Source organism: Budorcas taxicolor, chromosome 13 (genome assembly GCF_023091745.1).
Source record: "Budorcas taxicolor isolate Tak-1 chromosome 13, Takin1.1, whole genome shotgun sequence".
NCBI lineage: Eukaryota > Metazoa > Chordata > Mammalia > Artiodactyla > Bovidae > Budorcas > Budorcas taxicolor.
The window spans coordinates 3,762,064-3,834,152 of NC_068922.1; the positions used below are offsets into that span (position 1 = coordinate 3,762,064).

The 72,089-nt window shown below is 41.5% G+C and overlaps 1 protein-coding gene across 1 annotated transcript; it reads left to right on the forward strand.

The window, feature by feature from the left end:
• Positions 1-2,284: 2,284 nt before the first annotated feature.
• SNAP25 (synaptosome associated protein 25) lies at positions 2,285-34,769 on the forward strand. Its single transcript, XM_052651182.1, has 7 exons — positions 2,285-2,356; positions 4,246-4,287; positions 11,430-11,478; positions 22,673-22,790; positions 26,653-26,778; positions 29,144-29,288; positions 34,598-34,769. Exons 1-7 carry the CDS (start codon positions 2,285-2,287, stop codon positions 34,664-34,666), a joined length of 621 nt encoding a protein of 206 aa, XP_052507142.1. The 3' UTR covers positions 34,667-34,769.
• The last annotated feature ends 37,320 nt before the right edge of the window (positions 34,770-72,089 follow it).

Sequence of the window (72,089 nt, forward strand, 5' to 3'; positions counted from 1 at the left end):
GGTGTTGCCTCTTAGAATCTAATACGCATGGGTTTGGGGGGTTTGGGGGCGATTTATCAAATACCAACGATAAGCGTCCCAACAGAAGATCAGAAGGTTCATTCTGTGCTTTCGTTCCCCCTATTCTTACCGGGACAGTGGACACTGCTATCTCAGCTTTGAAACACTCTGCATCTGAGATCTGTCAGATGCATCACCAATCCCCCAGTCACAGACATACCCCCACTCTTTAGAGCAAGACAAGAGCTGGGAGCACTAGGGAGTGGGGATCGTGAAAGTGATTAGGAAAAAAAAAAAAAGGTGTCTATCACATGGTTTTGCTGCCACTGTGCCAACTGCCCATTCGCCAGGTCCCTATAGGTGACCATGAGCTTGAGCTTAGTGGTCCCTGAAGCTGTTCTTCAAGTGCTGAGAATAGCAACTTTAAGAGGAGATTGCCAAGGAAACACATGAGGTGTGTGTGTGTGTGTGTGTGTGTGTGTGTGTGTGTGTGTGTGTGTGATGCTACAGATCTGAAAGCACACAGACCTCTGCCTTCTAACAAACTGACCTATTTAAAGGAAAGGTAGGTTTCTTTCTACCTCCACCAAGGCAGCAGAAATACAAAGATGAGAACAGGGGAGAAGGTGCTCTTGTTTGTCTCCACATGGAAATCCTTGGAGAGGTGCTGCTTGGAGACTGGAGACTCAGGCCCTCTGCTGGTTCCCCGGGTTTCAGGCTTCCGTGGGTGCTCAGCACTGCATGCAACATGCCTCCTGCCCAGCCATCAGTAAACGAAAGCTAATTAAGAAACACTAGACCTGTTCTACTTTTGGTAAAGGCTACAGGTTTATTCTGATGGCGCAAGCCTTTCTGATTACTAAGCTCCCACATCCTTACAAATGAGGTTGATCAGAACTTCATATAATATATGCCCCTCCCCAGAAGCCAAAGAGACTGGTATTATTGGCCCGGTTGAGAAAGCTGGGGCTCAGAGACATTGATAAATTTGCCCAGAGTTACCCAGCAGCTGAGTGCCAGAGCCAACAGTCCACCTCGGCCTTTCTGACATCACAGCTACAAACTACGATGTACTCAGTGTTTCCACAAGGTCACCACCTGGAGAGCTGATCCCAGCCACAGAGGATCTCGGGAATTTTGTTTCTGCTCATCTCAAGGTTCAGGAGTGGTTTGGTATAAAAATTGCTACCAATTTCTGTTTCCTAGATCCCTGATTTCTAAAATGGAGACTTATGCTAAAACGCAAAGCATTTACAACTCTACATTATATCATAAGAATTTGCTCTGCTGACTAACATGGAGGAAGAGGTGGGCAGGGGAAGCAAGGGGCCGATTGGCTCTGGCTCTGGAGGGGGCACTCTAGTTACCTGTAATTTGCACCACACAGGATTTCAAGAGCATAACCAGAAAAATGCATAGGTCATGTTTCACCACCAAGGACCCATTCTTCTTTGGAAAAATTCCTATGCACCCCCCCCCCCCCCCCACATAAGCCCTCTCGACAATCTGTGATAATAACTGAAAGAGACTAAAGAGTTTCTGTCTTTTGCTTCTGAATACAATAGAATATCTCAAATAAAAGTCCATACTGTATCATTCCATTTGTATAAAATTCTAGGAAATGCAAATTCATTTATAGTGACAGAAGGCAGATAAGCCATTGTCTTAGCACCGGGAGGGAGTGGGGGGTCGCAGGGTACAGTGTGATGGAGTGACTGGGTGGGTAGGATTACAAAAGGCCTGAGAGGAAACTTCTGGGGGTGATGGATTTGTTTATTTTCTTAATTGTGATCATCGTTTCCTTGGGAGTATGTATCAAGATGTCTCAAATTGTGTACTTCAAAGATGTGGTATTTTTTGTATGCGAATTATGCCTCAATAAAGCTGATAAGAATAAAATAAAAATAAACAAATGCAAGGTTAAATGAATTCTAACCCGGAGCCACATTCTTCCATTCCAAACGTGGGTGGTGTGTATCTTTAAGAATGCTTCATGGGTAGACGGGTACCTAGCTCCACTGTAAACTAGGCAGCGAGGCACTCAGGCGGCTTTTGGAGAAGCAGCGTAATTCTGTGCCCTCCTGTCTGAGCACTGCTTCCAACTCAGAAGATTGCGGAGGCATGGAGACAGAGAGTGTGGACCATTTAGAGCTTCCCCTAGTTGGGCACAACAACGTGTATGCACAGAAACACTCATATGGTCAAACCTACTTTTTTCCAGGTTCCGTGGCCAACCCGTCCCTGACGCCCCGACCCAGGCGCCCCGCCAGCCCACACCGCTACCATGGCCGAGGACGCGGACATGCGCAATGAGCTGGAGGAGATGCAGCGGAGAGCTGACCAGCTGGCCGATGAGGTGATAGAACCCAGCCCCTGGAAGCAAGCAAGAGATGGGCAGCCACGTAGTCTGTTTTAGTCAGGCTGAGGTGGGGAGAGAGCTTCTTCTCGTGTTTCAGAAGCAGCAGCACTGATTTCCTATATAGCTAAGGCCTCTGCAGACAGGAATGGGTTGGTTATAAAACTTACATGAGATCAGTGGCTGAGCCCAAACTCCCAACTTGTAGAAATCCAGAGAAGTCAAGATCCTCTGAGAAAAGCAACGTCTCTGAATGTCTTACAGCCAGCGGTGTGCAGGAAATGGCTCACTTCTGAAAGCTGGTTGTTACATTGTCCAGAACTTTGCAAGCTGGTATTAAAATTGAATTATATAAGCTGAAATTAAATAGATTCTATTAAAATCAAAGGTAATAAATACTTAAATCTCATCACATCCTAATGATTTTACTACAATCTATGCTTTCAAGGTTCTTGGCATGTGCAGTATCTGTCCTGTGAGGATATAGTCTACCAGTATGTGACCGTTGAACCTTCCCAAGTGTGACACCATGGTGCACTTAGAAATCAGAGAGCAAAAAATATTTAGACCATGGAATCTGCAAACACTACAAATCGGGACTTGACCTATTGTTTTGTTGATCCTCTAGACTTAAAAAAGTGGAAAGATATTAATAACAGGTTAAATTTTGAAGGATGAACATCCACAGCCATTACACTATAAAACACACAGACACACAAAAAACAACTGAGCAAATCTTCCAGTATTTGAAAACTATGATTGTCTTCAACAGAGAAGCCACTGTGCATCATTGACAAATGAATAGAATTGCAACATACATCTTCCTTCACTTTGCTTTTATTCATTAATGTAAATGAAAATATCAACCAGTGTTCATACCAGAGCTGCACTTGTCTTCATGCTTAGCTGTGGACACAAGAGTTCAGCAAAATAAACAAAGCTTTCTGTGAAAATCCATTGGCTATATGGAATTTGCAATAAAGAGTATTATGTATTTTATTATTAGTGGTAAGTTTTATGCTATTATATAAATAGCATCCTTTATATCATTTATATTCATCCTTTATATCATTAAAATAACACTTTTTTTTTTTTCTGGTGAGCCTATTGTTAGGCATTTACCAGCACACCACTGCTTACAGCTCTTCTATTTTGAAAAGCAGCCTGCTGACAGTTCTTCCCAGAAAGTGAACATGCTTCATGTTCCTGAAAACTCTTGTCCCAGATAAGTTTGTCACTTAAAAGCACAGCTTTTGAGAAATCACAATCATTGCTGAATTCTAATAATTTCAAATGAACTGAGAAAAAAGTGACCACACTATGCCCAAGGGACCAGTGCTGAATTCATTTTTTCTTATCTCGGAACCGAGATAATTATAGCTGTTTCCTGTAGGCTAGTCATTTCAAACATGCTTGATTTTTTTTCCACCCTAGGGCAACAACTTAATTTGTACTGATAAGACCTTCCAATTGTGTTTGTAGGAGCTTTGTAAGAAACTTGATGTTAGATTCATCTCAATTCATGAAAAACAACGTCTTTAAAATTCAATATTCTTCATCCAGGGGGACAAAATTAGTCCTCTGAGTATTTGAGATAATTTTTCATGACTCCTCCACATGCAAAATTATCTTTTCCGGATTGCTTTGTCTTTGATATCAAGAACAGCTTCATATGGTTCTGATTTTATGACAATCAGCTTTAATGTAATTGCTTTAAGGAATCTTATTATGTAGAAAGCCTGATAGGAAAGAGATTGAAATTGTGTTTCTGTTACAAACTTCAAAGAACATGTGATAATGGCCCTATGTGTTTCCCAAGTGAAGAACGTTTTCTGATCTTCCTCGACCTCTGGATCCTGCACTCATAATATTTATGTTTTTTGTCTTAGTCTCTGGAAAGCACCCGTCGTATGCTTCAACTGGTTGAAGAGGTAAGGAGTGACCGTATTTCAAGATGAACATTCCCTTTGGCTGACGTATTCTTTGCCTAGGCCCTTTGTCTTTCCCTTGGCCACCGTCCCTTTGATTTCAGTGTGAACGTAGGAACCAGAAAGTCGCATAAGGAAGGAGCTGCTGTATTTAAGCTGCCAAGTAGACATCAAAGTATTCACTCTCCCTCCAGCCCAAGCTAAGTCTGGAAAGCAGAGGAAAATGGTATTTCCAAGTAAATAAATGCTCCCAAGAAATCTTAAAAACATATCAGAGTGATATTTTTTTAATATACAAAAGAATTGTCCACATAAAAATCCTCATTTGTACTGATTTTGATGCCTCTAAATTGCATCTAATCTTGGCTTTCTGTTCTGACTTTAGCCACATGTATGACTTTTAAAAATATGGCTCCATAGAGGCATCATATTTTCAAAAATTGTTAGATTTACAGTCAGGAACTAAAATTCATGAAATAATAGGAAAATTCCTTAATAAAAGGAAGCATTAAGTCTAGTCATGTAAATATAGAAGCTCTTTTTTCATTCCTGACTCTAGACTGAACATTCATTTGCAAGGCACGGTTAATGAATCCTTGACTATTTTTAAATGGGTAAAATAGGGCAGATAGCAGTAATGGAATCAAAATGGCATTTGCAATAAACTCTACTTATTCCAATTTGGGAGAGCAGCAGTCAACCAGGAAGAATAAATAGATTAATTGAACTTGTCCACTGGGAGAGATGAAGTGGAAAAAGAATGGGATGAGCTATATTTATCTTAACTGAATAAAACAAGTCTAATCATTTTTATTCAGTGAGATGCTGTTTTAGCTATGCTTTGAAAATGCTTATCAACGTATGAATTCATGTGTGGTTATCGTCTTCAGAGATCTTGGGGGTTTTCTAGCAGAATGATTCAATGAGCCTACTGGCCTCACGCTACTGTTCATTGCTTCTGCAATGACATGAAAGGAGGAAAAGATAAATTTTATAAGACGAAAGGGAAGGGCAGCCATCTCTCACACTATAGAAGCCACCATTTCCCCTTATTTCTGCAGCTTCAGATTCTCAGCTAAGAATGAAATAAAGCTAAATGTGACTTGTCACAGGAAGGGGAGGAGAAGGTGGCAGCCAAGAACTTGGAGGACCCCTGGGAGGGTGGGGGCGGACTGCTAAACGAAATCTGTTGTCATGAAGAATGATAGTGTGAGCCTGAAGTGTAACAAAAATTGGTCCCACAGGAAGGCAGGCCAGCCAGGGGCCAGGGGCCCTTGGCAGGCACACAAGGAGGCAACCTTCACTCTCTTAATGAAGAGAAATGTTTTCTTTGCTCCATCCTGGGAACACCATTCATGCGGAAATACTTGAGGACCAAGAAGGAAGCAGATATACTGAATCTAAGAGTTCTGGCAAGGCTTTCCGAATAAACGTGTTTCCCCTCAACCTGTTATGAGAACAAGCGAAAGGAATAAATCTGAGTAACATTCCCACGTGAGCTATCACGGTGACTGGAAGGAAGAGAGCTTGGAAGTCAGCTGATGTCATTATCTTGATATATAGTGATACATCTGTATGACCTTCAACTGTGGCCTCCAAGCTCATATTTAATTTGTGTGTATGCACGTGTGAAGCAAATTTCTAATCTACAGAAACTATCACCAGTTTGCCCTCCTGTGCAATGTTGGAACACTGCCTAGAACATGACGTGATAGAGAAATGTATCCAATACCCCTTTCCCCCCGCCCCTCCCCAACCTGAGTCCTTGGGCTGTGCACACTTCTCTTTTGTGTGTCTTCTTAAATTGCAGGCAGTGTTGGCCAGTCTTGGAAAAGAAACATCTGCTCTAATTCTCTAATTTATTCTGGAGGAAAACATCTCAAAAGCTTTATTGATTGAAGTAGGATTCTCAAATCATACATTTTTGTTTCTCCTAAGTGTTTCTGCCAAGCATAAAGTTGCATCTTAGATCAGGGGATAAAGCAGATGGATGCTATTTCCTACCTCTAATGAGAGAGAGGAGGTTATTAGACTTTCGATCCTTAGGAAGTTATGAGCAAGGCATATGAGACTAGATTGATTGCTCTTATATCCTCCTGGGTTATTTTATATTGATGGTCAGATGCCTCTTATGTCTAGGGCATTGGCTAGTCAGATGATATTCTGCTTTTCAATCAAGAAAGAAATTCTCTTTAAAGAGAATCAGCATTAAATATTCATCAAGGACAGAAATCATTAGGAAAATTCGAGCATTGAAGTACCAGGATCTTGCCCATGATCCCAAAATACATCAGTGCCATATAATTTGAATTGAGCTGAATGCTTATTGAAATTCAATCTTAAAGACAGGAAAGGTTACTCAGCTTGTGAAGTCTCCCTGAGGTAAACAGTTCCACTTTCAGTGGAATATAGGACTTTGTGCCATCCCTCATGGGCTTCAGGTTACAACAGAGTGGAAGCATGGAGGCTTACTTTTTAATAGAAGCTACCGTTAGCCTATCAAGGACAATGTGAAGTCACACGGAGGTCAGTGGACAAAGTTCAGAAAAGCTGAATACCATATACACATAAAAAGATTGAAAATCACATAGCACTTGGTTCTTAGGCTAGAGTTGGGAACTGGCTGTTTTGATGGATGCATTTCAACAAGTATTTATGGAATGCCTAACTCTGGGGGTGGAAGATAAAAATGGATATCATGCAGGAAAACTTATGAAAATAGTTCTCCAAAGTCAAGACTCCACCTGCCTTAGGAGCATAAAGGAGGGGACAGTGAATTCTAGAGGGAGAGTCATAAAACTATCGGCAGGAAACGGTGTCTACACGTTAATGCCTTGGGCCATGAAACTAAACCAGGAAAAGCCAAGCTGCTGTAGGGCAGGCTGATCCTAAAGCCCCACAGAGCTTCATGCCGTGGTGGTTACTGAGGGCTCCCCAACATTGATGGGTGTTTTAGCATCTTTTCTTTTCATTCCAACTTATCTTTTGAAACACTTTGGCCACAAGAAGAAAGTAAGTATTCTAAAGCTATGTGTTTATTATGCCATACTTTCTACTGAAGGGGAAGATCAGGCTGCACAATTATTTTCAGGTAGACAGATGGGAGGGTGTTTTGGAACTCTAGAGATTGAGAGAGTACCAGGACTGGCCTAGTTTTAGCTAAGGTGTATTGGACTTTGGAGAAAGCATTTCAGGATGACAAAAGAAAGACTTTAAAATGTTCTATAAACATTGTCTTAGTTCATCAGCAAGGGAAAAATAAGACAGAGAAATAAAAGGTAAATAAAAAGAAATGAAAAAAAGAAGTCCCTGACATCTCCAACTACCCCTGTTAGTAGGTAGACCGGTTTCCCAGGAACGTCAAACAGGAACCAAGAATTGAACTAAGACAAATATAGAACCATCGCCTCTCCCTCCTTGCTATTAAAACATAATACTCGTCTTCTCAGGCATGTATTTGTCTGGGCCTTACCTTAGTTCCAGGGGCAGAGTAGAAGCCTAATAACCATTTAGTGAATGAACAAATGAGTGAATGAACCAACCTAGGAACTTCCCAGTTTTATTTAGCATCTCTGTCCTTGTCTGAAACATGGGGAAGCATCTGCTGCTGCTGCTGCTGCTAAGTTGCTTCAGTTGTGTCCGACTCTGTGTGACCCCGTAGACAGTAGCCCACCAGGCTCCCTCATCCCTAGGATTCTCCAGACAAGAACACTGGAGTGGGTTGCCATTTCCTTCTCCAATGTGTGAAAGTGAAGTCGCTCAGTCGTGTCCCACTCGTAGCGACCTCATGGACTGCAGCCTACCAGGCTCCCCTATCCATGGGATTTTCTAGGCAAGAGTACTGGAGTGGCTTGCCATCGACTAGACCAGTGCAAGTGCGTTGCATGAAGCAGGGCACTCAAAGCCCATGCTCTGGGACAACCCAGAGGGATGGGATGGGGAGGGAGGTGGGAGGGGGCTTCAGGGTGCAGAAACACATGTGCACCCGTGGCTGACTCATGTCGACGCATGGCAAAAACCACCACAGTATTGTAAAGTAATTACCCTCCAATTAAAATAAGTTAATTAAAAAAAATTTTTTTAAAGAAAACATGGGGAAGCATCTAGAAAGGTCAAGTGACTGTTCCCCAATCTCAGTTGCTGGCTGAGCTAACACAATCTAGTATTGCTAACTTTCAGATCTGTGCTCACTGCTTCTGTTCTCCCAAATTGGGGCATATCTGGATTGTTCAGTGAATCATTCCAACAATGAAATATTGAGCGCCAAATTGAACAACGAGGAAATTATACTTGCAGGGCTTCATATAAAATAAATGAGTAGAGCCCAAAGGGTCAACAGCTGAGAGCTGGGTTGACTAAACTGAAATCATTCATCTGTTGCCCACCCTCTGTCCCCAATAGAATGGAACAGAGATCTCATACATGACCTTGAGTTGAGTCCTCACAAAAGAAGATGCTCCCTAAGATGACCCAGTCCTCACCAGAACTTGCATTATCACATCTGTATGTCTGAATGAGCCATCTGCTTCTTAAAATTTCTTCTCATACGCAATGGCTAAAATATTCAGAAAAGGGGCACAGAAATTAAAGTAGCCCGCCAGGCTGCTCTGTCCATGGGATTCTCCAGGCAAGAGTACTTGGAGTGGGTTGCCATTTCCTTCTCCAAGGGATCTTCCCGACCCAGGAATTGAACCCAGGTCTCCTGCACTGCAGGCAGATTTTTTACTATCTGAGTTACAAGGAAAACCCCTGTTAAAGTGTGTAGATGAATTTCCATTTATAGTGCATTGAAGAACAAGGTTTTGAAGTATCTTCTGGGGTCTAGAATCTTGCTGCTAGTGTACGTCCTTGCACCAGCCAGCATTGATGATCTTGCTCAAAATGCAAAATATTTGGCTCTATCCCAGTCCTACTGAATCAGGATCTATATTTTAATAAGATGTTTCCTATGCAGGGGATTCACATGCACATCAAAGTTTGAGAAGCAATGATCTAGAAGCTTCTTACGGTAGTTGGTAATGATGATATTTTAGTTTGCCCAGATATCCTGCTATAGATGCAGTTTGTGAGGTGTTTATTTTAGTAACCCGATTATAATGCTAACTATTGGCCAGGCACTGTTCTAGCACATGCTGACTATTAATTCATTGAATTCAAGTAACAACTCAGTAAGATACGAACTATTATGATCAGTATATTATAAATGAGAGAACTGAGGCCCAGAACAGTTAAGACCCTTGCCCAAGGACCCGTAGCCAGGAAAGAAAATCACCAGGATTCCAGGGCAGAGTCTAGCTTCAGAATCTGTGCTGTCAATGACTCTTGAAGTCACACTGAGCCATTACTCTCAAAACTATATCCTGAATTGGCAGCTAAAGTTTATCAAAATGTGTTCAAACACTAGTTCAGAAAGATACATGCGCCCCAGTGTTCATAGCAGCATTATTTACAGTTGCCAAGATATGGAAATTATCTAAGAGTCCATCAACAGATAAATGGATAAAGAAGCTATGGTATATATATATATATATATATATATATATAATGGAATACTATTCATCATTAAAAAGAATGACATTTTGCCATTTGCAGCAACATGGATGGACTTGGAGGGTATTATGCTAAGTGAAATAAGACAGAGAAAGACAAATACTGTATGATATCACTTTTATGTGGAGTCTAAATACACAACAAATTAGTGACTAGAACAAAAAAGAAGCAGACTCACAGATGCAGAGAACAAACTAGTGGCTGCCAGTGAGAAAAAGGAAGGGGTTGTATAGGGATAGGGGGAAAAGGGGCTTTTATGAGATATATGAAATCAGGCGTGTGAACCTTGTGAAAATTATACAGCACTTTAAAGAATCTTTCATTCAATTTTTTTTAAAGCAAAATAGTCTTTTCTGTCTGGGAAAGTTAACCGCACACATTTTCTGAAATGGTGAGTTTATAAAAGCTCACAGAAATAATTTTCATTGTTTTAATTCTATTGGAATTGAATCATTGAAGAACTATTCAAACAACAACAACAATCCAAACCTTCTGTTGACCTCCAGTAACATCTCTCTCTCTCTCTCCTAGTTTACTGTAAACCAGTAGAAAATAAAAGGAGCCATGAGAGATGTGTTATTTTAGAATTTATTCTCAGGGCTGCCATGAGTGTTCCTTGGGAAACCAATTAATCCAAACTGTAAGCAGTACCATTTAATACCTATCAGCAGTCACCCTGTGAAATGGAAGATCTTTACTTAACTAGTTAGAATTCCTGGAAATGATGATTCCTAAGTATGAGCAATACAAATATCTCTGCTCCTTTTCCCACCCACCACCAACTCCCACTTCCCTCCACCAAATAGTGCAGGGCTGTTGGACATATTGAAATCATAAGAAGTGAGGTGTGGGTGCCTTTTATAGACTACTCCTGACCCGAAAAACTGCAGGAAAACTTGTGGATGAATTATTTTCTCACACTATATTGTTGTACAGAATTTTAGATTTCATTAGAAAAAGCCCTTATCTCTCATCTTTCAACCCCTTTTCTAAATCTTGTAGAAAACCTCTCCATAGAGAAAAATAAATGGAAGATTGAATTTCTTTTTGAGCTGTGTTTCTCAACCTTGTGATGCAGTCATCTCTTTTGATAACCCTAAAAATCTCACCCCATCTCCCACACAAGATTCCACACACATCTTCCCAGTGGACCACCCTTCACCAATTTGCTGATGGAAACTTTCTGATATATCAAACCAAAGAAGTTTTAGTCTCAAAGATTTTGAAAGACTTTTCTTTCTGTGGTTGGTGTTACCAAAACGATAGGCATTTTATTTTCCAGATATAGAATCATAGTGTGATATTATATGTGTGTATTCCAAGTCCATGTCAAACACCAACCCGTCTTACCCCTTGGAGACTGAGCTGTATCCCCTCTTCTATCTGAGAATCACTGAATGATCAGGTCCATAAGTGACCCACTCCTGAGTCCCTCCCCAGCCCCTAAGATTCTTTGCCATGTTTCCTTCCTCTTTTTCCTTTGATCCTTCTTCATTTTCCATTTCTAGGGCTAATTGTCCCCTTACTGATTTCTCTTTCTCTCTTTTCTCTCTCTCTAACTCGTTTTCCACTTTGCTACCATTATTGGAATGTAGAGTAAAGATGCTGGTATCAGGACTTTGGTTATGTTGGATGAACAAGGAGGTAAGTTCAGATTTCTTCAGTAAGAACAATTCCTCCTCTGAGTAAAATGCATTTAAAACTGATTTGTGCATCCACAGGTGGTCATTGCATGTGTTATGCACATATATAAGTGTAAGAGTTCTGGTTTTCATCTTATTTTTTTTGTTCCTTTCTCTCTTAAAGAAATTGGTATATGTATAGAAATGTCTTCATGGTTGAATAAATGGTACTACACTCCCTGTTACATGTGTTGGGGTAAAAGAATTTTGAAGGCAAAAGTCATTTGTTTGGATTTTTTAAATGATAATATTTTGGACAGTTTGGGGATTCTCCCCCTTAGCCCCAATATTTCCTATAAATTTGGTGTTCTTCTAATAATTCCTACATAGAGTGAGAGAATCATGTACCATGTTGTCCATTTATTTTGACCATCCTAATTCAGCATCTGGCTGTTTTGATTTAAAAGTCATTATGAGAGTTCCTTAAATAACTAGAAGCTTTTTTAACAGATCATAAACTGAGGGAAATCATTGGAAAATGGAAAATTGAACCACTTAAAATATTTGAACTTTTTCATTTAATTATAAAAATAGAGGCAGTGAAAATCAGAGTAACAGCATTTTAGTATAGCATCTTTATAGTCTAGAGTGGAATCTAGAAGGGAGTACTAACATTTTTCCCTTTGACTTATTTGTCTAGTCATTCAGAGATGCTTTAATTCTAGCTAGAAGTTAGTTGCCTGATTCCATTCTAAATTCTTATCATAACAAACAGATTTGGCAGACATATTTTCTCTTTATTTGTATTTAATGTCGGCATTAGAAAACTCTCAGCAATCATGAGAAATTTTTAAATGTCAAAGATAAAAAGGTAACATTTATTTAAAACATGGAACATCATAAACAAACTCTAGGAATAAATCTCAAATTGAGAGGAAAATTGCCTTAATATGTAAATCATCAGCTTACATGTAGATGTATGAAACTATGCTTTACCCAACAACAGTAATAAGATGCCACTCTTTAGCTGACTGGCACAACTTTTTTTAACTGATAATAATCAACACTGTGACTATGTCAGGAAAACAGAAATCCTCAATCTACATGTGGGCATTGTTGATTGATACAAACGTTTGAGAGTAATTTGATAATATACACACATTTTGATGTGCACCCATCTTTCGACCAAGATATTCCACTCCTAGAATTAGATGCTGCAGATATTCATTGACAAATCTGTGAAGAAAAATAAACATGCCTTACCTATAATACTGTAAAACTGGAAACAACCTAAGTGTCCAGCAGTGAAGAGGCCAACCACATCAATATGGTATGGCCATGAAAAAATTCTGCATAAAGTGTCGCAACCATTGCAATATATAATATAAATCTTTATTTACTGACCTCTGAGTAGTTGGGGCAGGGACTGGGAGGGTCTGAACTACTCTTAGGGGTCCTCTGAGAAACAACTGCTAGGAATCAATTAGAAGTACATTGGTGAAGAGGAGACGAGCAGAAGTAGGCAGGGAGAGTCTTCTGTGATGTGGGCCTGACACTTTTGAGAGGGGAGAGTATGGGTGGAGGCTTGGGTAGGAATCTCATACTGCAATGCTGCTCTGAGAAAGTCTCAGCCAGACTGATGCACAGCCCAGGAGCAAAGAAAACCCGATGAGGCAACCCCATGCTGGGCAGGATTGCCCCCAAGCTAGTAAATCATGCTCAGTCATTGGCTGGGAGCATCCCAGAGAGGGCGTGGCCTCCATGTAAATATGGGAGATCATAGAGATGCCACAGCTGGAGGTGTCTGCTAACTGAAGAGTCCCTCTTGGAAGGAGATCTGAGTATACCCTCATGGCTGTCAGGAAAGACATTTGTTTCTATATTATTTATTTGTATTAAATTTTTCCAATAAACATACACTAACCAGTTTTTTCAAATCAAGAGAAAAGTTCTTTAAAAAAAAACAACGAACATGAATCCCAACACCTGCCCTCTCATTAAAAAAAAAAAAGTAAATTGCAAAATTAATACAAAAATAATGAAGTATAGTAGAGTGGTATTTTGAAGGGATTACAATAGCTAGAGCAGTCTTCACAACTCCTCAAATGAATTTGCTATAAATTTTAAGACTTGCTGACTTGAGCCGTATAGCAATGTCCCAGACTTTGAAACCCAGGATGCGCTGTCACTGCATTTTTTTAAGAATTGCATTTAATTGGGCAACATGTGCCTATATAGAAGAGTAGTACTTCATTTCCAGTGCTAAATTGATACATATACACTCAAGAAATATAGAATTCTACCTTATTAACTCTCTTTAGTTAATGATTTGCATATGAAAGGGGTAGAAAAAGAAGCATTGCAATAGAAAGAAAGATTTGAAAAAGGTTCAGGATAATGCCATTTTACCCCTAACTATAAAGCTTTGACATAAAGACATGAAAAATAATACATAAAATCTGAAGTAAAAAAACATAGTAAGATATTGAGTTGCAAATTACATTGTACTTTGATGAGGAAAATCTAGAGACAAAATTTGCCAAAATCTCCAAACAAATGCAAAAGCAAATTATTCTTAAACATAAATGATTCCCAAGAATATCTTTATATTATTCTCAGAGAAACAAAGCCAAAGTGCAGATATTCCCTGCAAGACAATTAGTGTTCTCAGCTAAGACATTCCAGTTATGGCTGCATGGCTAAATTCTCTGTTGAACATATTTCCTAGGATAACCTGGGTTTTACCAGATGCATGATGGATAATTGATACAGATGAGAAACACACAACTGTAAACATTCAAAAGTAGGTGGCTTCTGCCTGGTCTTAAGTGGTGTATGTTCCATTTATACTGTAAGAAGAGATTAGGATCTTTTTAAATGAGTCAACAACTATCTTCTCTGCCATTGTAAATGCATTTGAATGCTGTATATGCTGTGTTTAGTTGTTTAGATCAGTAACTGCTTTAAAATTTCTCTCCAGTTTATGCTCTACTAATTTTATCTTTGCCTGAACACCAAAAGTGTTGACTGCTTCTCCCCTTCAGCTGCACAGAAGTCTCAAGAAACAGTCACCCTCCTAAAGAACCATTCCAGGTTGCCCTGCTAAATGCTTGAACTCAGAAATCCCTTACAGGATTCCTGTTTCATGCTCAGGAATCCAGAGGCCGTGGAACACTGAGCATGGCAGCCGGCCCTGGAAATGTACCACGTCCTGGGATTTTTCTGTTCTGTGAACGAAATCCCCCGAAATACCCTTACCTCTAATGTGGGATGACTCAGACTTTCACTTCCATATCTCTTGTCCCCTTTGTTGGTTTTTGCTGGGTTATATGTTTGTTTAGATGCTGAAAATGTGGCTCTTGGGAAAATCCAATGGGAAAAACTCCAAACTAGACAGTGAAATCTTTGGCCAGTGCCTGGCAGAGTAAAGGCAAAGTAAACTGTCATCCAGAGAGTCTGCCAACATTTCTAAATGGTTCATGGCCCTACAAGAGAGCATTTGTGAAAACATCCCTCTTGCTAAAGTCCCCTCACCAATCTCTCTTATGAATGACTAAAGCTGCTATTGTCCAATATGGTAGCCACAATAGTCAAGTGACTATTTGAATTTATTTAAATTAATTAATTACCATATGTTCATCAGTGCTCAGGAAAATTAAAATCATATACTCAGCGTCTGTAACTGGATACACTCGTGAAGCCTTATACATTGAGTCTTGCTGTTCTTCTGTTTTGTTCTTACTAGACTGACGATTCTAATGGCCCCATGCTGCTTTACTTAAGTAATATTAGTAGAAAGTGAAAGTTGCTCAGTTGTGTCTGATTCTTTGTGACCCCATGGACTATACAGTCCATGGAGTTCTCCAGGCCAGAATACTGGAGTGGGTAGCCTTTCCTTCTCCAGGGGATCTTCCCAACCCAGGGATCAAACCTAGGTCTCCTTCATTGCAGGCGGATCCTTCACCAGGTGAGCCACAAGGGAAGCCCAAGAGTACTGCAATGGGTAGCCTATCCCTTCTCCAGCAGGTCTTTCCGACCCACAAATCAAACCAGGGCCTCCTGCATTGCAGGTGGATTCATTACCAACTGAGCTATTAGTAGAAACGATATCTAAACTTAGATCCCTAAGCATCCTGCCATTGGTGGATCCATCACAAATAACCAGTCATCCAAATATCATGGCAGAAATAAGAAAGAACAATTTCTTGCCCCGACATATAGTGTGACATACTGGAACACCTCCCCAATCCAAAACGTTATTTCCCTCCCAGTCTCCAAGAGTAAACAGAACAGTCAGAAAGTAAGTTTATGGAAGTAAGGAGCCAGTCAAACCTGAATACTGCATTGCATAGTCTCTCAGGTGTTGTTGTCCATGTCAGAATAGAATGAGGATATTGATTGCTTTCAAGCATTTCCTGAGAAATATCTTCACAGAAATCACTGAAGTGCTGTGAAGTCCCTATACTCCAAACATATTCATAAACATAACTCAATTACACTCTAAAGATTGATATTATTTGGGGTACCTACTACGTGCCATGACACTGAAGAAAACAGACAAAAGTCCCTGACTTCATAGCATTCACATGCTAAGAGGGGACAAGAAAAAGGAAAGAATGTTATCGTTAGAATATCTGTGACAAAATTGTTCCATGATGTTTTTTCAGGATTTGACTTCAGTTCAGTTCAGTCACTCAGTCGTGTCCGACTCTTTGCGACCCCATGAATCGCAGCATGCCAGACCTCCCTGTCCATCACCAACTCCTGGAATTCACTCAAACTCATGTCCATCACGTCGGTGATGCCATCCAGCCATCTCATCCTCTGTCGTCCCCTTCTCCTCCTGCCCCCAATCCCTCCCAGCATCAGGGTCTTTTCCAATGAGTCAACTCTTCACATGAGGTGGCCCAAGTACTGGAGTTTCAGCTTCAGCATCAGTCCTTCCAATGAACACCCAGGACTGATCTCCTTTAGGATGGACTGGTTGGATCTCCTTGCAGTCCAAGGGACTCTCAAGAGTCTTCTCCAACACCACAGTTCAAACGCATCAATTCTTCGGAGCTCAGCTTTCTTCACAGTCCAACTCTCACATCCATACATGACCACTGGAAAAACCATAGCCTTGACTAGACGGACCTTGCTGGCAAAGCAATGTCTCTGCTTTTGAATATGCTATCTAGGTTGGTCATAACTTTCCTTCCAAGGAGTAAGTGTCTTTTAATTTCATGGCTGCAGTCACCATCTGCAGTGATTTTGGAGCCCCCAAAATAAAGTCTGACCCTGTTTCCACTGTTTCCCCATCTATTTCCCATGAAATGATGGGACCAGATGCCATGATCTTAGTTTTCTGAATGTTGAGCTTTCAGCCAACTTTTCACTCTCCTCTTTCACTTTCATCAAGAGGCTTTTTAGTTCCTCTTCACTTACATTGTGTATAATGATACATTCAGCCAATATTGGTAGATATAAAATAGTTTTCAGAATCAACTGTTCTGAAATAGCTCCAGAATTCCACTTTGCTATGATCCTTGCTGTACAAGCTGCAACCCATGGCAGAAGCCCACTCTCAGGAATAGGGATCTGACCCTGCCTGTTTGTGTTTTCATTTGGATTCTCTGGTTCAGAAATCTAACACTTGTGCACCAATTTACCTTTATTTATGTTATTTTCTAATCCCTGGAGACACAGTGAGTGGGGCTCCTATATTTTGCTGAAAATACTAACTTGAGGAATTCCCTAGGAAGGGCAAACACCTGAATGCATGCCCGCATGCCATAACCTGGGTATGTGTCAGCTTATCGGTCAAGCCCATATTTTCCCTCTCTACCCACATACGGGAATGTGGGCCTACCTGCCCACAGTCCTCTTGGTTTCAAGCAATCTTCTGGGCCACTTCCGCTCCTCTCTGATGAGGGCAGACTTTCAAGAACCTTGTCTTGACCAGTGGGGAGAATGTGGAGCTTCAGAGCAAGCCAGAAGGCTGGTGGAGGTGGAGCTCCCCCAGAGGAGAGATGCTCTGCTAGTCTCTCACAAGTTGAATGAGAGCAACTAAGATTCAGGGAGATCACTCAAATGAACTTGGGAGACTTCAGATTTTTGAAGCAATGTAGAAACCAATATTTCAAATCGTTCTTTACAATTAATGCCACCCACAGTGAACACATCGAGAGAAACCTTTACTTTGATAATTCTGGGAGGCCAAATCTTGCCACAGGTACCACTTTCAACTCCCACCAGACACCTGCATGTCGTAATGAGCCATGCCGAGTGGGGCCACCTGAGACGGATGGAGCATGGTGGAGAGGTCTGACAAAACGTGGTCCACTGGAGGAGGGAGTGGGAAACCACCCCAGTAGTCCTGCCTTGAGAACCCCGTGAACAGTATAAAAAGGCAGAAAGATAGGACACTGAAAGATGAACTCCCCAGGTCGGTAGGTGCTTAATATGCTACAGTGGAGAAATAACTCCAGAAAGAATGAAGAGATGGAGTTAAAGCAAAAGCAATACCAATTGTGGATGGGACTGGTGATGGAAGTAAATTCCAATGCTGTAAAGAGCAATATTGCATAGGAACCTGGAATGTCAGGTCCATGAATCAAGGGAAATTAGAAGTGGTCAAGGGAGATGGCAAGAGTGAACGCTGACATTCTAGGAATCAGCCAACTAAAATGGACTGGAATGGGTGAATTTAACTCAGATGACCAGTATATCTACTACTGTGGACAAGAATCCCTTAGAAGAAAGGGAATAGCCCTCATAGTCAACAAAAGAGTCTGAAATACTGTACTTGGATGCAATCTCAAAAATGACAGAATGATCTCTGTTCATTTCCAAGGCAAACCATTCAATATCACAGTAATCCAAGTCTATGCCTCTAACAGTAATGCTGAATAAGCTGAAGTTGAATGGTTCTATGAAGACCTACAAGACCTTCTAGAACTAACACCCAAAAAAGATGTCCTTTTAATTATATAGGCCTAAAGTGCAAAAGTAGGAAGTCAAGAGATAGCTGGAGTAACAGGCAAATTTGACCCTGGAGTACAAAACAAAGCAGGGCAAAGGCTAACAGAGTTTTCCCAAGAGAACGCACTGGTCACAGTGAACACCCTCTTTCAACAACACAAGAGGAGACTCTACACATGGACATCAACAGATGGTCAATATCGAAATCAGATTGGTTATATTCTTTGCAGACAAAGATGGAGAAGCTCTATACAGTCAACAAAAACAAGACTAGGAGTTGACAGTGGCTCAGATCATGAACTCCTTTATTGCCAAATTCAGACTTAAACTGAAGAAAGTAGGGAAAACCATTAGACCATTCAGGTATGTCCTAAATCAAATTGTTTACAATTATACAGTGGAAGTGACAAATAGATTCAAGGGATTAGATCTGATAGACAGAGTGCCTGAAGAACATGGACAGAGGTTCATGACATTGTGCAGGAGGCAAGGATCAAGACCATCCCCAAGAAAAAGAAGTTCAAAAAGGCAAAATGGCTGTGAGAAGACCTTACAAATAGCTGAGAAAAGGAGAGACGCAAAAGGCAAAGGAGAAACGGAAAGATATACCCATCTGAATTCAGAGTTCCAAAGAATAGCAAGGAGAGATAAGAAGGCCTTCCTCAGTGATCAATGCAAAGAAATAGAGGAAAACAATAGAATGGGAAAGACTAGAGATCTTTTCAAGAAAATTAGAGATACAAAGGGAACATTTCATGCAAAGATGGGCTCAATAAAGGACAGAAATTGTAGGGACCTAACAGAAGCAGAAGATATTATGAAGATGTGGCAAGAATACACACAAGAACTGTACAAAAAAGATCTTCTTGACCCAGATGACCACGAAGGTGTGATCACTCACCTAGAGCCAGACATCCTGGAATGTGAAGTCAAGTGGGCCTTAGAAAGTATCACTAAGAACAAAGCTAGTGGAGGTGATGGAATTCCAGTTGAGCTATTTCAAATCCTAAAGATGATGCTGTGAAAGTACTGTACTCAATATGCCAGCAAATCTAGAAAGCTCAGCAGTGGCCACAGGACTGGAAAAGTTCAGCTTTCATTCCAATCCCAAAGAAAGGCAGTGCCAAAGAATGCTCAAACTACTGCACAATTGCACCCATCTCACGCGCTAGCAAAGTAATGCTCAAAATTCTCCAAGCCAGGCTTCTACAGTACATGAACCATGAACTTCCAGATGTGCAAGCTGGATTTAGAAAAGGCAGAGAAACCAGAGATCAGTTGGCCAACATCCACTGAAGCATCAAAAAAGCAAGAGACTTCCAGGAAAACATCTACTTCTGCTTTATTAACTACACCAAAGCCTTTGATTGTGTGGATCACAACAGACTGGAAAATTCTGAAAGAGATGGGAGTACCAAACCACCTAACCTGCCCTCTGAGAAATCTGTATGCAGGTCAAAAACAACAGTTAAACTGGACAGGAACAAAAGACTGGTTCCAAATCAGGAAAGGAGTACGTAAAGGCTATATATTATCACCCTGCTTATTCAACTTATATGCAGAGTACATCATGCAAAATGCCAGGCTGGATCAAGCACAAGCTGGAATCAAGATTGCCTGGAGAAATATCAATAACCTCAGATACGCAGATGATACCACCCTTATGGCAGAAAGCAAAGAAGAGCTAAAGAGCCTCTTGATGGAAGTGAAAGAGGAGAGTGCAAAATTTGGCTTACAAGTCAACATTGAAAAACTGAAGATCATGGCATCCAATCCCATCACTTCATGGCAAATAGATGGAGAAAGAATGGAAACAGTGACAGACCTTATTTTGGGAGGCTGCAAAATCACCTCAGATGGTGACTGCAGCCATGAAATAAAAGACACTTTCTCCTTGGAAGAAAAGCTATGACCAACCTACAGAGTATATTAAAAAGCAGTGACATTACTTTGCTGACAAAGGTCCATCTAGTCATAGCTATGGTTTTTCCAGTAGTCATGCATGGACGTGAAAGTCGGACTATAACGAAAGTTGAACGCCAAAGAATTGATGCTTTTGAACTGTGGTGTTGGAGAAGACTCTTAAGGGTCCCTTGGACTGCAAGGAGATCCAACCAGTCCCTTCTAAAGGAAATCAGTCCTGAATATTCATTGGAAGGACTGATGCTGAAGCTGAAACTCTAGTACTTTGGCCACATGATGCAAAGGACTGACTCATTGGAAAAGACCGTGATGCTGGGAAAGATTGAAGGCAGGAAGAAAAGGGACAACAGAGCATGAGATGGTTGAATGGCATCACCAAATCTATGGACATGAGTTTGAGTAAGCTCTGGAAGTTGGTGATGGAAGGGAAGCCTGGCATATTGCAGTCCATGGGGTCGCAAAGAGTCGGACACCGACTAAGTGGCTGAACTGAACTGAACCCAGAGATGTGCTTCAACCCCACCTCAGACCAGCTCTCCAGGAAGCCCTTAGCAATTCCTCAAATGGGGATTGTCATCCCTATTCTGTCTGTTCTTAACGTGCTTCTTGTTTTGAAGATACTGGGCTCCACTTCCCCAAACCAATCTCTCATTTGATAGTTATTTTGATCTACAGACTAATTTATTGCATTCCTTAAGGAAACTGGGATGAAGTGTTTGGAAAAGTACAGAAAGTTTGGAAAAGTACAGAAAAGTACAGAAAAGTTCTCTGGAATGTAAAGAGTTGTCATCCATTTTTTTAGCCCCTTCCAGAATTTTCTTAAAGATAAGAGTATACCTATATTTATTCAGCAAAGTTTTGCCAGCACTACACTGTTATTTCCTGTGGCTATCACATACTGGATAAACATTCTGTTTTCCCTTGTCTCTTGAAAACCAGAGCAGAGACAGCAAATTCCTAATAAGCTGAATTCTGTTCCTCAGCCCCACAAAAGACAACACAATAGCTTCTTATTTTCCAAATGGACAGGCAGTCTCTCCAGTTTGGAATGACAATTTAATGTGAAATTGTTTTTAAGTAATTATTTATGCCCTTTTATACAGGAAAATATTTACCAGTTTTATTCTAATCATATCTTTCTTCCCAGAGGCATAGGCATGCATGCATGAAAATGTAGTTGAAAAGAGGAATAGAAATGTAATTAGGTTTTGTAAATAGCCAGCCAGGACATCCCACTGCTGCCTTAATGGTCTTATGCGTCCAGTCACTATGCCGTGTCTGGCTCTGTCTGACCCCATGGACTGTAACCCGCCAGGCTCCTCTGTCCATGGGATTTTTCAGGCAAGAATACTGGAATGGGTTGCCATTTCCTCCTCCAGGGATCTTGCGACCGAGAGATGGAACCCTCATCTCCTGCAATGGCACGCAGATTCTTTGCCACTGAGCTACATGAAAAGCCAAAAAGTCATAAAAGCTGTTTTAAAAATCACTTCATGTAACTTGTAATTTACTCAATTTAATGACACCACTTTTGAAAAATTAATCAAGTTGATGACTGTAACCCTGGCAACCTAGAAGTATGATTCGTTTTTATGGCCATCAGTCTATGTCTTAAGATACTGTCTAAGGTCAGCTTTCCTGGAACTGGTGACTTAGTACTGTTTCATGTTCCAATCCATCACCTTTCTCCAGGAATTTAATGGTCCAGTACCTGTAATGTTGCTGTGCTGATATTGCTTTTCTTACAGCTTCTATGAATTGAATATTCAAAACCAAAGACTGCCTATGGCCTGCCTTTGGCTAAACAGCCATTGCTAGGGGGAAGAAAAGATATGGTACCTATTGCTAATTATCACTATAGTTGTTATTTTTCCCAAAGGAGAAAGTGGGTTATTTTCTATCCTTAGCTGGTTGAGGGTGCTAAAAACCAAAAGAGAGAGATGTTTTAAAGTTGAAGCAGACACTTCCTCTAGCACCATTGCATTTGAATGCCTAAAACATAAACTAACACCCTATTTTCTTTCTCTTGAGTTTCACTGGTGTCTGAGTAAGTGAATATGCTGTGCTGTTTTCCTGGACATTCAGAATCAAGCAGGCTTACCTACTCCATCCCATCATGTCTGAACTATAAACTATATGAGCATCACTTTTGTTCATTTCCTTCCACCCCTGGCTGCATAGGGCATCAACAACCGATTCTAGCAATGCATCTCCTCAGACAATGCATTGTAATAGCTCTCCCTCTTTCTCAAATTCCGTTTCATTTCTCATGTTCTGTTGAAAACCCCCAAAAAATTCATTCCACACTGTCATCCCTTTGTCCTAACCAGAACAACTCGATCGTGTCGAAGAAGGCATGAACCATATCAACCAAGACATGAAGGAGGCTGAGAAAAATTTAAAAGATTTAGGGAAATGCTGTGGCCTTTTCATATGTCCTTGTAACAAGTAGGTACTGGGTACCAGCTCTAATCTGTGGCGTCCAGTTTTCTTTCTTTCTTTTTTTTTTTTCTTTAATGTCAAAGTGAATGTCTGAAGTTTTGTCTTTTTTTTCTTTGTCCTTTTCCATCCGCTTCATTCTGTGGGGATAAAATACTTGTGTTTAATCAGAACAACTGGAACGCATTGAGGAAGGGATGGACCAAATCAATAAGGACATGAAAGAAGCAGAAAAGAATTTGACGGATCTAGGAAAATTCTGCGGGCTTTGTGTGTGTCCCTGTAACAAGTAGGTGCTGCCTGCCTGCCTGAAGCTTTGGTTTCCCAAGGCCCATCTCCAAGCCTTGACAATCTCATTCCTGCTGGGTGCAAAGGCAGGATGAGTATGTGGCATGCAGAACAGATCAATACCGTCTCTAATGCATTCATCTCATAGCATAGATGATATTAGTGGGAGTAAACTGTTGATGCATTAAAAATCAGGCATACTACAGTGAAAGCTTCACTGTCAGCAACTTTTATTGATGAACGTTTCAACATTTTCCAGAAAGTGTACCTCAAGACAGAGACTAACCTCAAGAAAGAGGCACCACCCAGGGAATTTTATGTTCTCTAAATCCCCGAAACCAAAATTGCAGATTTAGAAAAGACCGGGGGTAAGTTTGGAAGTTGAGATACACATATGTATCAAGGTTTGATTTTTCAGAAGCAAAAATAGCAGGTAATTTGGCCCAAACAAGCATTCCATAAGTTAGAGAGTAAGTAAGACAGAGATTCACCCTTTCAACTGCCCACCAGTTACCAAATCTGGTCAGCGGTTAGACCATAGATGCCGCAGCTGCACCCAACGCAGAGGCAAAGAGTCCTTCAGCAAGAAGTGCTCATGCCTTAGCCAAATTGGGCCCATCCCTCTCCAATTCTTCCTTTAGGAAGATCTCCCGTACACTGGCCGAAATGTTGAAATGTGTAGATTTTGCATGCACAACATCACAAAACATTCAACTGTTAAGGTTCTGCAACGCTTTTTTGGAATGTAGCAGAAATGTGACATGTGGTTATAAAGGTTTGCAACAGAAGGAATCTGAAAATAAGTGTTCTGGAAGGTAGTCTTATTTGACTAGCAGTGGAAAACAAAAAATGCATGAGTGGATTGTCCAACATGCATTTGGAAGATTAAACCCGTTCCCCGATCCCCCTCACCCCTCGTACTTCCCTTTGAGCAGAAGCCTTTTTCTAAAAGCTCTCCTGATCCTAGCTTTTAGAATAGAAATCGATGTCATTTCTAGCTGATTATATGACCATTCACATCCTTTAAACTTTGAGGCTGATTTAAAATATCCCACTTCCTGTTTAGGAGGGGAGGGGCTCAATTTACAAATAAATTTAAGTTTTGTGTTTTTTTTTTAAAGAATGATCTACAGTAAAACCTGATTAACTGGAATCTAGCTAACTTGAACCTTCGAGTATATTTATATTTTTGTTTGTTTCGACTTTTAGCAAAAAGAGGCAAATAAACAAAGGGAAAAATCCCATTAGGGATTTAAAAGCATTTCTCTTAAAGGTCAGTCTAGGCAGTTTGCATTCTCTCACTCAGTCTTCATTCTGTAAGTTCCACATCCAAGCGGACCAAGCGATGAAAGCTGAGCTGCAGAGGAAAGGCAATCAGACATATCAAGAGAAACCAAAATCAAGGAATGCTTTGATCATGTTCCCTGCCCTAAGACTCTAAGGCAGGAAAGTGGCTCAAGGTCTAACAGATAGTCAGGCATCACTCTTGAAACTAAGTTTACCTCCACGGCCCACTGTGTTAAGTCCTATAATTCACCGAAATAACATTCCCAAGCATTCCAGTTAGTCAAGATTTAACTGTTTATCATTTTCAGTGGCCACTTGCCCCCAGGTGAGATGTCTACCTATTTTGTGATGAATTCATAGATACATTTTCCCCATCCACCAACTGTGTGGACAAAGGGTGGAGGCAGGCCCCCCTCCCTCCCTGTGACAGATTCTAATGCTCAGATGAAATCACGACCCCTGGGAATTCCACGTACCAGTTGGCACTAATTCGTTATTACACAAGAGACCCTAACTGAGCTTCAAAGCTTGACTGAAGTGTTCCCTATTGTGTGTAAATAATGCTTTAAAAACCATGTGTCACAGCACAGTGGCTGGTGGCGCCCTGCACTCTCTGGGGGCTTCGCCCTGTCCCGGCATGTTTCGAGGGACTACGGTAGATGTCCCGCAGTTATGTGAGTCTATGTGCAGCATTGTGGGTGCAGTGATTTGCCTTCGTTCCGAAACGCAAACTTTCCCACTCCCTTGACTGCCAAAGATGGTACACCAGACATTTTACATAGCAGAAAGCATCACAAGGTCCATATAACTTCTGTTAATGTGAGGAGGGAGGAGATGGGGATTCGGAAAATAACAAAAACAAAGCCATACTCTAACCTTTATTAAATTCATTTTTGGGTCCTGTCCCACTAAGTGGCCGCGGCTCTTTAGAGCAGTGAATTCTGACTGCTTGAAGGCTATGGCATTATACATTAAATGTGGGAGTTGCTGAAATTCCATCTGTACAATTTTCCAATTTGTCTCCAGGGTTTCTTGGTCCCTAATCTGCAAATATTAGTCTTAGTGCCAGTTTTAATAGATGGCTATGGTCCTCCAATAGAAAAAAAAAAAAGGTTAAATTCTGGTGTCGTATAATAGAAAATACAAAATGTGAAAACAGGACCGAAAGAAGTTCTGTTCTTGGACTAAAAAGCGTGTGGTTTCTACTATGCAAAGAACATAAAAACATCTTTGATTGCTCAGTTACAACACACCCACCAAAATATGCTGCACACGTGTCTATTGGGCACAATAGGTATGCCTGGATTTTAAGTCTCTCTCCAAGGCAGCTCAGTGAAATATGGCCCACAGAGACCACACCAGTTCCATACCACTTTCCCCTACCACATCCCAGGATAGTTTGAAGTAGGCAGCTGTGACCACTCCCATCCTGTCCCTCAGTCCAACAAAGAAGCTATTGAACCTGCGTTTCAAACCCTCATGAAGGCTATTACTGTCCTGCTAGTGCCTTTTCTGAGAATGGTCAACTTCTGGAGTAGTTTGGCTTAAATGAGAATGCTTCACTTTCTACTCATGCCTGTAGCTGGTGCATGAAGAAGATGTAGAGGGATTTCCCTTTTTGGTGCTAGATGGCTTGTTCTCTCTTCTATTTTCCTGCATTCATTTCACTATGCCTCTTTTACTTTTTGTCTCTGTGGACAAAGGTTTGTACATCAACTCTGGATGTATGGTGACTGTTTGGAAGTACCGATATATTATCTAATTCAAATCACTCTAGAGGCAACTCAAAGACCATCACCCTTGGCCAACCACCAATCCTGTATGTTCTCCACGCAGAGTGAGAATGCTTGGTTCTGCACATGCATTGGGGGAAAACAATTAAAACGGGAATCTTTGCATGATGGTGTGTAAAAACTTGGTCCAGGATGTTTTTCTTGATGACAGTGTGTTGCTGTGGTGTGATATACACACTCTACTTGGCAGTCTTGTTTTGTGTCTGTCTGCCAGTATGTTTTTTTCTGTGTTTTGTGTCTCAAAATATAATTAGAACTGAATGTCCTCCAACTACGTTAATCCTTGTCTTAAATCCAACTAAACTAACAAAAATGAAATCCTGAGTAGCTGAGGCTTGGTGGTGGCCAACTGTTTGGGTCTGGATTATGATATATCGGTATTCTCTAATGCCTCAAATTAAAACTCATTCGCTTGGTTCGGTTCTGAGCTTGAAGAGGTAATGACTGTTGTGAGCTTGATGCGCCGCCCCTTTTGCTCGTCACTCACCCTCTTTTTTGCATAGGCTTAAATCAAGTGATGCTTACAAAAAAGCCTGGGGCAATAATCAGGATGGAGTTGTGGCCAGCCAGCCTGCTCGCGTGGTTGATGAACGGGAGCAGATGGCCATCAGTGGTGGCTTCATCCGCAGGTGAGCCTTGTGCAGCTGGCACTATAGCAGTTGCCTACTTTTGAGTGACAAACTACTCCAACCTGAGTGGTTCTTAAAACAACACTGGGAAGTTCTCCGGCAGTCGGATGGTTAGGACTCGGTGCTTTCACCATCATGCTCTGGGTTCAATCCCTGCTCAGAGAACTAAGAGCTCACAAGTCGAGTGGTGCCTCCAAAAAAAGGAAAAAACACCATTTTTTTTTTTCAACTTCTGAATCTCTGTGTTGACTGAGCAGGTCTTCCGAGAGCATCTCCTGGGCTCGCTCATTACATGCAAGTGGGTGCAAGATGGTCTAAGACAGCAGTGCTTTCTTGTCTGGTGATTGGTGAGGCATCCCTCCTCTTCTATGCGACCTCTCCCCAGGAAAGCCCGTGGTTCTTGCACGGTGGTGGCAGCACCAAGGGGTAGGCTCCCATGTGCAAGCACTTGTCAAGCCTTTGCCCGCATGTCACTGGACAAAGCCAGCCACGTGACCACATCCAGCATCAGTGTGGCAGTAAACAAATGTTTCACTCCATGACTTTGACTGGACAGAATTTGTGAGATTATGTACAGATATGTGGGCAAGGCCGATAATAAGGAATGGTGAAACATCTATGAACTGGCAATGGCAGGAAGAATACTAAAGGGACAGGAGAGAACTGTCACCAGAGCCCAGCGGTAGTTATGGCTGTGGGCAGAGGTCGAGATGCCTGGGCTTACTCCATATCAACTGTATCAGAATCAGAATCTCTAGAAGTGAGATCCAGGTGTCAGTAGTTTTTAGAGCCCCTCAGATTTTAATATGAAAAGAAGGCTGAGAACTATGGAACCAAAAGTAAGTCGTAGCTGCTGACAATCATTTATGTAAACTTCTCTTCTACACACGAAACCTGGGAAGTTCCCCCTTTAACTTTATCTGGCCTAGATTGCTTTACAAACCCTAGAGGAGCAGTCTACATTGGGATTTACCATGAGGAATGGGTTTTAACCCCTGGGAGCAAATTTTAGCCCATCGCCATCTGTAGTAGGAAAAACTCAGACATTCTGAAATAAGTATCTACCATTTACAATAAAGAGTTAGTGCAGTATGTGCCCATGTCCATCAGCTGGGTCAAAAGCAGGTGCCAAGAATGAAGGAGAGTGCAAAAGGTTTATTAGAGAGCAACACTGGGGAGGGAAAGTGGGGAAGTAAGACTGGGGAAGAGCTGTCAGACCATCAGGCAGAGCTGGCAAACAATGTACCAACTCATTGGGAGTTCCACAGCAAAGTTGCTCATTGGAGGAATTCCACAGTAGGTAGAAATGAGTAAGTCTTTGGAAAAAGTCTTGCTTCGTCATTGGCTGGGGCCACCTTGAGAAGAACATGACCTCAGCTCAAAGCAGACCTGAAGGAATGAACAGTGAGAAGCTGTCAGCTAACCACACTCCTTACAACTGGACGATGAGTTCTTTCTTTTTTTAAAAAAAAATGAGTTCTTTCTTGAAGACAGTTTGAACAGTGCGTGGATGCATACAGTGCAGGGGGTGAGCTGTGGCTATATAGTAGCTATTAATAAAACTGATATGTAAATAAATTGCAATTAGAAGTTTTTTTAAGGGAAAAAAGTGCCTTCTTAACTTTCAAGCTGACTTATGAAAAAAATGGGAACTCCCTTTGGGGAAGGCATTTTGAGAGCCAATTCCTTCCTCCCTACTTAGGCTGAAACAATATTTTATCACAGATTTCTTCCTTGAAATCACCTATTCACAATGTCACAAAAAACTGCATACCACTGAAACCGGAGCAAGTAAAAATCATCTTGAAAATGTAGTTCCCTTTGGAGTTCTTGGGAGCAAATAGGGTTAAGGGGCAGACTGTTATACTCGTTACTCTTCCCATTAATGTTGGTCCCAAATGGAGAAGTAGATGAGTGGAGAAACTCTCTCACTTAGTACAATAGCTTTTCTTTCCTTATAAATTGGAGTCTTGGAGACTTTGATTGACATTTCAGAAAGGAAAATACAGTTTCTAACGGGTTCCACCTCATTCTCTGACCTGGAATCCTCCCAACTAAAATGGTTTTAGCCTTAAAACATGAAAATTGGGATAATCATACAGGGAGGAAATGAGGTGTTGGTAGAATTGAGAGAAGTAGGTATATTAATCTGCTTAATATGCCTTCTCTAAAAGTAGAAATTTAAGTGTTCAATAATGCATTTACAAATTATTTTCCTATCTACGAAAGCTAAAATGTTCTCATATTGAACAGAGATTTTAAAAGGTTCAGATTGATACCTGGAGATCAATAGATTTTCCCTAAGCTTTGGGTCTTGGACATTTGAGTTTTTCTTATCTTCTAAAACCTCTTCTTTGATGCCCAGGGTAACAAATGATGCCCGAGAAAATGAAATGGATGAAAACCTGGAGCAGGTGAGCGGCATCATTGGAAACCTCCGTCATATGGCCCTGGATATGGGCAATGAGATTGATACACAGAACCGCCAGATCGACAGGATCATGGAGAAGGTGAGCACGGGGCAGTCAGCAGGTTTCTGTTGCTTATCACGTTCTCTGAAATAACCACCAAGGAAGCATGAAGGGCTTAACAAGACCCGCAAACTGTAACTTTGGATTCAGGCCCTGGTAGATAGACATCTTCCCCTTAATTTTCCGAGACAGAAATACAGCAACAGATACGTAAATAATAGGGTAGAATTTAATCTAGCAGATATTGCTCAGGGCCGCCTTTACCACAGGCATTGTGCTAGGCATAAAGGACATATTAAGATGGAAAGACACCATCTCCACTGCCAAGAAACTCACAGCCCATGGGAAGCACTGAGCATCCAGATGAACACATAATTTGTCAAGAAAGTTGCCCATCAAATGCTAAGTCAGGTTAGATGGGGAAAGATTTCAAGGGTCAGGGGATGGGAAAATCTCACCCAAAAAGTTGAATTTGATTCGAGTCTTGAAGGTTGGTTGGGAGCTTGTCAGAGATGAGGTAGGGACAGAATCAGGAAATGAGGGAAGAACAGTTATTTTAAGTTAGCCAGAAGGTGAATACGAGCTTTGATTCTATAAGTGCGGAAGCTCAAATGATAGTTCAAAAAGGCCCAGCTTCCATTTCCAGTTCAAAAGTGCACACGTCCAGATCTCAAAGTAGGGAACATAATCTAATGAAATTGAGTTCCTATAAGGACACCAGATGTCACACTAAGACTGAGCCGCCTAGTGCCAGAAAGAGTAGAGACAGTCAAATGGGAAAAGATAGGGTTGGGGGCTTCAGATTAGGAAGAAACAGAAAGAAGCACTGGAAAACTTTTATAAAAAGATTTGGGGCACCCACACCTGATATTCTACACTATGCAAATCTGATACAGTCTCTATGTCTTTGTGTTCCATCCCCTCCCTAATCAGTAGACTCCTAAATATTACTTATAATCTCTTAAGATATCCAAATGCCAACAGGGAGAAATAGGCAAATTATGAGTTTGATGGTAATTGTGCATCTATAATCAATTCTGCTTAGCTAATCTTATATGATGGGAGTTTATTCCTTGGAAGATATTGAAGTTTTGAGCCTGAAACCCTGAGTTTCTTTTCAACAACTCATTCCACTTTGGTTGGGGGTAGAAGGGCAGTTTTTGTGCTCTCTTGAATCTAAGACTAAATACTCTGTTTCTTGGTATCTGAGCATCCTCCACTGACTTAAGAAAGGAATGAGCAGGCATAAAGGAAGCGCTTTGCCCTGTTGTGTTCTATGCACTTTATAAAGATATTTGAAACTGCGTAACATTTTGCCTAATCAATATTGAGCTACACAAATGTCAGTGTAGTTGACAAAATACCTGTGCTTTGCCTACTTCACAAGTCATGACATGCTTACTGTTGGTAAGAGCCTTTGATGTGCTAAAGCTTTTAAGCTGTGTAAGTCAATAGATTTTTAGAACAATATTGAGAGTTTCAAAAGGCACTGGAGCCAATAGAAATGGATCTAACCCATTATGGCCCAGAAAAATGAACTAAGAAATAATTGCTAAACCACCTTCCAATAGGAAAATGAATTGGGGGGGGGGGGGAAGTAGCCATTTCTCTATCAAAGGACCCAATTGACTCACAGATGTAGGAAGATAATGTATCTCTAACTCAATTAGAGTCCTAGAAAGATAACTTCTACTAAGAAAGAGGGGTCAAGTCTTTATTGACAGAGCTGGGCTTTAAGCAAGCAGTTTTCCTGGAAAGGCAGGAAAACTCTAGATCTATTCTTTAGGGGAAAGTTTTCATTCTGGGCCCAGTTTACTGCAAGAGCCAAAACTTGGGCAGCAATTGGGTTTCATCAAAAGTCCAGCAAGTGGATAGGAAATAGCCATTATAGTTTATCTCATCCTTGGACGCCAAATTGCTTAAGAAGTGGGGCAGGGGTCTAGTTCCCTTCTAATAGCTAGCCTTTTTTCCCTCAAAACAACAATGTGGATATGATTGAGATAAAGCCCATTTCAATTCAGCATTTCCCCAAATGATACATGTTACATGATTATTAGTAGACTTCTACCTTCTTTTGCAAGTTCTTACTTCTGATCATAGAAAATAATGTGCAAAGATCTTCTGCATATCTAGGATTAAAATCATACTGTAGGACTAAAAAGAATCTTCTATTTCTCCCATATTCTCTCATAACCCAAACAACAACCCTCACCCAACTCCACCAATCATGATCCTTTCTCATCACTTCAATTAGCTGTGAAGTTTTGGGAATCCAAAATAATGCAGTCTTCCTTACATTCCTATGGACTCTCAAGAAATTACTTTGTCCATTTAAAAACCCTGTTTTCTGATTTAGGGTATTTATAAATAGGCAGTCTTCGAAGGCTGGAATTGTATGATTCTTTTAGAAATCTATTAAAATGGGGCAAGTTTCTGTCAGGTCTTTATGGGAACTGTTGCTAAGGAAACAATAATGTTCAAACTTGGATTTAAAATTGTCAGTGCAAGATGTGACGCACACGTTAAAATACAGTAAAGTTGAAGATTGAGCGTTGCTCCCAGTCTCCCATCAGTATGGAAGCATGGCATTTGAAAACTAAGATCTTGAGTTCCAGCAAGGCTTTTCTGCTCACCAGCTTCATGACCGGGTTCCTCATCTGATACTGGAGTGGGTTGCTATTTCCTTCTCCAGGCGGAAGATAATAAGAGAACAATTCAAATCTGGGATCAGAACAGGCTGTCATATAAGATAGAGCTATCCTCTTCCAAACGTCAGAGCTGTGCCCTAAAAGCTACTTGCCATGGTCTGGAGTTAAGATTTCCAGAGTGTTCAGAAGCATGGGCTAAACAGCCCCTTCTACCTCTTCCACTGGTTTTTTGGATCAGGTTTTTTCACAAAGGCAAATCATGTAGTGTATCTTGAGTGTATTAGCAAGTTTAGGACTCTCTAAATAGAAATGTGAAAACAGAGATGGGATATATTGCATAAATATGTCCTACAAGATATAAATAGAGTAAACACAGATGCATTCTCCAAATACCAGGAAGACAAGTAAAAGAAGATTATCTCAGGACTTTTTTCCTAAAAGCACATATGTTATATAATATAATAACGACTTGGCTCCTGTGGTGTCAGGTATTGTATGGGCTGGAATTTTGATATGCTTCAGAAAGAACTGAGGTGGACATCACAGATGTTCATTGATGATACGTTTGTTCTAGCTCCTCCCAGATTCTTTGAGGGTATCCAAAGAGTAGCCTCGTGCTCTACTTCAAAACATTCTCTTGTACCATCACATGAAGACTCACCAGTGCCTTTGTAATGCAAGAAATCCTAGAATGTTTGCCTTCAGAAATGCTATCTGTTTCTAAGTGAAGTGAAGTCGCTCAGTCATGTCCGACTCTGCGACCCGTGGACTGCAGCCCCCCAAGCTCCTCCGTCCATGGGACTCTCCAGGCAAGAACACTGGAGTGGGTTGCCATTTCCTTCTCCAGGGGATCTTCCCGACCCAGGGATCGAACCCAGTTCTCTCATATTGCAGGCAGACGCTTTAACCTCTGCACCACCAGGGAAGCCCTATCCTACCCGGAACTGTTGCCACCTGAGAGCCAGGCGTCCCTGGGTCAGGGTGCAGATCTCCAGGCAGGCATGCTTTTTCCTTATTTGAGCAGTTCTCAAAGTTAAGTCTGGAAAAATAATCAGCATAATCCAGTCTTAAGGAACATTTCACATTGATCTGAGCTTCTAATTTTCCTTTGGATCAAAGTGTTACTATTTCTGATAGGATTTGTAGCTAATGAGGGAATACTAAAGCATTCAGGAAAACTGGAGAGAAATACCCATTTTCCAAATTGCAAACCTAAAGGTCAAAACTACAAGTCTATAGATCAAAACAATCAAAGAAAATTAGTGTTCTGCCTTATCTGTTTTGAAGTCAACTCTTAACTATCCAAACAGATGGTAAGGAACCATTGCCAGATAATTCAAAGTTATGAACAGCCTAGAAATATTTTTCTTTCACTTGGCAAATTTCTATTTGAATAGTGATAACTCTAGTGTCCTGGGAATTCACAACTAAACTGGATAAAGAAGATACAACTTGATGGAGATTACAAAGCACCAGGCATAGTTGTTGATGTGAAAGCAGTAATCAGCAAATAAGTACTGTTGCTATAAACTAGTCCAGTTTCCCTACCCTGCCTCTCAGTTTCCCGCCCCCTTCCCAGGCTGGAGAGAGACAGACAACGTTACCAACCACAATAGAGCAGAAACAGCAGCCGGAAAGGAATGTTTGTCTTCTCTTCTGCTTGCTGACTCGTATGTTCCTCGGTGATGTTAGGAATAGTTCATTTCTAGAGTTTAACAGTATATCCAGGTAGTAGTCCTGGGTTTCATGATGCATGTATAGCAAAAGAGAACTCAAGCAGTGAGTCAGTCAGTCAAAATATAAAATGATAGTAAGTGTGTCTCTGTTAAAACAAGCCAGTTACCAAGCTCACAGGAGTAAGTCTTCAGAAATGGGACTAACAAATATTAAATATTGCAAAAGCAAACCACGTTTTCACTGAACAGCAGTAGTTGTAAGATAAGATATATTGAGCACTTCATTTTTGCAAAACATTATTCTAAGACCATTATATGTAGCAACTCATTTCATCCTCATAGCAAACCTAAGTAGTAAGATGACTAACAGTGATTATAGTGTGGACTCTGACTCCAGGCCTTTTGACTCCGGTTTCCCCATTTATTAGCACTGTGACGTTAGACAAATTGCCTAAATCCTCTCTGCTTAGCTTCCTCAGTTGAAGAAAGGAGCGCATAACAGTATATCCCTCAGTGTTGATATCAATCTTGCTGTTGTCCCAGTTGAGTGAGCGGAAACTAGTAGTGGAACTGTGCTCGCCAGCAGTGTTCTTTACTGCCCCCAGCTCACAGTGCAGAAAGCTGAGGCCCCAAAGTGTTAAGTAATCTGCCCAAAGTGACACTGCTAGTAACTGTACAAATAGCAGGAATTCAACTCAATTTAACAGATGTGAATGTCTGCCATAGAAATCACCGGGTGTCGTTCCAGAAGAGAAAGATAAATGATACGTCTCTGTCCTCCAAAGAACACTCTGTGGTAGGGAAAACAGTTACAAGAACTAAGTCATGAGATCAGACTTCTATGATCTTGCTCAAGTCCAGCCAATGGTTCTGGGAACACAAAAGAAGGGATGGTTCATTCTGATGAAAAGGAAAGTTTCAAGATGCCTTCACCCCGTAGGAGGCATCTGAACTGGACCCTGAAGGGGTCCAGTAGAATTTTAATGGGTAAACTGAATTCTGTTTTTCTTTCCCCTTTCTCCAGGCTGATTCCAACAAAACCAGAATTGATGAGGCCAACCAACGTGCAACAAAGATGCTGGGGAGTGGTTAAATGGCCCATCTGTGTCTTCTTCCAAATGCTGTTGGGCAAGATAGCACCTTCATGCTTTTCTCATGGTATTACCTAGTAGGTCTGCACACATGCACACATCAACCTTCCCCCATTGTGAATGTTGTCTTGTGTCGTCCATCAGCCCAACGATACTATGTGTCTTCTGTTTTTTCTGGGTCTCTTTCTTTCCAAAGGCTATATATAGTGGTCATTTGGTGGCTCTGACTTTTTACGTAAGATGTCTTGGGTTTCATTTTATCTTTTCTCTTTTCAGTGGTGTTTGCTGAATGACAACAATTTAGGAATGCTCAATGTGCTGTTGATTCTTTCAATACACAGTATTGTTCTTGTAAAACTGTGACATTCCGCAGAGCTACTGCCACGGTCCTTTCTTTGGGTGTCAGGCTCTGAAACTCAAAATTTGCTGTCTTTGGTTCCTCATGGCTGTCATCTGTCTTTATGATTTCATGATTAGACAACGTGGAATTACATACCAGGCATTGCACTCAAAGTGATGTGATTTATGCATTTATGCATGAGAATAGATTTTTAGATTCCTACTTAAACAAAATCTTTCCATGACAGTAGCATACTGATGAGAAAACACACACACAACAACAGCAGCAACAGCAAAAAACAACAAAGCATGCTCAGTATCGAGACACCATCAAGATTAAGTTATACCAGCAAAACTGCAGTAGTGTCACTTTCTTTCTGTCAATATTTAAACTTATCAATCATAATCATCCTTTTTAAAAAAAAACAATTTTAAAAAAAGATGGGTTTGAATACTCACCATTTAATCATTTCCAGCAAAATATACGTTTGACTGAAATTATGTCCAATGGATGTAATATAGAGTTTGTTTGCTGCTTTTGAAGACTGTGTTTTAGAGAAAGCAACCTTGCTGTGAAACAGTGTGGAGATGTAAATTTTATAAGGCTGACTCTTACTAATCACTATTTCCCCTGTGGTTTGTTATCAGTACAATTCTCTGTTGCTTAATCTAGAGCTATGCACACCAAATTGCTGAGATATTTAGTAGCTGATAAAGAAACCTTTAAAAAAATAATGTAAATGAATGAAATATAGATAAACTATGAGATAAATATCATTACGGCATGTAATATTAAATTCCTCCTGTCTCCTCTGTCAGTTTGTGATGTGATTGACATTTTGTAGCTAGTTTAAAATTATTAAAAATTATTAGACCCCAGATGTCTGCTTTAATTTCTTCATGGACCCTGTCTGAGTTTGTACTCACACGAGAGGAAGAAATCTGGCTACAGTCCCATCACTCCTAAGAAGTCAGTTCTGTGTGCTAAGGACACCATATGGGAAAAGCAAAGGTGTCCCTTCTACACATGATCCATTGGCAATTGAAACATGGCATGATTTTTATAATCTGTTTCACAAATTCTTATGTATAGATCAGTGTTGGCCATGGGGGGAATGTAATTCAACCAGAAGGCACAGAAGAAAAAAAAAAAAAATCCATAGAAAAAATCGGTAGTACTCAGACTTGGCTGTACATGGATTGAGGTATATTAGGTGTCAATCAACTCTCATCTTCCTTCTCTCCAGTGTCACCCCACCAAACTGAGCCCACCACGACCACCACCACTGCTGCCTCCACTGTATTTAACAGCCTTATTGACATATCATAACATTCACCCATTTAAAACATATAATCCAGTGTGAAAGGGAGAGTGCTAGTTGCTCAGTCGTGTCCAACTCTTTGCCACCCCGTGGACTGTAGCCCGCCAGGCTCCTCTGTCCATGGAATTCTCCAGACAAGAATACTGGAGTGGGTTGCCACTTTCTTCTCCAGGTGATCTCCCCAATCCAGGGATCGAACTTGGGTTTCCCACATTGCAGACAGATTCTTTACCATCTGATCCATCAGGGAAGCCAATATATTCAATATTTGTATAATCCAATAGCTTTTAGTATATTCACTGTTGTGGAATCTAATTTTAGAATATTTTTAACATCCCCCAAAGGAACTCCATACCTATCAGTAGTCATTCCCATTTCACTTCCCTCAGCCATAGGCAACCACTGATTTAAGTTTTGTCTATAGATTTGCCCTATTCTGAACATTTCCTGTAAATGAAATGGTACAATATGTGGTCCTTTGTGACTGGCTGCTTTTATTCAGCATCATGTTTTCAAGATTTCTTCCATGGTGTATAGCATGTGTCAGAGTCTTCCTTTTTATGGCCAAATAATATCTATTGTATGGAAAACATTTTGTTTATCCGTTCATCCATTGCTGGACATTTGCACTGTTTTTACCTTTGGACTCTTACCAGTTATGAGGCTCTGAACATTCGTGCACAGGTTTTTGTGCGGACGTGTGTTTTCAGTCCTTTTGATGTCACCGCTTTCACCCCATTACTGTCTCTGCCACCATCGCCTCCATCATAACCTGTGCCCTTCTAGCTCCTCCACCACCACTGCTTTGACTACCACCACCTTGACCTTGCCACTGCCTCTACGGCCTCTGAATCATCCTAACTAGCGCCTCCTTCCTCACTCACTGCTCCCTCCCCAGTCACCACCACCACCCTTAACCACTGCCGCTGCCGCCCTCGCCTCCCCCTCCACCGCTGTCACCAGCACCATCGTTAACTCCTCACTCCTGCCACCTCCGCTGCTTCCCTCTCCTACCCCACAGAGACGACACCGGTGAATTCGTCCTGATCACCTTGGCTCACTGCCAGGTCATTTCACCAGTAATTCCAGAGGTTTGGTGAGAGCAGTTGAGAAGTGAAACCAGTGATGACAAACTCATCATCCTCAGCAAATGTCTGCAGTTCTTCAGCTCCTCCCTAAGCCTTAGAACAAGTTCTAGAGATACCCAGATGCGCAGGGAAGTTATTCTAAGGACCAACTCTAGCAACACATTTATGCCTTAAAATTAGGTAGTAGAGAGGATGCTCAAAGATGGGGGAGATAAACATACCATGTATGTCGAAGTAGCTAAGGGGTTGATGTATGGGCTGTGTTAGAAAATTCTTTTCCCAACTCCATCTGTTCTTAGTGAAGTGAGTGTGTTTCCACATTGTTTGAATAATTAAAACCCCATACTAGATATATGAAAAGTAAGACTTGGGCATCCTGCTTTAAGGTCCAACACATAATTCATTCTGAAGCATATTTCCTTGGATAATTGAGCTTGTCTAGCCTCAGCTGTAATGCAGTCAGCTGCTTTTGGCTAAAGGAAGACATATTCTCCAGGGATGAATCAGACCTGGGTAATGCACCAACTCAGGAAGTACACTAGAAATACAATTACTGGGGCAAGGCAGAATACCACAAGGCCTAAATCTTCTATAAAAACACTAGAAGGTGGTCCTGGGTCCTAGTGACAGAGCCCTTTCCTCTTGTCTGCCTCTTGTTTCTCCTGGTTCTCCTCCTTCCACACCCTCTCCTGGCCTCTGCTCTGACCACCTAGCCCCAAGCTTTGTGGCACTCATTTGTCAGCCCATTGACAACTGCACTAGAAACTGAGAAAAAGGGAAGAAAGTCCATACTTCTGATCAGCTAATACATGCCAGGTACTGTGAGAAATGCCTCATTTATGATGACTCATTAAAGTCTCCTAAAAATTCTGTAAGCTTGACACTATTTGCCCCAATTTGCAGAAGAAATTAATAGATTACCGGAACCAGATTTATCTTATTAAAGCTAGTAAGTGATGTCGGCATGATTGAAGCCGGATGTGTGCCTCCAAAGCTGTAGACAGGCCTAGAAGATAACCCTTCCCAAGTGGCTCAGGGGTAAAGAATCCACCTACCAATGCAAGAGTCACTGGACACTTGGGGTCTATCGATGGCTCATGAAGACGCCCTGGAGGAGGGCATGGCAACACATTCCAGTATCTTGCCTGGAGAATCCCATGGACATAGGAGCTTGGCAGGCTGCAGTCCATAGGGTCGCACAGAGTTGGACACAACTGAAGCGACTGAGTACACACTCTCTCACATTCAAGCTGGAGGCTTTATCTGCTCAGATGAGTCAACCACTAAATATGAAGTATATCTGATGGTAAGTGTACTAGAGAAATGTAAAACACTGAAGGAGATGAGGAGTGTAGGAGGTGGGAGAGAAGATGCTATTTTTAAAAAGAATGATAACTATACTATAGTCAACTATAGGTCAGCTGGGCGAATTGGCAGCTGTCTGCGGAGGCTCCTCCCCTTTTCTCTGTTTCTGTGGTCTCTCATTCTCAAATCAATCATGAGTTGCTTTCATGGCAAAATCAGTTAAGTCCAAGAAACAGTTCAGTTCAGTCACTCAGTCAGGTCCAGTCCTTTGCGACACCATGAACTGCGGCATGCCAGGCCTCCCTGTCCATCACCAACTCCCGGAGTTTACTCAAATTCATGTTCGTTGAGTCAGTGATGCCATCCAACCATCTCGTCCTCTGTCGTCCCCTTATCCCACCTTCAGGGTCTTTTCTAATGAGTCAGTTCTTCACATCAGGTGGCCAAAGTATTGGAGCTTTAGCATCAGTCCTTCCAATGAATATTCAGGCCTGATTTCCTTTAGAACGGACTGGTTGGATCTCCTTGCAGTCCAAGCGACTCTCAAGAGTCTTCTCCAACACCACAGCTCAAAAGCATCAATTCTTCTGTGCTCAGCTTTCTTTATAGTCCAAGTCTCACATCCCTACATGACTCCTGGAAAAACTACGCCTTTGACTACATGGACCTTCATTGGCAAAGTAATGTCTCTGCTTTTAAATATGCTGTCTAGGTTAGTCATAACTTTTCTTTCAAGGAGCAAGTGTCTTTTAATTTCATGGCTGCAGTCACCATCTGCAGTGATTTTGGAGCCCCAAAAAATAAAGTCTGACACTGTTTCCACTGTTTCCCCAACTATTTGCCATGAAGTGATGGGATCAGATGCCATGACCTTAGTTTTCTGAATGTTGAGCTTTAAGTCAGCTTTTTCGCTCTCCTCTTTCACTCTCATCAAGAGGCTCTTCAGTTCTTCCATTTCTGCCATAGGGGCTTCCCTGGTGGCTCAGACGGTAAGCGTCCACCTGCAATGCGGGAGACCCAGATTCGATCCCTGGGTCAGGAAGATCCCCTGGAGAAGGGAATGGCAACCATCTCCAGTACTCTTGCCTGGAAAATTCCATGGACAGAGGAGCCTGGTAGGCTACAGTCCATGGGGTCGCAAAGAGTTGGACACGAATGAGCAACTTCACTTTCACTTTCTTTTCTTTTCCTGCCATAAGGGTGGTGTCATCTGCATATCTCAGGTTATTGTTATTTCTCCCGGCAATCTTGATTCCAGCCTGTGCTTCCTCCAGCCCAGCGTTTCTCATGATGTACTCTGCATATAAGTTAAATAAGCAGGGTGACAATATATAGCCTTAATGTATTCCTTTCCCAAATTGGAACCAGTCTGTTTCTCCATGTCCAGTTCTAACTGTTGCTTCCTGACCTGCATACAGATTTCTCAGGAGACAGATCAGGTGGTCTGGTATTCCCATGTCTTGAAGAATTTTCCAGTTTATTGTGATCCACACAGTCAAAGGCTTTGGCATAGTCAATAAAGCAGAAGTAGATGTTTTTCTGGAACTCTCCTGCTTTTTGATGACCCAGTGGATGTTGGCAATTTGATCTCTGGTTCCTCTGCCTTTTCTAAAACCAGCTTGAAAATCTGGAAGTTCATGGTTCACGCACCGTTGAAGCCTGGCTTGGAGAATTTTGAGCATTAATTTGCTGGTGTGTGAGATGAGTGCAATCGTGTGGTAGTTTGAACACTCTTGGCATTGCCTTTCTTTGGGATTGGAATGGAAACTGACCTTTTCCAGTCCTGTGGCCACTGCTGAGTTTTCCAAATTTGCTGGCATATTGAGTGCAGCACTTTGACAGCATCATCTTTCAGGATTTGAGATAGCTCAACTGGAATTCCATCACCTCCACTAGCTTTGTTCCTAGTGATGCTTCCTAAGGCCCACTTGACTTCACATTCCAGGATGTCTGGCTCTAGATGAGTGATCACACCATCGTGATTATCTGGGTTGTGAAGATCTTTTTTGTATAGTTCTTCTGTGTATTCTTGCCCTGTCTTCTTAATATTTTCTGCTTCTGTTAAGTCCATACCATTTCTGTCCTTTATTGTGCCCATCTTTACATGAAGTGTTCCCTTGGTTTCCCTAATTTTCATGAAGAGATCTTTAGTCTTTCCCATACTATTGTTTTCCTCTAAGAAAAAAGGGAGAAGCAGGCAAAATCTCTTGAGATCTAGGCTCACTGCTTCTACTACTTTCTATTAGCCAAAACAAGTGACAAGACCAATTCAGATTCAAGACATAGGGAAATACATTTCTTATTAGGAAAAGGTTATAGTCACACTACAATGGGTGTGGAGACAGAGAGAAGTGAACACAGCTGTCTTGGCCATCTATCTATGACATGTATGGAATTTTCATTTCCTCCTCTGCATCCTTATTCTCACAAAGAAACAAAAGTTCAGGGCAGACCCTCTGTGTAACTTAGAGTAGGTACATGCAGGTATTCTTCCCCTTTAGTGGTAGAAGTAGTATTAGTTGCTCAGTCATGTCCAAGTCTTTGTGACCTCATGGACTGTGGCCTGCCAGGGTCCTCTGTCCATGGGATTCTCCAGGCAAGAGTACTGGAGTGGGCTGCCATTCCCTTCTTCAGAGTATCTTCCTAACCCAGGGATCGAACCCGGGTCTCCTGCTTACAGGCAGATTCCTTACTCTCTGAGCTACAGGGAAGTCCCATTCTTCCCCTTTAGTCATATTACAAAATAATAATAATAATAACGGAGGACTCAGCATGCAGCTGCCCAAGGGAGGAATTGAGAATCCAGAGCAGAGTGACTGTAGTTCCAGGCACTGCTCACAGGATGTGGCAGCCAGCCGATAAGACTGACCTTAATCCCGAAATAATGAAACTAATCCCTCCTATTCAAAGCAATAGGGTTTCAGCACCGTCATTAACCCCTACACACTAGAACTAGAAAGAAAACGCTTTAAAATGTTCAAAATAGAACTGGATCCTTGACCAGCACCTGGCAAATACCCTTATTCTAGAAACTTCTGTGGTTTTCCCCTGTCAGCTTTTATTTATTGCTATTTTGTGAGAATTTACACTGAAATTTCTCAGGAGAATGGTGCTTTCTTTAATTTTCCTTTTCTCCCAGTCTTTTCTGTACAAAAAGATACTCTTCTCCTTGCTAAGAGGATAAAAAAGACTGATTACTCAGGGATGAGAAAGAAATTATGTGTGTCAGAGACAGCTTAAGTACACACAAAATGTATCCTGGGTATCTAGGGGAGTGGGGGTGTGGGAGGTGACTGCTGTCTTCCAAGGCACTGTCTTACTTCTTTAAGGGAACTGTGACAACCACCAGTTTAGGAAAGATGAGGCAAGTGCTAAGGGTGTGTGTTTTTAAACTTTCAGAGGCCGGGGGAAGAAAAAGCCCAAGAGACCTAAACCCGTATCTTCATTTGCTGTTAAAGGCAAAACCTCCACCTAAACCAATGAGATTCTCCAGGAGGCTAAAGCTTTTATCTGTCTCCACTGAAAATCCAGTTTATCTTCCATACCTATCAATTTGACCATGGCAATGGCCCACTGGAATTCCTAGCCTCCAAAATTTCATTTCTGCACCTTAAATATGGAGAACCTGCTCAGCTCTGAGAACACGAAACATTTAAGATACCCCTACCAACTATCTCAATATAATTATTATTCCAGAGCAGTGATTTCAAACCAAGAAGAAACACGAAGTGTTTTGGAAATGCTTTCCCCCAAACTCTAGGGGCTGAATCAGGGCATTCCAGGCTGATTCCTCAGAAAACAAAGCTGCGATTGATGCGCAAGTCTAAGTAGTTTATCTGGGAGTGTGATTCTAGAGAGCAGGAAAAAGGGATAGGACAGTGAATAGCAAAGGAAGGGAAGCAAATGCCAGAATGCATACCAATTAGCCAAGTACAGGCACCTGGATGTTTGATTTCCATGGCGAAGCTGAGAAGCCCTATGAAATGCACACGAGGGCCATCTTCTCAGGGCAAGCAAGAGAGATTTGCCCATCAGCTTTTATCTCCCTTTGGTCAAGGGTAGCCACAGGGCAGAGTATCAATTCCCTTGTACTTCTTAGTGATGCTCTTGAATGTCAAGAGGTTCTTTTTAAGGATGTCCCACACTAGAGGATCAAAGAATTCCAGGCAGAAGTGAGAGGTGGGGCTGAGGTGGGTACTGTCTGTCCTTGTGTGAAACTGGTTGAAACCTGCATGACATTGGTCACCACTTCTGTGGCTGTGGTGAGAGAATTGGAAGGTATGTTTAAGAAGCATCTGATGTGCATTGCATACAACCCTCTGCCTGGGTTGCATACCGCTCAGTCCTAGGAGTCATCACTCACATCATAACAGCAGCTCCCTATTTCCCTGCTTTATAATTAGGGTCTCAAGTGAGATTTTGTTTGAAAAAGCTTCCACTGCTTAAAAAAAAAAAAAGGCAAAAACAACATAAGATGAAGTATTTAAAGCTTCTGTTTTACTATAATTTGGAGGACCAACAGAAATAGTTTGGAAGACCAAACTGAAGAATAGATGTGTGTGTGGAGGCGGGGGGGGCGGGATCAAGTTCTAAATATTGGTGGTGGATCAAAGGTTTTGGATGGCAGCAGAAAAGTGATAAGGAAGGCTTGGTTTTGAGTCCTGAAGACCCAGAGACAAAGGGTCAGGAAGCTTAGCGTGAGGGGGGAGATAAGGAAAAGTGACATCAAAGAAGATAGGATTGAGTGATTCTGGCAAAATGACAGCAGAGAAGAAACTGAGGGGGTGGGGGCAGAGAATGATGTAACTAGTCAAAAGGGAATAAGAAAGAAATATGAAAGAGAACTTTTAGGCAATACTATTACCTGAAGGGTTGGAGGACAGGGGCTGATTATAGACTCAGGTCCCCATTGCCACTTCCCTTTCATCTTCTGAAAATAACCTCACCCGCAGTCCTTGGTCCTTCTCTACCTTATGCTCACAGCCATCAAGGTGACCTTAAATATAAGCTTCTACACACTGAAAGCTGCTTCCCTCCTCAGTCTCACCTAATATTGCCCCAAAGTTCAGAGAAAAACTCATCTCTGACCCGAAACTTTACACTTCCACTGTCTTGTGGTCTTACACATCTGCTCATGCCCTTCAAACTCGTCTAAACTTTTAGCTGCTCCTCCTTTGTTCTTTCTCAGTAAGTCCAACTTCCTGATGTCACCAAGATGCTTGGTACACAATGCTCTCCACTCTTGTGCTAATATCTGTAATTTCCTGCCCTTCAACCCTGAATGATAAACACCAGACTCTGAATAATGCAGTCCTCTGCCTGCTCTCTTGTATGAAGCCCTTGGGAACACAGGGTAAAATCATACAAGTTCCTGGACGGGTGCCAGTGAAAACAAATGGTCCCGCTAGAACTCTCACGCGCGTAGGTGGCAGTGTCAGTACCACCACTCTAGAAAACAGTGGCGGTATATTTGGTCCTCCATATCCAGGATTCTGCATTTGCAGATTCAACCAAACACAAATCTCTCCATAAGGGGCTTGAGCACCCATAGATTTTGGTATCCAATGGTCCTGAAACAAATCCCCTGGGAATAGAGAGGAACAACCATATTTACAAAAGCTAAACATAAGCAAACCCTACAATTTAGCCATTCCATCTACAAAAGCTAAACTTAAGCAAACACAAGCAAACACTGTGATTTAGTCATTCCATTCCTGGACATCTACCCATCAGATATGTACGGTACCTTCATTGATCAAAATCATGTACCAAGATATTCATAACCAAAGTATTCATTATAGACCCAAAGTGGGATTTACCCAAATGCTCATCAACTGTAGAATGAAGAAATCTTTCATGGTTGTTTACACATGGAACTATTACAGCGATAGGAATGTACAGACTTGACACAACTACATGCTGAAGCAATATGCGTGGACCTTAATAATTCAAAGCAGGATGAAAGAAGCCAAATATAAACAACATTTTTATTTAAAAATGTTGTTGAAGTATATTAGATTTACAAAGTTGTGTTAGTTTCAGATGCTATTTTCAAATGTACTGCAAAGTGATTCATTTATATGAATCACTATATATAATTATACATATTCATTTATATACATATGTGTATTTTCTCAGATACTTCTCATTACAGGTTATCATAAGATAATCTATCTTGAATATAGCTCCTGTGCCATACTGTAGGTCTCTGTTGTTTCTTTTATATATAGTAGAATATATGTGTTAATCCCATGTTCCTAATTTATCTCTCCTCTCACTTTCCCTTTGGTAACCATATGTTTGTTTTCCACCTGAAGAACACTTTATTTGAGTTTATGTATATAAATTTTAAAAACAACGAAGACAACAAAAAATCAATCCACAGAGTTAGAATTTGGAATAGTAATTACCCTTGGGGTGAAGGGTTAAGAACTTAACCAGGACACAGGGAAGTTTCTGGGGCATTAATTATGTCCTATTTCTTCATATCAATGCTGGTTACATGCATGATTCAGTTTGCACAAATTCACTGAGCTGTATATGATATGTGTGCAATTTGGGGGATGTATTTTATATACCTCAACAAGAAGTCTCAAAACAGTTATAAAAACAACAAAATACAGTTTCCAAATGCATCTGGCTCTTCCTTCAGCTGTAAGGGTCTTTTAAATATAAACAAACAAGTTCTGGCCTACCCTTTTCCTTTCCTTTCTACAAGCATGATTTTACCTTTTATTATAAGACAAAAACTGAAGTTTCAGAAGGAGCATAGTTATGAGCTCTGTGGAAATTCCCCTCTGTCTGTCTTTATATTCTTGTGTTAGCTAACTGCTTTTGCTCTCTCATAATGTTGCTGCAAGAAAAGGAAAGATATACCCATCTGAATGCAGAGTTCCAAAGAATAGCAAGGAGAGATAAGAAAGCCTTCCTAAGTGAACAATGCAAAGAAACAGAGGGAAACAATAGAATGGGAAAGACTAGAGATTTCTTCAAGAAAATTAGAGATATCAAGGGACTGTTTCCTGCAAAGATGGGCTCAATAAAGGACAGCAAAGGTAAGGACCTAACAGAAGCAGAAGATATTAAGAAGAGGTGGCAAGAATACACAGAAGAACTATACAAAAATGATCTTAATGACCTGGATAACTATGATGATGTGATCACTCAGCTAGAGTCAGACATCCTAGAATGAGAAGTCAAGTGGGCCTTAGGAAGCATCACTATGAACAAAGCTAGTGGAGAAGGCAACGGCACCCCACTCTAGTACTCTTGCCTGGAAAATCCCATGGACGGAGGAGCCTGGAAGGCTGCAGTCCATGGGGTCGCTGAGAGTCAGACATGACTAAGCGACTTCACTTTCACTTTTCACTTTCATGCATTGGAGAAGGAAATGGCAACCCACTCCAGTGTTCTTGCCTGGAGAATCCCAGGGATGGGGGAGCCTGGTGGGCTGCTGTCTGTGGGGTCGCACAGAGTTGGACACGACTGACGTGACTTAGTAGCAGCAGCAGCAGCAGTGGAAGTGATGAAATTCCAGTTGATCTATTTCAAATCCTAAAAGATGATGCTGTGAAAGTGCTGTGCTCAATATGCCAGCAAGTTTGGAAAACTCAGTAGTGGCCACAGGACTAGAAAAGATCAGTTTTCATTCCAATTCCAAAGAAGGGCAATCCCAAAGAATCTTCACACTACTGTACAATAGCACTCATTTTCACATGCTAGCAAGATGATGCTCAAAATCCTCCAAGCCAGGCTTCAGCAGTATAAGAACTGAAAACTTACATGTTCAAGCTGGATTTAGAAAAGGCAGGGGAACCAGAGATCAAATTGCCAACATCCATTGGATCAGAAAAAGTGAAAAAATCCCAGAAAAACATCTAATTCTGCTTCACTGACTATGCTGAAGCCTTAGACTGTGTGGATCACAGCAAACTGGAAAATTCTTCAAGAGATGGGAATACCAGACCACCTGATCTGCCTCCTGAGAAATCTGTATGCAGGTCAAGAAACAACAGTTAGAACCAAACATAGAACAATGGCCTGGTTCAAAATTGGAAAAGGAGTACATCAAGGCTGTATATTGTCACCCTACTTATTTAACTTATATGCAGAGTACATCATGAGAAATGCTGGGCTGGAAGAAGCACAAGCTGGAATCAAGATTGCCAGGAGAAATATCAATAAGCTCAGATATGCAGATGACACCACCCTTATGGCAGAAAGTGAAGAGGAACTAAAGAGTCTCTTGATGAAGGTGAAAGGGGAGAGTGAAAAAGCTGGCATCAAACTCAACATTCAAACAACTAAGATCTTATCATCCAGTCCCATCACTTCATGGCAAATAGATGGGAAAACAATGAGAACTGTGACAGACTTTATTTTGGGGGGCTCCAAAATCACTGCTGACAGTGACTTCAGCTATGAAATTAAAAGACACTTTCTCCTTGGAGGAAAAGCTATAATAACCATAGACAGCATATTAAAAAGAAAAGACATTACTTTGCTGAAAAAGATCTGTATAGTCACAGCTACAGTCATGTATAGTTGTGAGAGTTGGACCATAAAGAAGACTGAGTGCCAAAGAATTGATGCTTTTGAGCTGTGGTGCTGGAGAAGACTCTTGACAGTCCCTTGGACTACAAGGAGATCAAACCAGTTAATCCTAAAGGAAATCAACCCTGAATATTCATTGGAAGGACTAATGCTGAGGCTGAAGTTCCGATACTTTGGCCACATGATGAGAAGAGTTGACTCATTGGAAAAGACCCTGATACAGGGAAAGATTAAAGGCAGGAGGAAAAGGGACGACAGAGGACAAGATGGGTGGATGGCATTACCAACTCAACGGACATGAGTTTGAGCAAGGTCCAGGAGATGGTGAACAACAGGGAAGCCTGATGTGCTGCAGTCCATGGGGTCTCAAAAAGTTGGACATGACTGAGCGACTGAACTGAGTGTTACTGCAGGGGACCAACCATGCATCTCAACCCTTCAGCTTCTGCACTCATCACTAGTTCTGCATTCTCTAAATCTTTTGTAGTAAGAGTCCCAAAACAGGGACTCTATTTACATTCTCCCTTATTTTTACAACAAGAAGCATCATAGGTTGCTGACTCATCCACATTTGAATTGCTTGTGCTTAGTCACATGCTCACTCTTGCTCCAATTAGCCATTCCTGGAGAGTTCGATCATGGGACGCAAACATAGCCACCTAGTCGGCAGGAGCTTTAAGGAAAGAGGGTGCAGTGCAGTGAGTAGCTATTTATATCTATAAATTCACCTTAAATCTTTAGTCTAAAAGATTTATTTTTTAATTTAGATTCTCCCAAAGCAGAGCAGGAATGAGGGCTCTGGTAAGGAAGAAAAGCCGATACAAGCACGCGTTGTCAACATCACTGCTCTAAGCAACAGAGCTCAGTTCCATGGGCATCTCTGAAAAGTTTACAGAATGCCTCTCAGAATCCTCCATTCTAAAGAGGAGAGACAGTGTAGCACTCTTTTTTCTTTTCTTCTTACTTTACTGAGATATAATTAGCATACAACACTTTGTAAGTTTAAAGTGTACAAGGTGATATTTGATATGTGTTCATATTGCAAACTGATTATCACAATAAAGTCAACTAACACATCCATCATCTCACATAATAATTTTTTTGTGTGTAAGAACATTTAAAATTTACTTTCTTAGCAACTTTCAAATATATAATGCAGTATTATTAACTATAGTCTCCATGCTAAATATTATATCCCCAGAATATATTCATGTTGTAACTGGCAAGTTTGGACCCTTTGACCAAACCTCCTGATTACCCTCACCTGGAGCTCCTGATAGCCACTATTCTATTCTCTGTTTCTGTGAATTCAGCTTTTTTCGGGTCCCACGTGTAAATGAGATCACATCATATTTGTCTTCTTCTATCTGGCTTATTTCATTCAATAAAATGCCCTCAAAGTTTAGTCATGTTGTCACAATTGGCAGGATTTTCTTCTTTTTATAGCTGAATAATATTCCATTATGCATAAATCCATTTTAAAATGTAGTCATCTGCTGATGGATACTTAGGATTGTTTCCATGTCTTGAATTATGAATAATGCAACCAGAAGCCTTTAATTCATTAATTCACATTTACATGGGTGTGACTGATTCCCCCACAGAGGTATTAATTCCCCAGTCCCTCTAAGATTGCTTGTACTGAGCAAGCTGTCACTGGTGAGCATGGCATTGAAGAAGCCCGGTACAGAAGGGAATATCCAAATACAAACTAGAGGCAAGATGATGCCTGCTCGAAAAGGCCATACAGGACTATCTACCCAGCCATGGCTGCAGTCAAAGCTGAGGCCGAGAGACCATGGATGGATCTTCTACTAAGGAACAGTTAACAACCATTGTCTCCATTTTCTTGTCTACTCTCTGCAAGAGATCTCTGACCCTTCCTGAACTTTAATTCAACTCTTGGGCAGGAACACCATGAAATTCAGCATAGTTTCTGGATACAAAACCAAGAAAAAACTTTCCAATGCTCCAGCCTCTCTGGAATATTTGATACTTTTGACCTCTGACTTCAAAACTCAATCTTAGTGTTTTAAGAAACCACTTTCTTCAGAACCTTCTCAGTCTCCTTTTTCTTTTCTCAGTCTCTGAATGTTCTCTTCCTCTGCCCATCTTTTAGGAGTTGATGTTTCCCTAAGGTACTAAATTTGGTTCACTTCTCACTCTACACAAAGCCAACATTCCCTGTAAAAGCTTCAGCTACAGCCTCCAGGCAGATGTTTAAAACTAGATGTTTAAAACTGGGGCTTCTCTTCTGAAGCCCCAAATCACATATCTGCCTGCCTACTAAACACCTCCTCCCAGCTCACCCACAGACATTTCAAATTCATCATGACCCACAATGAAATGCTTACCACTCCCCCTTACAAAGTTTTCTGCCTTGAGACTGAAGCCAGGTACCACTCACTCCCTCATTAAATCTGTTGCCAAGCCTTGTTTATACCACTTCCTAATATCTCCTTTCTCTTGTCCTCTTCTTATCTGCGGCCATATCTGGAAAATCACTGATTCAAGACTAGCCTCCCCCAGGGGATAATTGCTTGGGTTCATACCACTCCCAGAATGAACTTAAAAAATCACCAATCTGTTTATGTTATGTACCTTCAATCTTTCAATGGCTACCTTTAAGATAAAGAACAAGGTTTTCAACAGGACATATAAAGTTATTCATGATCCAGTGGCTGCCAAGAAATAGGACTCATTTATTATTACTGCTCCTTAGCTTACTAAGATGCTTAAGTTTTCTGAAAAAAAATGGGCTTCCCCTGCACCTACCTCAATCTCCCAACCCACTCTTGAAAACACCTGCTCATGCTTAGGACTTCATTCAGGCATGAGCTGAGGTCTTCCACTGCCCTGACTGCTCTGAGGGAGGTTTAGGCACTGCCTTCTCACTCTTCCAGAGCACCCTATTAAATCCTCACGTATAACATGCATCATGTTGCACTGCAAAATTTGCCTTTATATTTGTCTCTTTCTTGACACTATAAACTTGTATCAGTTACTATTTTTGTGTAACAAACAATCACATCAGCTCTGTGGTGTGCAACAATAAATATTAATGTCTCACATTCAGTTCAGCAGATCTGAGCTGGCTGGTTTTGCTGGTTTCTGCTGGGCTCCCTCATGCCTCTGTGGGTCGTTGGATTTCCCTCTGGGCTTACTTTGGCTGGGACAGTTTAGCTGGGATAGCACTGTTCCATCTGTATCTTATCCTCAAAGGTTAAGATTTGACTTCATTCATCATGGCACTTGATATTGAATTGTTGAGTTGAAGGACGTAGCAAGATAGCTAGCTCATATTGAGTATGTTAAACAGAAAGCACTAAATTGAAGCCAGTGGCACCCCCTACTCTTATTCTCATAAATATGACTTTTTTCACTATTTTCATGATTATGATGTAAGACTTTTTACCCCTTGCAACCTCTCAGCAGAACATTCACATACTGGTATTTTATTCACATACTGGTATTTTATCCACAGGGTAACAAGAACTTGTTTGCCTTCTCTGGAGCTATTGGAAGGAAAGCTCCTCTGGTGGTTTAAATTCTTCGATGCTCCCTCCAATAGGTGAAGCCTAATTCTCTTCCCTTTTAGTGGACATTTAGTGACTCACTGCCAAGGAACAGAATAAGGCAGAAGTGCTAGTGTGTAACTTCTAAGACGAGGTTGTCAAAGACCTGTGACTTCTTCCCTGTTTCCTCTGGGATCACCAGCTCTAGGAGCAGAAGGCAGTTGCCAGGTCATGAGGGCACTCAAGCATCCCTATAGAGAGGGCTTCATGACAAGGAACTGAGGCCTCCAGCCCAAGGGCACAGGAATCAGCCTCCTGAAAGCAGATCCCCCAGCTCCTTCTGAAGGCTGTAGGAGTCCTGTTATCAACCACAAGTTCATGTGCCTGGTGCACAGTGAGGCTGAACAGTAAAACACTGGAGTTTGGAGCAGAGAAAGATTCATACACAGGCCATGCAATGCAAGGTTAAGTGGGTGGTCATGTCCCTCAAAACTCTGAACTCTTGGAAAGGGTTCAGAAAAGCATTTTTAAAGGCCAGGTGAGGGAGGGGCATCGCAGATGTGTAATCAGCTTGTGCACAATTCTCTGATTGGTTAATGGTGAGGTAACTGGGCAATTAACATTGTTAATCCTTAGGTACCTGAAGGTCTGGGAGCTAAGTGCTCATGATCTTCAAGTAGTTAATTTCTTCCACTGGGTGGTGGTTTTAGCATCCGAAAAACTCAGGACATATGCATGAGATACGACTATCTGGGTGGGCTTCCCAGGCAGTGCTAGTGGTAAATAACCTGCCTGCCAGTGTAAGGACATATGGATTTGGTCCCTGAGTTGGAATGTTCCCCTGGAGGAGAGTGCGGCAATCCACACCAGTAGTCTTGCCAGGAGAGCGCCACGGAGAGAGGAGCCTCATAGGCTGCAGTCCATGGGGTCAGTCAGATATGACTGAAGCAACTTAGCACACATGCACGCATGCACTATTACCTGGGTACTTCAGAGAGGAGCTACAGCAAAGGATATGGGCCTTTCTGTCCCAGGAAGGCCCATAGGGTCCTACTCAGTTACAGTCCCAAACAACATTTTGACAGGAACTTCACGAGAGAAACTGTCAGAATAACCCCTGATTCTCAGAAGCTTTGTGAGACAGTATATGCTTGTTGTTTTAAGCTGCTAGGATTGGGGAGAGTTTGTATTATAGCAAACACCCTCTGCCACTGACTCTACACATGGACATCACCAGATGGTCAACACTGAAACCAGATTGATTCTATTCTTTGCAGCCAAAGGAGGAAAAGTTCTATACAATCAGCAAAAACAAGACCAGGAGCTGACTGTGGCACAGACCATGAACTCCTTATTGCCAAATTCAGACTTAAATTGAAAAAAGTAGGGAAAACCTCTAGACCATTCAGATAGGACTAAATCAAATCCCTTATACAGTGGAAGTGACAAATAAATTCAAGGGATTAGATCTGTTAAACAGACTGCCTGAACAACTAGGGACAGAAGTTCCTGACATTGTGCAGGAGACAGGGATCAAGACCATCGCCAAGAAAAAGAAATGCAAAAAGGCAAAATGGTTGTCTGAGGAGGCCTTACAAATAGCTGAGTAAAGAAAAGAAGCTAAAAGCAAAGGAGAAAATGAAACATACCCATTTGAATGCAGAGTTCCAAAGAATAGCAATGAGAGATAAGAAAGTCTTCATCAGAGATCAATGCAAAGAAATAGAAGAAAACAACAGAATGGAAAAGACTACAGATCTCTTCAAGAAAATTAGAGATACCAAGGGAACATTTCATGCAAAGATGGGCTCAATAAAGGACAGATATTGTATGGACCTGACTGCAAACATGAAATTAAAAGATGTTTACTCCTTGGAAGAAAAATTATGACCAACCTAGATAGCCTATTGAAAAGCAGAAACATTACTTTGCCAACAAATGTCCATCTAGTCAAGGTTATGGTTTTTCCAGTGGTCATGTATGGATGTGAGAGTTGGACTGTGGAGAAAGCTGAATGCCGAAAAATTGATGCTTTTGAACTGTGGTGTTGGAGGACTCTTGAGAGTCCCTTGGACTGCAAGGAGATCCAACCAGTCCATTCTGAAGGAGATCAACCCTGGCATTTCTTTGGAAGGAATGATGCTGAAGCTGAAACTGCAGTACTTTGGCCACCTCATGCAAAGAGTTGACTCATTGGCAAAGACTCTGATGCTGGGAGGGATTGGGGGCAGGAGGAGAAGGGGATAACCGAGGATGAGATGGCTGGATGGCATCACGGACTCGATGGACGTGAGTTGGAGGGAACTCCGGGGGTTGGTGATGGACAAGGAGGCCTGGCGTGCTGCGATTCATGGGGTCGCAAAGAGTCAGACATGACTGAGCTACTGAACTGAACTGAACTGAACAGAAGCAGAAGCTATTAAGAAGAGGGGGAAAGAATGCACAGAACTATACAAAAAAGATCCTAATGACCCACATAACCATGAATGTGTGATCATGAACCTAGAGCTAGAGCCAGACATCCTGGAATGTGAAGTCAAGTGGGCCTTAGGAAGCATCACTATAAACAAAGCTAGTGGAGGTGATAGAATTCCAATTGAGCTATTTCAAATCCTAAAAGATGATGCTGTTAGAGTGCTGCACTCAATATGTCAGCAAATTTGGAAAAGGCAGCAGTGGCCACAGGACTGGAAAAGGTCAGTTTTCATTCCAATCCCAAAGAAAGGCAATGCCAAAGAATGTTCAAACCACACAATTGCACTCATCTCACACACTAGCAAAGTAATGCTCAAAATTCTCAAAGCCAGGCTTCAACAGTCCAGGAACTGTGAAATTCCAGATGTTCAAGCTGGATTTAGAAACACCAGAGAACCAAAGATCAAATTGCCAACATCCCTTGGGTCATCAAAAAAGCAAGAGAGTTCCAGAAAAACATCTACTTCTGCTTTATTGACTATGCCAAAGCCTTTCACTGTGTGGATCACAACAAACTATGGGAAATTTTGAAAGAGACGGGAATACCAGACCACCTGACCTGCCTCTTGAGAAACATGCATGCAGGTCAGGAAGCAATAGTTAGAACTGGACATGGAACAACAGACTGGTTCCAAATAGGAAAAAAAGTATGTCAAGGCTGTATATTGTCACCCTGCTTATTTAACTTCTATGCAGAGTACATCATGAGAAACGCTGGGCTGGATGAAGCCCAAGCTGGAATTAAGATTACCAGGAGAATTATCAATAACCTCAGATATGCAGATGACACCACCCTTATGGCAGAAAGCAAAGAAGAACTAAAGAGGCTCTTGATGAAAGTGAAAGAGGACAGTGAAAAAGTTGGCTTAAAACTTAACATTCAGAAAACTAAGATCATGGCATCTGGTCCCATCACTTCATTGCAAATACATGGGGAAACAGTGGAAACAATGAAAGACTTTATTTTGGGGGGCCCCAAAATGACTGCAGATACCAAGGGAACATTTCATGCAACGATAGGCTCGATAAAGGACAGAAATGGTATGGACCTAACAGAAGCAGAAGATATTAAGAAGAGGTGGCAAGAATACACAGAAGAACTGTACAAAAAAGATCTTCACACCCAGATAATCACAGTGGTGTGATCACTCACCTAGAGCCAGACATCCTGGAATGTGAAGTCATGTGGGCCTTAGAAAGCATCACTATGAACAAAGCTAGTGGAGGTGATGGAATTCCAGTTGAGCTCTTTCAAATCCTGAAAGATGATGCTGTGAAAGTGCTGCACTCAATATGCCAGCAAATTTGGAAAACTCAGCAGTGGCCACAGGACTGGAAAAGGTCAGTTTTCATTCCAATCTCAAAGAAAGGCAATGCCAAAGAATGCTCAAACTACCGCACAATTGCACTCATTTCACACGTCAGTAAAGTAATGCTCAAAATTCTCCAAGCCAGGCTTCAGCAGTATGTGAACCGTGAACTTCCAGATTTTCAAGCTGGTTTTAGAAAAGGCAGAGGAATCTGAGATCAAATTGCCAATATCTGCTGGATCATGGAAAAAGCAAGAGAGTTCCAGAAAAACATTTACTTCTGATTTATTGACTATGCCAAAGCCTTTGACTGTGTGGCTCACAATAAACTGTGGAAAATTCTGAAAGAGATGGGAATACCAGACCACCTGACCTGCCTCTTGAGAAACCTATATGCAGGTCAGGAAGCAACAGTTAGAACTGGACATGGAACAACAGACTGGTTCCAAATAGGAAAAAGAGTACATCAAGGCTGTATATTGTCACCCTGCTTATTTAACTTATATGCAGAGTACATCATGAGAAATGCTGGACTGGAAGAAGGACAAGCTGGAATCAAGATTCCCGGGAGAAATATCAATAACCTCAGATACGCAGATGACACCACCCTTATGGCAGAACGCAAAGAACTAAAGAGCCTCTTGATGAAAGTTAAAGAGGAGAGTGAAATAGTTGGCTTAAAGCTCAACATTCAGAAAATGAAGATCATGGCATCTGGTCCCATCACTTCATGGCAAATAGATGGGAAATAATCAAAACAGTGTCAGACTTTATTTTTTGGGGCTCTAAAATCACTGCAGATGGTGACTGCAGCCATGAAATTAACAGATGCTTACTCCTTGGAAGAAAAGTTATGACCAACCTAGATAGCCTATTGAAAAGCAGAGACATTACTTTGCCAACAAAAGTCCATCTAGTCAAGGCTATGGTTTTTCCAGTGGTCATGTATGGATGTGAGAGTTGGACTATGAAGAAAGCTGAGCATCGAAGAATTGATGCTTTTGAACTGTGGTGTTGGAGAAGAGTCTTGAGAGTCCCTTGGACTGCAAGGAGATCCATCCAGTCCATCCTGAAGGAGATCAGCCCCAGGACTTCTTTGGAAGGACTGATGCTAAAGCTGAAACTCCAGTACTTTGGCCACCTCATGCGAAGAGTTGACTCATTGGAAAAGACTCTGATGCTGGGAGGGACTGGGGGCAGTAGGAGAAGGGAATGACAGAGGATGAGATGGCTGGATGGCATCACCGACTCAATGGACGTGAGTTGGAGGGAACTGCGGGAGTTGGTGATGGATAGGGAGGCCTGGCGTGCTGCAATTCATGGGGTCACAAAGAGTCGGACATGACTGAGTGACTGAACTGAACTGAAAATGACTGCAGATGGTGACTGCAGCCATGAAATTAAAAGATGCTTGCTCCTTGGAAGAAAAGTTATGACCAACTTAGGCAGTATATTAAAAAGCAGAGATATTACTTTACCAACAAAGGTCCATCTAATCAAGGCTATGGTTTTTCCAATAGTCATTTACAGATGTGAGTGTTGGACTATAAACAAAGCTGAGCACAGAAGAGTTGATGCTTTTGAACTGTGGTGTTGGAGAAGATTCTTCAGAGTCCTTTCAACTGTAAAGAGTTCCAATCAGTTCATCCTAAAGGAAATCAGTCCTGAATATTCATTGGAAGGACTGATGTTGAAGCTGAAACTGCAATACTTTGGCCATCTGATGCAAAGAACTGACTCATTAGAAAAGACCCTGATGCTGGGAAAGATTGAAGGCAGGAGGAGAAGGGGATGATAGAGGATGAGATGGTTGGATGGCATCACCAACTCAATGGACATGAGTTTGAGTAAACTCCAGGTTTTGGTAATGGACAGGGAGGCCTGGCGTGCTGCAGTCCATGGGGTTGCAAACAGTCGGACACGACTGTGCAACTGAACTGAACTGAACTGTAACACAGTAATAGGTAACAAATATTTGTTATTTGAATAATAAATTCAAATAATTGTGAATAAATTATTGCACCTTCCCCTAACAACCAGGTTCCATAATTGCAACCTTACAGTGGCTTCTGAATAGCATAAAGGGGAGAAAACACAACAGCAAAACCCTTACCTTGGAAGCCCTCTTCTGTTGTTGTTTTTAGTTGCTGAGCCATGTCCAACTCTCTTGTGGCCTTGTGGACTGTAGCCCAACAGATTCCTCTCCCCATGGGATTTCCCATGCAAGAATATTGGAGTGGGTTGCCATTTCCTTTTCCAGGGGATATTCCTGGCCCAGAGATAGAACTTGAGTCTCCTGTGTCTCCTGCATTGCAGGTGGATTCTATACTGCTAAACCACCTAGGAATTCCCTGGAAGACTTCCACCTAATACTTAAAAAAAAAGAGAGAGAGAGAGAGAGAGAGACAAAAAATATCTCTCTACTTTCCTTGAAGGCTAATGGAAAACTATTATGTTTTAGGAGGGACTGTCAAATCTGAGTGCAAACACTGTCCAGGAAGTCTGAGTTGGGCATTGAATTTGTAGAAGAAGAACTAAAAAACTCTAACATCATCCCTTTGACTGAAACCCGATTCCTAATGTTCAGATTTCATATTTATCCACTGCCCCCTCAGAACAACTAGACTGCCAGAACTCTAAAATGACGCCCAATTTCTTGAACTGTCACATACTTTGTGTTCCCTAGTTTGGCTCTGAGACATGAAACACTGCCGGAGAACTCCTGTTTTAAACCCAAAGGTGATAATGAGGGAAATTGTGAAACTCCTATGAATAATGAGATCGCGTTTGCGGTGGTAAGTCACGGTTGTTTAGGAGGCAGGAGAAGGAAAATGGACAGAGGAGGGGACTATAAAAAGAGCACGGCAGAAAATAAACACAGGCTCTGCAGGTGCAAAGCTGAGGGGAGCCCGAGCTCAGAAGCCTCAGGAAGCTTCCAGGCAGGCTGAGCTGGAGGTCTTGATGGGCAGGTTCATAGGGGAGCTGCCACCCACCCACATACAGCCAGCTCTGGCCAATTATGTGAGGCCTTGGGGATCCTCAAATCTCCCCATTAGCCACTAAACAGCAGCATTTACCTCCTCTTCATGCCAAGAAACAAACACTTGCTAAGATGCCACTTTGCACTCAGCATGGTACCAAACCCAGAAAATGCAAACATTAATAAGGCACTTGGGGATTCAGAACTTAACAGGGACATTGACTTCGGGATAGTCATACAAGAGAATGGGGGAGACAATAATAGGGCAAAAGCAACGAGAGAGAATTGTTCCAGGAACTGTGGGAGGGACTTCCCTGGTGGGCCAGTGGCTGAGACTCTGTGCTCCCAAGGCAGGCAGCCTGTTCCATCCCTGGTCGGGGAACTAAATCTCACAAGCTGCAGCTAAGAGTTCACATGCCACAACTTAAAAAAAAAAGAAAAATCCCACATGCCATAACAAAGATAGAAGTTTCTGCATGCTACAACTAAGGCCCGGTACAACCAAATAAATAATTTTTTTAAAAAAAGAAAGAAACTGTGAGAGATGGAGGAGGTGTGTTTACTCAGACTGGGGCCTGGAGGCAGTGGGAGGAGAGGTCTAGAAGTCTACCTGGAAAGGTGGCACCTGAGCTGCAAATAGGCATCATTCTGTTGGAGTGTGTGTTGCAGAGACAGCTAATACCAGAAAAAGGTAATATTCCAGTTGTAATACTTTCTGATGGTTTCTGTGATAAATTACCATAGTTGGGCAGCTTGAAACCACAGAGTTTTATTGTCTCACTGGTCTGGAGGTTACAAGTCTGAAATCAGGGTGTTGGCAGAGCCATACTCCTTACGGAGGTGCTAGGACAGAATCTGTCCCTGCCTTTTCCAGCTTCTGGTGGCTGCAGGTACTCCTTGGCTTAAGGCCACATCAATCTCTTCCTCCATCTTCACAGGGTCAAATTTCCCTCTGCCTGTCTTACAATGACACATCATTGCATTTAAGGCTCACTTGAAAAATCTAGATAATCATCCATGTCAAGATCCTGAACAATTATATCTGTAAAGATCCTTTCCCTTGTCAGACTAACAGTTTACAGGGATTAGTACTTAACATCTTCGAGTAACCTTTATCCCATGTGCTACAACAACCTAAGACCTACATGTGCAAAGACCACGGTAAATGGGTATTTTAGCAACCCTCTAGCTGAAGGAAGAGTGAGCAATGAGGAAGGCAGACATCTGGACATGAAGCACGTATTTACAAAGATTGAGGACATCGGGGAAAGTCAGGAGGTCAGTGAACGTCAATGGAGGGGCCCCGGGGCCTGCAAGTTCTTACTGAAAGCACTGATGGGAGGGGCCACACCCACACGATGCCACATGACCCAGGGCAATCCACCACCAAGGCCTGAGTGACATTGGGATACTAAAGGGTGGTCCCCTGAGTTAAAGCGGCACATCTCTTAGTGCCCTTCAGGCCCCAGAGCTCCCCAGGGGCGCGGGTTGAGGCTACAGATGAGACCACACCCCCGTCCCACTCCTGCCTGGCTTTGCCCTGCTCTCCTCACTCCGTCAGTTTCCTCTTTAGTGCCCGCCCTAAGTAAGAATCCTCATCTCAAGCTCAACCTAAGATAGCTTCTTCCCCTTATGACGATGTGGATCTTAGGATGGTGTTAGCTAAGAAGTCAGCAAGTTCAAAACAGTCGTCAATGAGTTCTGGGAGGACACTAATTCTATACCCACTAAAATGAGGGAAGAAAGTTTTAGCAACCAAATTTTATATTCAGTAAGTATTAACAGATACCAAAAATTCGATGATCTGCACAAAGTAGAGTGTTTTTTCTTTTTCCCCATAACTAGTTTCTAATTAAAGTCGTTTGACACTTATCTCATTCTTCCTTGCACTGAAAATTTGTTTTTGCAACACATTCATTTTCACTAACTAAATTCTTAAGTCTTCGTGGGTGAGGGCCATGTCGTAGGGTTTTTCCCCCATAATGCCTGTCACCATAGCTGCCGTTCAATCAGGTGCTTCACTAACACTCAAAGTTCACATTCACCTGAGTTTACGTGGGCTTTAGAGTTTACAGAGCCCTTCACATACCCAAAGTGTGGCCCGTGGGCTGGTAGCATCAGATTCACCTGAGAGCTTGTTGTTGCTGCTGCTGCTAAGTCGCTTCAGTCGCGTCCGACTCTGTGCGACCCCATAGACAGCAGCCCACCAGGCTCCCCTGTCCCTGGGATTCTCCAGGCAAGAACACTGGAGTGGGTTGCCATTTCCTTCTCCAATGCATGAAAGTGAAAAGTGAAAGTGAAGTCGCTCAGTCGTGTCCGACCCTCAGCGACCCCATGGACTGCAGCCCACCAGGCTCCTCCGTCCTTGGGATTTTCCAGGCAAGAGTACTGGAGTGGGGTGCCATCGCCTTCTCCATGAGAGCTTGTTAGAAATGTGGAATTCCAGCCTGCAGCCCAGATCTGCGAGTGAGAACCAGCAGGAAATCACTGGCAGTGGATAGACTGGAGAGAAGATTGTGGACAGAAAGCCACAAAGAAGCATGAGAGCAGCAGGGGCTGACCCTGCCCCCAAACCTGCCTCCAGCTGTGTTCTGCCTCAGGAGTGCCAGGCCAGGCCAGGGCTGCCCCTTTCACCGCTGAGCTGCAGACCCGGGGCTCAACACAGGGTGCTTCAGCAAAGGACTTCCCTCAGCCTCTGCTTTCTCATCACTGAAACGGGAATAATCTCAGTACTAGCTCACACTACATAAATATATTGTGGTTCATCCACGGTACAAAGGAATACGGTGCAACCTGAAGAATGAGGTGGGCTTATATCTTTTGCTATAAAAAAACAGTCAAATTACATTTTTGTGTAACGCAAGATTCTGATCAGTAAATTGTGCACATGTATGTGTGTGTGTGGGGGGTTAAATATAAAAGACGTTGCATGTATATGTGCATTATACACACATGTATAATTGCCTATGTGTGTTCCACATATGCATTACATATTGTGTGAAGTTAAAGGATTCATTAACATAGACACACAAATAATTATTACCTATATACTGTGTATGTGTGTGTGTGTATGTGTAAGAGTTCTCCAGTTTTTACCTCTCATACACACATAGTGATTATAGGTGAGATGTAGGAATATCAGTGAAAATAAAAACATCAAATTCTTGTATATGAGAAATGTACTTTCTAAGAAGGCAGCCAACAAAGAATCAAATACATGAATAGGAGAATTATAGATTGTGACTAATGTTATGAAAGAAACTATCTAAACAGCTTTTGGGAGAGGCTTGTTGATAAAGGACAGTGAGGATCTCCAGGAGGAGGTGATGCTTAAGCAAAAACTGATGGAGAGTGTGGTGACTCACATTGCTAAGGAAAGGGCATTCCAGAGGGGGCAGTATGGGCAAAGGCTCTGAGATGGAAGTGGCTGGGCTCATTTGAGGACAAAAATAGAGCAGGTCAGTAGACGAGGATTATAGTAAAAGGATGGAACAATGTTTTATAACAAAACTCAGATGAGCAAGCATGGTATGCAAATCTTGAGAACTGTGCTAACGTATTGGATTTTATCCTAAGAACATCATGGACATCACCAGATGGTCAATACCAAAATCAGACTGATTATATTCTTTGCAGTTGAAGATGGAGAAGCTCTATACAGCCAGCAAAAACACCACCACAAGTTGACTGTGGCTAGATCATGAACACCTTATTGCAAAATTCAGAATTAAATTGAAAAAGTAGGGAAAACCAGTAGGCCATTCAGGTATGACCTAAATCAAATCCCTTATGATTATACAGTGGAAGTGACAAATAGATTTAAGAGATTAGATCTGGTAGGCAGAGTGCCTGAAGAACTATGGGCGGAGGTTGGTGACATTGTACAGGAGGCAGTGATCAAGACCATCCCCAAGAAAAAGAAATGCAACAAGGCAAAATGGCTGTCTGAGGAAGCCTTACAAATAGCTGTGAAAAGAAGAGAGGCTAAAGGCAAGGAGAAAAGGAAAGATATACCCATTTGAATGCAGAGTTCCAAAGACTAGCAAGGAGAGATAAGAAAGCCTTCCTTGGTGATCAATGCCAAGAAATAGAGGAAAACAATAGAATGGGAAAGACTAGAGATCTCTTCAAGAAAATTAGAGATACCAAGGGAACACTTCATGCAAAGATGGTACAATAAAGGACAGAAATGGCATCGACCTAACAGAAGCAGAAGATATTAAGAAGAGGTAGCAAGAATACACAGAACTTATTTTAAAAGATCTTAATGACCCAGATAACCATGAAGGTATGATCACTCACCTAGAGTCAGATATCTTGGAGTGTGAAATCAAGTGGGCCTTAGAAAGTATCACTACAAACAAAGCTAGTGGTGATGATGGAATTCCAGCTGAGCTATTTCAGATCTTAAGATGATGCTGTTAAAGTGCTGTACTCAAGAGCCCAGCAAATTTGGAAAACTCAGCAGTGACCGCAAGACTGGAAAAGGTGAGTTTTCATTCCAATCTCAAAGAAAGGCAATGTTCAAACTATAGCAAAATTGCACTCATCTCACACGCTAGCAAAGTAATGCTCAAAATTCTCAAAACCAGGCTTCAACAGTACATAAATCAAGAACTTCCAGATGTACAAGCTGGATATAGAATAGGCAGAGGAACCAGAGATCAAATTGCCAACATCCATTGGATCATAGAAAAAGCAAGAGAATTCCAGAAAAACACCTACTTCTGCTTCATTGACTACACTAAAGCTTTTGACTATGTGAATCATATCAAACTGTGGAAAATTTTTCAAGAGATGGGAATACCAGACCACCTTACCTGCCCCCTGAGAAACCTGTATGCAGGTCAAGAAGCAACAGTTAGAACTGGACATGGAACAATGGACTGGTTCCAAATTGGGAAAGGATTACATTAAGACTGTATATTGTCACCCTGATTACTTAGCTTATATGCAGAGTACATCATGCAAAATACCAGGCTGGATTTATCACAAACTAGAATCAAGATTGTGGGGAGAAATATCAATAACCTCAGATATGCAGATTACACCACCCTTATGGCAGAAAGCAAAGAGGAACTAAAGAGGCTCTTGATGAAGGTGAAAGAGGAGAGTGAAAAATTTGGCTTAAAACTCAACATTCAAAAAACAAAGATCATGGCATCTGGTCCCATCATTTCATGGCAAATAGATGGGTAAACAGTGGAAACAATGACAGACTTTCTTTTCTTGGGCTCCAAAATCATTGCAGATGGTGACTGCAGCAGCCATGAAATTAAAAGATGCTTGCTCCTTGGAAGAAAAGCTATGACCAAGATAGACAGCACATTAAAAAGCAAATACATTACTTTGCCAAAAAAAATGTACGTATACTCAAAGCTATGATTTTTCCAGTAGTCATGTATGGATGTGAGAACTGAACCGTAAAGAAGGCTGAGCGCCAAAGAATTGATGCTTTTGAACTGTGGTGTTGGAGAAGACTCTTGAGAGTCCCTTGGACTGCAAGGAGATCAAACCAGTCAATGGTAAAGGAAATCAGTCCTGAATATTCATTGGAAGGACTGATGCTGAGGCTGAAGCTCCAATACTTTGGCCATCTGATGTGAAGGGCTGACTCATTGGAAAAGACCCTGATGCTGGGGAAGATTGAAGACTGGAGGAGAAGCAGATGACAGAGGATGAGATGGTCAGATGGCATCACCGACTCAATGGACAAGAGTTTGAGCAAGCTCCAAGAGATGATGAATGGTAGGGAAGCCTGGTGTGCTGCAGTCCATGGGGTCACCAAGAGTCAGATTTGACTGAAAGACTGAATAACAACAACAATCAAAAGTTTTATCTCAGGGAATAACACCTTCTGAAATGTGTTTTTAGAAGATCCCTTGCCTGCTGAGTGGGAACAGCCTTGTGGGGAACGGTGAAGGGAAAGTGGGGCTGCTTCAAGAGGCCGTAGCACAGATGCTTTAAACTAGCACAGTGACTGTGTAGGTGGAAAGAAGTGAGCAAACTCGAGAATGACATTGGAGATAAAACCAGAACTAGACCATGGATTGGTATGGGAGTCAGTCGGCCCTTGATTGATCTAGATTGTCTCTACCTGAGACAAACGTAACAGCTCAGTTCTGCTTCATATCTCTCTCATTCTCCAGCAAGATAGCCTGGGCACATGTTCCTGGAGACAGCAGAGACACAAACCACAGTGGAAAGCAAGAAGCTCCTTTTCAAGCCTCTGCCTGAGTCACATCTGCTCATATCCCATTGGCTAAGGCCAGGTAATATGGATAAAATCAGAGTCAAAAGGCAGGGGAACAAGCTCAGCCTCTGGAAGGAAGATGCTGGAAAGCCACAGGGCCAAAGGCATGGACACCAGAAGGGCTGAAGAATAGGAAGACAGCTTTTCAAAGGACTGGCAATGCTACATTAACAGCTGGGGACAGGAGACAACAGAGGTGAACATAGTCCTGAAATGTTGAAAGTGACAAGTGCCCGTCACTTAGGAAGCCAAGGATTAAAGTGATGAAATAAATGCTAGTCTGTGAAATGCCTTAGGGTCCAAGTGTATGCCCAAAATTCAGGATTCTCTGCTCTCTGACCAGTTTTATTTCATCTCAGTGAAGCAGAAATTGCGGGACAACACGAGATAGGCTGGCAAACAATTTCATTTTCCCTTTAGTTAAACTATAAGTCCTTCTCAGTTATTATTTATCTGGTGCCTTCCCTGAGTGCTTCCCTGATAGCTCAGTTGGTAAAGAATCCACTTGCAATGCAAAAGATCCCAGTTTGATTCCTGGGTCAGGAAGATTCCCCGGAGAAGGGATCGGCTATCAACTCCAGTATTCTGGCCTGGAGAATTCCATGGACTGTACAGTCCATGGGATCCCCAAGAGTCAGACACACCTGAGCGACTTTCACTTTTTTTCCCTGAGTGAGATTTTCCTGGGTCCCACACCCCCAGCCTCGCAAAGCCCATAGTAATTTCTCTAGAGGAAGCAGAATTCCTACTACTATCCTCAGGCAAACCATTCCAACAGTCAGGTGAGGGTGGTGGTGGTGATGAGGTATTGTCACTCTTTTTTTTTATTCACTTAGGACATAAATCATAGGTCCTTAATGGCATCAATTGTAATGTAACCTCACTGGGACAAGAAGGGATAAGCAAGCATCTCCCTAAAATTTCTAGAAACACAAATAGCAAAGAAATAGGACATTTAAACAAACAAGAGCTTTTAGCATGAGCCCTGCAGATGTTGCCTGCTTCTCTGCAGCACTGTAGATCTGTGGCCTGTCTCTGGGAAGGAGCAGGAAGCCTCGGGGCACCTTGCTCAAGAACAGGAGATAAAAGTCATGGTCTGGCTATCCCATCTGCTTCCTTGAAGAGGAAAATATTATAAAACAGTAATATCAGGGCTCCAGGCAAAGCAGTTTCTCAAAGGGTCTCTGAGTTAACTCAACCAACAGGTCTTCTTCCATGTAAACTTGGAGTCGTGATAAGGGTGGGGCAGACGGCTGCTGAATGCACTAACTGTTGGCACACAGTGCAGATGAAAAGGTACCATCTGTTCAGTTGTTGAAAAATGATGATGCATAAATGCGACTTTTTTTTTAATGTTCCATCTGGGTATAACTGAATTGCCTCTTTAAAATAAAAAATATCCTTCTTTGATATAAATCCTTTCTTGTAATGGTCTCCATCCATTCTTTGTTTTTTCTGTAGGGTTTATTTCATGAGAAGTATGACATGAAATATTAAAAGCTAAGAACGAAAGCCTCTGGGGGATGACTGTGGCGTTTTTGTTTCTTTGGCTGATTTGTTCTTTATTTTCTTGTCATTTCAAAAATACTTTCCATATGCAAAATTTCCTCTTACCCCCACCCCCTGAAAAAATACCCTTACTGGATAACTGGATAGACATGCAGAAGGAGATTACGAGTCTGTTATCTACATAGAGGAAGAAAACAGCAGATGAATTTGCCAAAATACCCAGTCACCCACACTTCTAAAGCAAGAAAAGGTGTAATTAATTTCCTTTTAGAAAAATTGTGTTGGTTCTCAATAACATTCTGAGAATAATAGTAAGGGCAATTAGAAGCACAACTGGAATTCAGAGTAACTAACTTTTGAAGCACTGACAGCATAAGCAGGAACACAAGTATATGGAGGAGCCTTTAACATGCCTCTCTCCAGGCACAATTATAGATCTGAAATCTGCCGTCACTTTACCATGGCAACCTTCATACTTAATTTCCCAACCGCTGAACTCCTGTCATCCTATTTCTTTGAGACAGCCCTTCAACTGCTGCTTTCCCTGAACCCATGTCGTGTCGTTGCCTTAAAAACCTAATATTCCTTCAAGCACTTGCTATGAGCACACTTGCCCAGACCAAGAACAACAGCAAAGACTAGGAAGAACTTGGCTATGCTCTCAGAAAAAGCACTTAGATGTGTTCTATCTGAATGATGGATACCAACAATCGAATGTAACTCTGAACAGTGCCAACTTTGAAAATAGAAACTTGGTTTCTTGTTCTATTCGATTCCATTTAAATAAAGTTATTAACAATCTGCGGTTGCTGGGAGCCTCAGAAAATACATGATTAGAATAAACCATATTGTCTGATCTCAAGACGTTTACAAATGTGGAGGGAGAACTAGAAAGCAGCATCACCCGGGATTTTGTTAGAAATGCAAATTCCTAGACTACCCCCCAGACCTTCTGAGTCCAGATCTCTGGGAGGCAGGCACAGAAATCGATTTTCACAATTCTTCCATGTGATTATGATGCTCTCTAAACTTTGAGAATCACTGCTCTAAAGCAATAGAGCCACCGCACTGTAAGAGAGATGCAAAGTGCTTTGAGTAAAGGAAAAATCACATCTGCTTTGGAAGGAGGACTTCCAGGACTGACTGTTTCTATAAAGCTTTAAAAGCTTGCTAAGATATTGAAATGTAGGGAATGCAGTGGAAGAGGACATTCTGGGTGAGTGAAGTGAAGTGAAGAAACAGAATTAAGAAAGCAGAAGGCAAATCAGAGAGTCTAGATTGATGAGCATGGAGGGAGATGGGGAATAGGAACAGCAGACAGGTTGGGGTCTCAAGCACCAGGCTGAGGAATGAGCTGTCTAACTCGGTGTGCAGTGACAAGCCACTCCGGTTTTTAATCAGAAGAGTAACAGGATTAGAGAGGTGTTTTTGGAAGATTCCTCTAGGGTTTCCACAAGATAACTTGGTGTAGGAAGGTATGCAAGAAGTAGGGAAACAATTGAATTGACAGTTGCAATGGTTTGGGTAGGTGATAGTAAAAAGCTTCAACTAGGGAGTTTTCAGCAGAAATAGAAAAATGAGAAAATTAATTGGAGAAAATTTGAAGGACTAGATCAATAAGATTTAGCAATTAATTCTACATTAGGAGGGAAAGAATAAGGAGGATCAAAACCTTGATTTACAGCAAGAGATTAGTAATGTCATAAACAAAAGAATAAAGTAATCAGGAAGAAGAGTTGGGTTTGGTAGGGATTTTTTTGAATGTGCTTAAGGCTCTGTGGTATGGTCATTATGAAATTGGGAGTGCAGGCACAGAGTTTATATTTACAATGTTTCAGCTGCATAGGGCTCTGCCTGGCTAAGCACATGACCTATAATATAGGCACATGACCTATATTATACCAAGTCAACCTCACACTGACTTCGTGAGAAGCATTATTATACCCATTTTTTATTACCTAAATTAGATTCTGTGGCATCTACAGAAAATCTGAGCTCACAATGGCTTAAACACATACAGTGTATTTTAGTATGTAGAAGAAATCAGGACGTGCAAGGCTGAACAAATATGTCACCGTCAACAGTCATCAGGGAGTCAAGTTTCTTCTAACGTGCTCTTCAGCACCCTCCAGTGAGGGACTCCATCCTCAAGGGATCTCAACATTCAAGATTGCGGCTGAAGTTCCAGCCATCAAGGAGGTGATGGCTAAAAAATATGAGAAAGCATACTTATTGAATATAAAGAACAGGAGGCTGGAAGAAAGAGCCTCTGGAGAATGACCACGAGGGAGACCTGGGAGGATGCCCAGAAGAAAGAAGCATCGTACCCACCACAGGCAAGGAAACAGGCTTCAGTACGAAAGGAGGAGCAGGCAAGCAGAGTCCAGTGGTGCAGCCCTCAGGGCTGAAAATTGCTTACTGGATCGGAGAGGGTGAGGCCCTTGATGACCTTCCAAGGAACAACATAACCCAAGTGTTCTGTGGCAGTAGATCTTAGGATTAAGAAAGTATTAGGCGGTGAAGCAATAACATCTCTGCCATAAAGTTTGGTGCTTCGGGGAAAGAGAAAACCATGATAGTGGCTGAGCTGAACAGCGTTGAGGTAATGTTTCCTTAGATTAGAAGACCTGAACATAATTTCCTTTTATGATGTCAGGTCTCTGGGAGACTAGATTTAAATTGCTTGAATGTGCATGGAGACAACAAAGTATGACTTCTTCCATGATCAGCAGCTCCAAACCGATTCCTCCCAGGGAAAGTGAAGCAAATATTGGCTGATATTAAATCATAATAAAGGGCTGATATTGCATTTTGTAAAGGGTTTCTGATAATCTTCATTAATTCATTTTTGCTTTTCACTTCAAAAGCTGGCTGGAAAATCGTCTAGCTCTGGTTTGTGTTCTTGAAGAAAAATTAAATTGCAAAAGCGAGGATGTTTCATTAGCCTCTGCCCTTTCCCAAGGTCAGCAAAGGCTCTCTGGATGCTTTTGCAAGGCTGCAGAATCTGAAATAGCAGGGCTGTGGCTCCATTTCAGCAAAAATAAATATCATATTACAACACATTGTTTTTGCAGCTGACTGAGGCTTTGGTGTCGGGGAGATTTCATTCTACAATTGCAAATAAAGAGAGAAGTTGCTGGCAGGGTAATGTACAGTGTGTGCATCATTCTTTATGAAGCCATTTTCTCCCCTCAAGGAGTGCATTCCCAGAAGACTTTTTCCCCCAACAAGCATCTGGTGTTTCTGCAGTGCTCAGCATGCATGACTTGCTTTGAAGGCTGTTAAAAATCAAGACAGATAGTTGGACCAGCTTCCTTGGTACATTTCATTCCTCACTCCCTAACTTTATCCCTCCCTCTATATCCCACCTCCCCCAAACCCTTATACTACAAAACTATAAAAGATGGGCAGAGACTAAAACTACAACATACTTTGAAATTCTAATTTTTTTAACCTGAAGCTAGTGAGCCATAAAATCCTAGGAGCTAAAAGCTGCCTGAGGCAAACACAAATCTTCTAGCTTTAAAATAGTTACATATACTTTACCGTTTTAGCTATTTTGAGGTAGATTTTCTCACACATGCGCGCTTGTTGAAATTAAATGTGTTTCATCTTAATCCTCTTTTTCTTGCTGGAGAGAGAAGAGAGGGCACTTGTTTTCTATCTCTTAAAGAATAAATTTGAGCATCTGGGGTAGGCATTAAGTCATCTGACTCTGTGATTTCTATCTAAACTGATTAGGTCTGATGCTGCTTTGGAAACGAGATACATGTAGGAAAGGGAGTTGGCTTACCTGAACCTGCCTTTTAGTGTACAGGTGTTACCACAGGGCTGTCATAGTTTGTATCCCTCAGAAACAAACCCCAAGAAGAGATTTTGAGGAAAAGTATCTTATTTTGGAGGTGATCACTGGAAACACTAGTAGGGGAGTGGGGGAGTAATCAGGGAAGAGAAGATATTTAATAAAGGATGTTTTCAGGAGAAGTTGGGAGCTTTCTTGGTGGTTCAGATGGAAAAGAATCTGCCTTCAATGCAGGAGATCTGGGTTCAATCCCTGAGTCGGGAAGATCCCCTGGAGAAGGGAATAGCTACTCACTTTAGTATTCACTGTGGGAAACCAGTGCTTGAACCTGTTGGGGAGCTCTAGGAAGCTCTGTGGAAAATGCACAGAGATGTCATGCTTGAGTAGTGGGAAAACTTGGGCATTCATCAACCAACTCCCATGAGTCATTAGTGACAGTCCTGGCCAGAGATGTCAGTTCTTCCCAAATTCATCTGAAGATGTAATGTAAATCCAATCAAAATCCTAGGAACTGTTTTGCAAATATCAAATGATTCTAACATGTATATCAAAAAGGAAAAGACCTAGGATAACCAACGCCATATTGAAAAAGAACAGAGACTTAAACTCTCAATTTCAAGCCTTACTAGATAGCTGCCATAATCAAGACAGCATGGTACCAGTGAAAAAAAATAGATACATAGATCAAAGAAGCAAAATAAAGAGCCCAGAAACAGACCCACAGAGTGTAGCCAAATACCTATCACACAAAGTCTAACTGATCTGTGACAAGGGCCCAGAGGCCATTCAATGGAGAAAGAACAGTATTTTCAATAAGTGACACTAGAAACTAGATACAGAGCTAACACTTTAACAAAATTTAACTCAAAGTGGATGATAGACTTAAATGTAAAGTGAAAAACTATGAAACTTTTAGAAGAAAATGGAGAAAATCTCTATGACCTTGGGTTGAGAGACTGAGTTTTTAGCTGCAAGACAAAAACTGATATGTTGAATTCTATTAAAATTTAAAACTCCTGTTCTACAAAAGACACTTAAGAAATAAAAGACAAAATAGAAGAAAACAATTGCAAAACACATATCTAATAAAGGACTAGTATCCCACATATACAGGGAATTGTTCAAGCTCAATAGTAATAAAATCCAATTAAAAACTATAAAGATTGTCATACTGGATAAAAACAGCAGGTAGAATATGATCCTGATTTTGTAAATAATAATCATAACCAATAAATTTTTTTCAATAGGCAAATCCTTTATTCTCTCCTTTTTCTAAAGGGAGTTGTAAACTGTAAATATTTCCTTTCCTAGATCCTGTTTTCTCTAAACTTGCGTAAATGGGATTATACAATGGAAGAAGGAATTGCCGGAGAAAGAGTGACAGGCAGATAAGGGAAAATCCTTAAAGGGGAGTAGGGTTCACAGAGAGCTTGGAGGACTCAGGCCCCATGCTTCATAGACTGTGTGTTGTCATTGTTGTTTAGTCACCAAGCTGGGTTCGCCTCTGTGTGACCCCATGGACTGCCAGGCCTCTCTGACTGTGGGATTTCCCAGGTAAGAATACTGGAGTGGGTTGCCATTTTCTTCTCCAGGGGATTTTTCCAAGAGAGGGATCAAACCCTTGTCTCCTGCATTGGTAGACCGATTCTTTATCACTGAGCCACCTACCCTTTGGTGGCAGCAAGACCTCAGAAGGAAGCTTCCAAGGGTAATGAACCTCCCATTGGAGCAGAGCTCTCTGTGCTCTTCCAGGCTCTGAAATAGTACAGCTCCTGTCCTCCTGAACTGCTGGACAACAGACAACGATGAAGGATACCATGGTGGGTAGAAGGGCAAAGGCCTTCCCCAACTCTGCAAGTAGTGATTAAGTCTCTCAGTTTTCTCTTTGACTTCAAGGAAAGTCAGGAGCCTCCATACTAACAAGGATCTCTGGACGACCTTGTAGGTTGAAAATCAGAGATACACTTAATTTTATTTGAAGAAAATAAAGACACAATGAGTTTGTTTATATGAAGTCATATGTGCTTGAAACACATGAATGGAAAAACAACTATAAGAATACATATCAAAATGATTGTAGATGGTGAACTCTGGGTAAGGATTACTGATGATTCTTATTTTCTTTTTATTTAGCTGTGCTCTTTGATTTCCATACGATGAGAAAATATTACCTTGGTAAAGTGGGGAAGAGCAAGCTGAGTGGTATGGTATAGAAGGCCTAGGTTTTAGACCCACATAAACCTGGGTTTGAATGACTAACTCTTCTACTTATTAGCTGGGAGAATCTGAGAAAATTATTTCCATTTCTAAACTTAATGTCCTCATTTAAAAATGCCAATGATGTCAATCTTGCAGAGATATCATAGAGATTGTAATTAATCAACATAGAGTGCAGAATCCTTTTCTACATAATTGTACTCATGATAATTATACACTTTAGACTGGTGAACTTTGTAGTATGTAAATTATATCTCAATACAATTGTCAAAACACACACACAAAATACCTATAATACTGTTGTATGAATATTTAGACCAGCTATGGAAATAGCTAACTTTAATACCTTGAAGCATATTTGTAAGTTTGGTGTATATCTATCATTTATATCTTTAAATTAAAGACAAAGAAAAGAGCATTGCTTTCTTTTTCTCTAATGCCAACTCTGAAATTTTAAGGTCTTCTCCTAAGAATGACTTAAAGAAATCCTTAGTACAAGTTATCAATTAGAGGTCTATCTGTGTTCTTTAGATTGCTGAGAGGTCACTTAGTCCCTGAACACCTGGCATTTGTCTTCTACTGAAATAGAAAGAACAATCCTTGTTAAGGGATGAATTATGGCCTTCCAAAATTCATAAATTGAAATTTAGCTTTCTTACCTCAAAATGTGACTGTGTTTGGAGATGGGGTCTTTAAAGAGAGAGTTAAGTTAAAACAAGAGCATTAGGGTAGGCCCTAATCCAATGTGAGTGGTGTC

What these genes read in the sequence shown, in the direction of transcription:
- SNAP25 (XM_052651182.1), top strand. Translation starts at nt 2,285, where the DNA reads ATGGCCGAGGACGCGGACATGCGCAATGAGCTGGAGGAGATGCAGCGG. An exon ending in CTGACCAGCTGGCCGATGAG is followed by an intron (nt 2,357 to 4,245) that starts GTGATAGAACCC and finishes TTTTTGTCTTAG; the next exon opens with TCTCTGGAAAGCACCCGTCG. An exon ending in TATGTTGGATGAACAAGGAG is followed by an intron (nt 11,479 to 22,672) that starts GTAAGTTCAGAT and finishes TGTCCTAACCAG; the next exon opens with AACAACTCGATCGTGTCGAA.